Source organism: Arachis stenosperma, chromosome 1 (genome assembly GCF_014773155.1).
Source record: "Arachis stenosperma cultivar V10309 chromosome 1, arast.V10309.gnm1.PFL2, whole genome shotgun sequence".
NCBI classification, from domain to species: Eukaryota; Viridiplantae; Streptophyta; class Magnoliopsida; order Fabales; family Fabaceae; genus Arachis; species Arachis stenosperma.
In genome coordinates this window covers 127,115,999-127,188,087 of record NC_080377.1, presented here as the reverse complement: position 1 = coordinate 127,188,087, position 72,089 = coordinate 127,115,999, and the positions used below count along the sequence as shown (strand labels likewise).

At 36.0% G+C, this 72,089-nt stretch overlaps 4 protein-coding genes and 1 non-coding gene across 6 annotated transcripts; 2 read left to right on the top strand and 3 right to left on the bottom strand.

Annotated features, from left to right (window-relative positions):
- The first annotated feature begins 5,833 nt into the window (after positions 1-5,833).
- Positions 5,834-10,299, top strand: LOC130970088 (protein root UVB sensitive 6). Its single transcript, XM_057896100.1, has 13 exons — positions 5,834-6,346; positions 6,431-6,529; positions 6,617-6,730; positions 6,933-7,004; positions 7,093-7,203; positions 7,283-7,402; positions 8,539-8,640; positions 8,729-8,801; positions 8,929-9,009; positions 9,102-9,166; positions 9,266-9,367; positions 9,461-9,643; positions 9,920-10,299. Exons 1-13 carry the CDS (start codon positions 6,035-6,037, stop codon positions 9,986-9,988), a joined length of 1,503 nt encoding a protein of 500 aa, XP_057752083.1. The 5' UTR covers positions 5,834-6,034; the 3' UTR covers positions 9,989-10,299.
- Positions 10,300-18,404: 8,105 nt separating this feature from the next.
- On the bottom strand, positions 18,405-20,258 carry LOC130944200 (zinc-finger homeodomain protein 4). Of its 2 annotated transcripts, XM_057872407.1 has the most exons (2): positions 19,129-20,258; positions 18,405-18,816 (listed from the first exon to the last, which is right to left on the bottom strand). In XM_057872407.1, the coding sequence occupies exons 1-2, from the start codon at positions 19,897-19,899 to the stop codon at positions 18,769-18,771; spliced, it is 819 nt and encodes a 272-aa protein (XP_057728390.1). In that variant the 5' UTR covers positions 19,900-20,258; the 3' UTR covers positions 18,405-18,768. The 2 variants fall into 2 exon arrangements, with proteins under 2 accessions (XP_057728390.1, XP_057728380.1); XM_057872397.1 differs by having other exon boundaries at positions 18,727-20,258.
- Positions 20,259-33,688: 13,430 nt separating this feature from the next.
- Positions 33,689-35,711, top strand: LOC130933136 (F-box/kelch-repeat protein At3g06240-like). The gene is made up of 2 exons (XM_057862706.1): positions 33,689-35,029; positions 35,257-35,711. Coding segments are annotated over exons 1-2 (1,323 nt in total). The 5' UTR covers positions 33,689-33,707; the 3' UTR covers positions 35,258-35,711.
- A 13,245-nt stretch (positions 35,712-48,956) lies between these two features.
- Positions 48,957-50,143, bottom strand: LOC130934414 (uncharacterized). Its single transcript, XM_057863996.1, has 4 exons — positions 50,075-50,143; positions 49,876-49,907; positions 49,477-49,819; positions 48,957-49,178 (listed from the first exon to the last, which is right to left on the bottom strand). The coding sequence occupies exons 1-4, from the start codon at positions 50,141-50,143 to the stop codon at positions 49,089-49,091; spliced, it is 534 nt and encodes a 177-aa protein (XP_057719979.1). The 3' UTR covers positions 48,957-49,088.
- A 16,252-nt stretch (positions 50,144-66,395) lies between these two features.
- On the bottom strand, positions 66,396-66,499 carry LOC130948604 (small nucleolar RNA R71). Its single transcript, XR_009073109.1, has one exon. It is a non-coding gene; the product is annotated as a small nucleolar RNA R71 (small nucleolar RNA).
- Between the last annotated feature and the right edge of the window lie 5,590 nt (positions 66,500-72,089).

Genomic DNA, 72,089 nt, shown 5'->3' with positions numbered 1-72,089 from the left:
AGAATACCCCACAAGTGGCGTTATTGTTCCTTTTGAAGACAGAGCCATCAACATTCACCTTGACAATCTTTTTTTCTGGTGGGTTCCACTTGATGAGAGTGTCTCCTCTCATTCTCACTTTTCTCGTTCCAGTTCCTTACTTCACGATGTTTAGCACCTTGTGCACTCGGGCATTAACGGAACCCACGGCTTCCACTATACCGGTGGTCTTTCCCACTAAGACAAATTTATTTCAGAGATACCAAAGAAAATGGATGGTAACACCGAACCAAATTTCCCATTCATTATGCTTAGAAAGGTTGTCAATGAGCCACTCACAATTTCTGAGACGGAAAAAATTCTTCCGACGATCATGGGACAAAATAGCTTGCCAGATGGATACAACATAAATGCGTTCTCGAAGGGCATGTAGTGACGTTTCTTCTACCCAATTGCATCTTGGACAATGCACTGAGGTGGTCATGTGCCTTTTTCTCCTTTCCTCATTGGTTAGAAGTGCTTCTTTTGCTACCAATCACATGAAGGATCGAATCTGCTCTGGCCCTTTTTAATCTCAGACGAGTTTGAAGATCTTATCGAGAGGATCCACGTTTCCCATCAAAGATTTATAAGCTGATTTCAGGTTGAAAGTTTCATTAGGAGAGTTGTCTCAAGCTATTTTGTCCATACCTTTCCATGGAGAAGAAGGTGAAAGACTCATAAAATCATAACATTGCTAACTGTTTTATCCGACAGCCATTCCCTTAATTTAGAGACATCCCAATCACCTGAAATAGACAAAATCACTTAGAGATGATGAATAATCAACAGGGTTTAAAACTTGAGTAACTAGAGAATCTAGTTTCCCAAGATTTGGACCCAGTTGTGTTTTAAAAAAGAGAAAGTCTAGGGGTAATCACTTTTATTAAAATTTGACCAGCACTTAACCAACAAAAGAAAAGTGAGTAATTATATACTATTAGATGTAATCTCACACAACCAACTTGGGTTGGTTGAGTGGTCAGTACACTCGTCTGCTTAAGTAAGTGTCGGGAATTCGAATCCCGCCTTGTGCATGTAGCAACCCATTGGCTAGTGGCAAACCCTTAAATGGAGCTTAGATCCGCGATGGATTAGTACTTGAACTGTCGAGTTGGGGGATACCTGAAAAAAAAAAAGATGTAATCTCACACCATTAAAAACACTAATAATGGCTACGAACCTGTTGGCCCCCTAGCACTCTTCTTCCAAAAATTGATCTTTTTTCTATTACCTATCCACCATATAGAGTTATTTTTCACATCATTCCAAGTTGAACATATTCCTTTCCACAAATTTAAATCTTTCTTTTTCCTCCTTACAGTGGGCATCATATCAACTCCACATTTGTATTTCGATCTAAGAACCTTGGTCTAAAGATTGTTCTTTTTTATTAGGCTCCGGTCAATTTTTATCATAAAAGCTCGGTTCAGCTCTCTTGTATGTCTAATATCCAAATCCTCATATATTTTTGGTTTAGAAACACTCTTTCAACTAATAAGGTGAACTTTCTTAGTAGTATCAATTTCTCTCCACAAAAGTTTTTTGCATTTACGGTTAATAATATTACAAGTAGAAATAGGTAAAATAGCAATCTGCATAGTATAACTAAAAATAGAAGACAAGACATATTTCACTAGAGTAGTTCTTTCTACAGTTGAGAGAGAAGAGGCTTTTCAGTTATTAAATCTTGCATTAAGCTTATCAACTTGCCTTTGTAGGTGTCTTTGGAAAATCTTGAGTGGAGTAAAAGAACTTCTAAGTACTTTCCAAGATCATTCGTAATAGAGAAACACAGGGTGTCACTTAGTTCACTTCTGGTGTGATGCCCCACATATGTGTAATTGAACACAGGAGCATTGACAGTGTCAAAACTTACAAAGCTACATCCATATTGTGGGATACTTGACGATTCTAAAAGTCTACGCACATCGATATATTGGTTTAAACTCACAAAACTATTCTTTCTCTTAGCAAATTCATGAATTCAGACACAAAAGCCCTCTTAACTGAGGCATACATTTTTTTTTCTAGAATTGACACACAAAAATCAAAAAACAAATAAAAATGATAAATAAACACATTTGAAATATCAATAATACAAGCTCAATATTAATTAAAAGAATGACAAAAAAAATTCACATCTTCATCAAGGCAAATCATCTCAATTGAGTATGGCAGTAAATAATTTTTGTAGTTCGATAGTGTCTAACTGTCTATAACCTTATCACTCATATATGTACACATAAATTCTTAATCGTAAAATTTATCTCAACAATTTTGTGAACACCAACTGTCATTAAAAAAAGTAGATAAATTTTAAATAAGACAAATATATAAAGAAAGTAATTAATTGTGCTAAACAATAAAAATATTGTAATTTTATAGTTGACTTATAATTAGAATTTTTTAAAACGTAATTGAGTTTGATTTAAATTTACAGATAAAATAAATAAATTTAAATTAAAAATCCTAATAACTAATTAATTTAACACTATAGTTTTTTTTCAAAAATAAAAAAGAATATGAGGTAACTACAATCAATTACATGTACTTAGTTATTGTTAATTGTTATTAGTTATTAAGTGAACTTAGTTTTTTTGCAGATGATAATTTGTTAGCTTTTTCTTTAAATAAAAGAGTGATATTATTATAATAAAAATAAAATATAACTATAATTTAAAAGGTTAAGAAGTAAATTTTTAATCAAATAATTTATAAATACTTTTTAAAATTAGTTTAATAATATTAAAATTAAATATCTAACAATTTAAGAAAATGTATTTAAAATTTAAAAAATTAATAATTTAAGTAAATAACTTAAAATTTAAAAAATAATAACCTAAGTAAAATAACTTAAGCAAATAATTTAAAATTTAAAAAATAACCATCTAAGCCAGGGACGGAACTAGATGAAAGATTAGAGGGAATCAAAAATATTTATATAATAAAAAAAGACTAAAATAAAATTTTGAGAAGAGCTAAACTAAAATTTACATATAATTTATATGTAAAAAATTAAAATTAGGGAGGCATTATCCCTTTTGCTACAATGTAGCTCCGCCCCTGAATTCTAAGCAAATAACTTATACTTTATAAATAAAGTTTTAAAAATTACTAATAACGATACTTAAGTAAATAATTTCTAAACTCAATGTATGAGTGGCATATAATAAAAAAACTCTCCATTTGTATTATTATTACCATTATTATTACTATTACTATTATTATTAGTATTAAGATAAAGATATGAACATAAAAAGCTAATATTAAAAGTTGTTATTCTAGTGAAATATGTTAACCAGATTAATTAGTTCAATTTACAGAACTCTTAAATTTAACACACTGAATATTAATATACACCTTCCATCTCATAATAGAGTAAATTGAAGGTGAAAAATAAAAAATGCAAATAAAGCAAAGTATTATACTAAATGAATTTATGATTTTTGGATGGAGAAAGCAGCTGAAGTTGTTAATATAATGAAGAGTAGTTTATTGGTAACCGGCCACAATAACCCACAAGGAAATTAAAGTTAGTGTGGCCTAAATAAATAGTTGGATGGTGGACTCTGGAATACAATTTTACAGGAGAGGACAGTTGCCTACTTCATCAACTTCTATCCCCTCATCAAATAAAATAATGAAAATGTTTTATTTTGATTGGTTTGGTTTGGGTGGTTAGCTCCAACGCTAATGTATTTAACGCCCACTCTCCTTTTCCCAATCACAGCCTCCTTCCATTAAATCTTCTTTGTTCTTATCCACCCCTTTTAAGTTTTATCCTCCCGCCCCAACTTGCTAGCTAGCTTTGCTAATTCATCTTCTTTGACTTTTCCTATCCTTCCATAAATATACACACAAACACACACTCATCATCATTAAATTAGCGTAATGATTTAGATAAACTCTAGAACATATTTAACATTAACATAGAAATGTCAATTATATCATTTAATATAAAACTGCAAAAATATATGGGGAAAAAAACATCATGTAATAATTTGCTCTAGAAGTTATTATACCGTATCCTCAAATCCGAATTTGATGTTTGAGGTGATGTTATAAGAGAATACTATATATGTGATAATAATATTGGGAACATTTCAAGTGCACTGAGAGTACCGGTGGCCAGTTATTTTAACCGTTGATATGAATTATAAAAAATATATATAATATATATTAATTGAAATCAACGGTTAAAACAACTGGTACATCGATACTTTCCGGTACACTTGAAATATTTCCAATAATATTTTACAAATAATATAATTATATTATATATACATTAAAATTAACTACTAAAATTAATTATTAGTATAAAATATATATTAAAATATAAATATATATTAAAAATAAATTAAATCATATATATTTATATATAAATACATTAATAGTTAATTTTAATGACTGTTTTTAGTGTACAAATAATATTTTTACAAATAATAAATGGCATGTTATAATAAATTTAGTAATGTAAATTAAATTAAAAGAATGATAGAGGATTATGAAAATTTATTATTTTTGACCATCAGTTAGTCATTAATGTTTAAAAGTATGGAGTAAAGTATGTTATTAGATTATTATTCTAAAAAAAATAAAAAACTAGACAAAAAAATTAAATTGATAGCTAAATAATGACAAAAAATTATAAATTTCAATAATTCCTAATATTTTTCTTAAATTAATGATAATTGAGTGAGATAACAATTAGTGTCTGTATTGTTTTATTTTTGTAGATTTTTTTTAAATAAAGTGATTTATGTTTGATAAGTTTTTATTTAAAAAATTAATAGTAAAAATTTATATGTAATTATTTTTTATGTAAAGTTAATAGTTAAAAATTGTTATATAATAAATTAGTAAAATCTGACAAATTATCTAACTGTTTTCAATTATTAATTTCACATAAAAATAACTAAATAAAATTAATTTTGACAACTTATGAATTATAATCAATATTAATTGAATTGAAGAAGCTAAGCCAAAAATATTTATTTCACGCATAATAATTAACTCTATAATCAATTATGAAATTCTAATTAACTACAAAATCAAAAAACCATCTAAAGTGAATATATTGTATACTTGCAAATGCACTTTTATAAGCACTTATTTTAGTTTTGTTTTTCTCAATTAGGTGCTTTTTAATACGAGATCCAACGTAGATTTTTTCTATTAAATATGATTAAAATAGTAAAAATGCTTCATTTTTCTATATTATATACTTATTTACCCATGAAATAACTACCATTAGTGCATCCATTCTCTCTTTAATTACATCTCTCATTAAATTTTTTAAAAATTTTTTTAAACATATATATTCTTTAGAAAATAATTTTTTATTCTAATTATATGTCTAATTTAATACTCACTCATCAAATCATCAATAAATAGATACACTTAATTACATAATATTATATTTTAAATGTTTAATTATTCTATTATTTTTATAATTTTATTAAATTTATAATAATTTTTTTATATTTTTTAATTAAATTATTACTAATATTAAAAAAATTAGAATCAACAGAATATTTTTTAAAAATAGTTTAGGAGGTGGGAACAAAAAAGAGAGATGCACAAAGTATGAAGAAAAAAGTGAAAAAGAGAATAAAAGAAGGGGGGAGGGGGTGTTTGGTGTTTCGTGTGAAAGGGTCCAGGAAAGAAAAAGAGGAAGCACGTGGGACGGAGAAAGCAGAGTGCAGCCAAGTGTATGGAGAGAAACGACGTCGTATGGGAAGGGTGCATTTTGGAGCTGTGGCCTGTGAGTTGTGTGACTTGTGACAAGCAGCCTCAGTAGGTCCGTTGATTAATGAAAGCCACCTGTGCCGCGCCTCATATTCTCCACCATTCCATTCCATTTCCTCTTCTTTTCAATTCCAATTCCAATTCTCATTAGACTCTTTCGATCAAATCTATGATCTCTCTCTCGTTCCCTTCACTGCTACATACTGCGTAGCAGTAGTAGCATTGCATTTCTATTTTTATTTCAATTCTCAATTTTGGGAACGACATGGCTCCCATAAACCTCAACGTCAAGCAGTCGGCAAACTCCACCACCGCTACCATTGCGGCATCCTCGCCGGACATACTGGTGCGGGAGACCCTCCGCATCAGCGCCAATTTGGCTTCCTCCTCCCCCCTCCTCGACACCCCGCCCGCCCTCACCCTTCCCGCCTCTCAACAATCCACCGTCAGATTCATCTGCTGCGAGGAGATCGATGGCCGCAGATGGAACTATGTCGCCGACGCTGACGCCGGAGGTGGATTCAAGAAGAATTCATTTCGCGCTCTCACTTTGCACTCTCCTCAAGCTCCTCTAGATGTCATCTCTCTCTCTCTCTCTCTTTATATTCTTCTGCTCCATTTGCGACAACTAACTAATTTGTAGTTCGTTTTTCGATTGCAGGGATTGATGTCATTCGTTAGATCGTATGTTGTTCCGGAAGGGTTCCCCGACAGTGTTACTCCTTCTTATGTTCCTTACATGACCTGGAGAGCTCTCAAGGTACTCTCTTTTTTATTGCTTTCTCTGAAAACTCACTCTGACATTGTGAATGAGCCTGTAGTAACATGTTCTTTCGATTTCTCATAGCACTTCTTTGGTGGAGCAATGGGAGTTTTCACAACTCAAACGCTTTTGAGTTCTGTTGGAGTTTCCAGAAATAGAGCTACTCCTGGGGCTGTAGCTATCAATTGGATTCTCAAGGTAACCGATTATAGACTTATACTTTAACCAACAATTCGGATGGCCGGATGGGATGGTCCTTTCTGCTCAATAGTTCTTCCATGAAGATGTACTGATAGAGCTATTTGTGACATAAGTTCTTGAAAACAGCTCAAAGCTTGAACATCATTTGGATTGTCGTACAGTGTTTTTCACATTAATGTGCTATTGGGTTTTTGTGTAGGATGGCGCTGGTCGTGTTGGAAAGATGCTTTTTGCTCGGCAAGGAAAGAAATTCGATTATGATCTGAAACAGGTGCAAAATTACTAGCTGTTTCTGGACAGTTCGATAATATAACTGCAGGCATCATACAATCTGCTTTCTGAAAGTTATTGTGTTACAGCTGCGGTTTGCAGGTGATCTTTTAATGGAATTGGGTGCTGGAGTGGAACTGGCGACTGCTGCAGTGCCACATCTATTTCTTCCTTTGGCTTGTGCTGCTAATGTAGCAAAGGTTTGATTTCTTTTTGTTGTGGGTGATTCAATTTAGTGTTGGTTCAGCAGGCTTATGTGCTTCTGCTTTCTGCTCTCAGAATGTTGCTGCTGTGACGTCGACATCAACTCGGACGCCAATTTACAAAGCCTTTGCTAAAGGAGAAAACATAGGAGATGTCACTGCTAAAGGGGAATGTGTCGGCAATATTGCAGACCTGGTATATTTATGATCTTAAACCGACATTATTATAAGGGCTGAATGATATAATTTTTGTGGCGAATTGTTTGCTACATTTCCACTTCTCCGTGCATCTAGGTCAGTGTTAGCTGGAGAGTAACTCAGGAACTTAGTGAACCTGGTTGATTCTTTTCTTTGCTAATCTATTCAATCAGCTAGATGAATGTATGCATACCTGTTTGCGCATGTATTTAACATGATATGCTTTGAATACAAGAAATTATTTTTATGTGAATAACTGTGTAATAAAGGGAAAAACAAAATTAGTAAAAAAATCAAGCTGGTGAGTTTTTCCTACTTGATGTATGATGGCAGGAGAACAAATTGGTGGTAGTCTCAAGGTAAAGGTGATTTGTAGCCAAGAAGTGGGGCTATGAGGAGTCAAGTTGATCCTTATTAATCGCTCTAACCGTGTCTGAAATTTAGAGTGTATTCTAGGAAAAATTCCAAATGTGGAAGAATGATGAATTTATTAAGTTGTCTGCCAAAGGAAACAATGAAAGGAAGAAGACGAGTCTGATCTAGGGTATATTTGCATCACATTACCAAGGCAAAGAATTTTGCTGTTTAAAATCAAAATTTTCTCCGTTCAAGAAACAATTGCATCAGAATATTTATTAGTTATTTTGCTATTCAACAATGATTGGAAGTACTAAACTTGCAGGACTTGAGGATTCTAAATATTGTTACTAAATCACTTAAGAAAAATTGGATGTCAAAATTAGACTTACTGAGACCCAGCTAAACAGAAAACCTCACTCATGTATAGCTTATGACCAAATATATGGAAATTACTTAAGTAGCCCTGGGGTTTGGAAATATGAAGTTACACAAAATTAGCATCCTATGGTAGCTCCCAATATCAATGATATGGTGAAATGGTTTGATCTTTAAGCTTTATGCTCTCCGTGTGCTGTTGCTTCACTTATGTGTCACTAAAATGTTTTGACATTATATCTTTGTACTTCCAGAATGTTATCATTCTTATGTCATTAATATATCCTAATGTGATATCTTTAGTCTTGACCATGTTAATGTTAGTAATCTTGTCCCTTGATGTCTTTTGTTCCTGTTGTTGAAATCAATTGCTGGAACATTTCTTTGCCAATTTTGCAGTTGGGAACTGGTTTAAGCATATGGATTGCCAAAAGGAATCCATCACTTGTGACCACTTTTTCTCTCCTTTCGTGTGGATACATCCTTAGCTCTTATAGAGAGGTTTGATTTTTTCATTTCTATTATTGATTCTCATCTAGATGAACATCCTGTGTGACGATTGTGTCACTAATGGTTATTGCATTAATAGGTAAAATCTGTGGTTTTGCACACACTTAACTGTGCAAGATTCAGTGTGGCAGTCGACTCTTTCATCAAAACAGGTAACACATTTCATCAAGCTGTACCCTTTCTTGCATAGTCATTTTCATATTTGCACATACAAGTGACATCTAAGACACTGTTCCATCTTGTGATTGATTATGTTTTAACTAAAAAGTTTCCCTGCAGGACGAGTTCCCACTTTGTGCGAGGGCAATATGAATGAGAACATATTCAGTTTCCCATGGAAAGATAGGCCTGTTGTCCTCGGTATATCAATGGACTGAAAAATGTTAACTTGCTTTCTGCAGCCATTTTGTTCTGAAAATGTCAAGCTGATGTTTTCTTTTCAATTGTTTTAGGATCAAGAGTCAAGGATGCATTCCAAGATCCTAGTGCATATGTTGCTATCGAGCCCCTGTTTGATGTATGTCCTTTATGAGAGCATAACATTGTTCAGCTGTTTCTTAAATTTGTCTACTGTGATTTTGTAATATAATTCTTATGTTCTCCTAAATGGTAACAGAAGGAAAAGTACATTGTGACATACAACCCCTCAAAATGTAAGGTTTATGCTGTACTCAAGGATCAGGCGAAGTCGGATGACATTCTAAAAGCAGCATTCCACGTGAGATACATGTCTTTGTATCAATTTTTTTTGGAATAGCTTTGGAATTCATAATTTGAAAAGTACTCAAAATTTAAATAATGTTGTGTGCAGGCTCATGTGCTTTTGAATTTCGTAAATTCATCTAATGAAAGTAAGGTCTCATCTCAGAATCAGAGGGAGAATATTAACTCAAACGCGATGCAGAGAGTTTCAGACCTTGCTTCTTGTATTGCTGATTCTTGCAAGATTGTGACAAATACTTATGGGCTTTTCAAGAATAAGGCTAATGAGCAGGTAAAAATCGAGGCAATATATCTGTCTGTTGGTTTTGGTTTTGCATCAGGTCATGCTTACAACTGCAGTATTTTTGGAGCCTGGCTTTGAATATTTTAGCGCTGATTGAAATTATTGCTTGAGATCCTAAGTTTGTGGAATGCAAATGGCTTTCTGTTTCCATCGCAGTCAATGAAACTAAAGGCTATAGCAAACAAATTAATAAAATTGTGTCACTGCACATATGTATGAAATCATTGAAAATTTCCAAGCACATATGATCTATTTTGGTTGCAGGGTTGGACGATGTCAGAATCTCTTTTAAATCCAGGTCGAGCTAGGTTGTGTCAACTTGATGATAGATGATATACTCGTTCTGAGCAAGGGTGTGTTATAAGTTATTGGGGCTTCTATGGATGTGAATATTGAGTTGAGCAACTAAAAGCTTTACAAATTACCAGCATGCAAAGATGACTTGCAATGCCTTAAGTGGAATTATGGGATCTTTTATCCTCAAAGAAGCCAAGTAAACTCTCCTGAATCCTGATGGTTGATGGTTTTAGTGATTGGATTTAATTAGTTTATAGGAATGAGTTGTTAGCATGACCACGTGTTGTTGCATATACAAATGTTCTTTTAGCGCTTTTCTCCCCACTCGTATTGTTTCTGTTTTCCTTTTCTTGGTCTCTATTCTTTTCCTTAATGGGGAATTACTCGTGTAAGTTTTAGTTTCAATTTTGCAGCCGTTTGTTTCACCAGTTCAAAAAATTAGTTATACTTGTAGAAATCATAAGAATATGAATTCAATCTATTTGTTGGATTCTTGTACATCTAAATGTGCGGTGTTTGATTTAAGCTGAGCGCAAGCTTGTTCCACTTTCAAGAGGCAACAATCAACCAATAGAATTAATCCGGGCACTTTTCTAGCTTTGGAAGAGAAAGTGAAAACTTTCCTAATAACATTTTTAAAGGAGTCTTGCACATACAACAATTCATTAGTCTAGGTAAATTTTTAAATAGAGTTTAAATTTACCATAAATTAGGCCAAATGGAGTTTAAATTTGCTATAAATTAGTATTTAGCCAATCGAATTAAAAAATACCATGAGATATCCAAAAATTTTAAGAGCTGAGTGTAGTGTATTTTAATTATCATTAATTATGTCAGAAAAATATATATAAAATTGCTCCAATTATTAGACAAAATTTTTAATAGAGATAACCATTAATGTAGAGAAAGTACAGGAAACAATAATGATTGTGAACAATGAATTTAGAAAGAAAGATAAATTAAAAATTAAAAATCAGATTCTTAATTAATTATTTAATTTTATATTTTAAAATTTAAAAAATTAGGATTAATAATTAAACACATTCACACTAGGTACAGTTATTTTCAATTTTACCATAATCTCAATCTCCGATTCACAACTAAAATTTACCATCGTCGATCTTTGGTCCATGTCCAAAACTCGTTGTCGGTGCCGGAGACAGCCGTTCCGACGCATCATAACGCCACCGTTCCCCCTAAAGACATTTAGATGCAGTCAAAACATTACAGCTTGTGCACGCCGCCGCAGCCTCACCTCGTGCTGCTGTTCCCCCACAGTCCGTGCCGATGCCCTCGCACCCCATGCCGATACCGCCGAGGCTGACCGCGCGCCGCTGTCCTTTCACAGACTGTGCAGACGCAGGCGTGAATAGCAACCCATGCCTTCCCCTCACATAGTCATGGATGAAGTCCTCTATGGGTGGGGGAATTTTTAATCCCCCATTCACATTAAGCAGTGACAATTCTACACTTTCAAATAGCAATCTTATCATACGGTTGTTCATTTTACATACAAAAGGGATGAGTGTTCTTGTTGGTGGGGGATGGTTGGCGAAGCAGCGACGACACCCACGACCTCGACGGCGACAATGATGTTCGGCTAGGGAGAAAGTGACGCCTGTGCAGGGGCTGGTTACAGAAGCAGCACCGACGCTGAGAAGCTAGGGGTCGATGATGATATCCGGTGATATTGGAGGTTTTATTTGCTTGCGGATGTTCATTTTACATCCATAACGAATAGTTGTTCTTGTTGGTGGGGGGATGGTTGGTTGGGTGAGAAGGTGGGTGTAAATTCCGGGTAATTAGTAAATAATTAATTAATGAATTAATTATTAATCAATAAAATTAGAAAATTAAAGTTTATAGTTTAATGAAGTAGAAAAAAATTAAAATATAAATTTTAACACTAATTTCAAAGATTTTAGTCCAAAATTGAGTCAAACGAACCAAACCGATTGGACCGAATCAAAACCGAGTCCAAGGCCCATTATATAAAGCAAACATTTCAGCCACCTTCATCCAATTTCAAGTAAAGTGCGCTGAAAATTTGGAGAATGGGTGCAATCAAGAACCCTAAACTCCTTCTCAATCTTCTTTCTTCCACAACTTTCAATCCGGAGTTTTGATTAATGAGCTTTCTCAGAATTCTCTATAAAATTCATTAAACATTGTGGTAAGAAAATATCTGTACACACTTGGTATCTCCTCTCTTTAGTTTCGAATATATATGGGGTTTGGAATTGAAGATTTTATGATTTTGATATTTTAGGATTGAATTAGCTAGCAGAAATTGTTGGGCCTTGTTCATTTGAGCTGTGGATAAGGTAAAGAACTCCTATTTCTTGTTGAATTTTTAATTTAGTGAACTTTATATTGATTATAATAATAATATATGATATTAGATTGAAATTGGTAATTGGTTGAAGTTAAGTTGGTGAAGTTGGGTAAGTGATGTGGGTTTGAGCTTATTGAATTGAGAATTGGAGGAATTTGAGCTTGTGGTGGAGAAGATTTTGGTGTTCCGAGCTTAGTGAAGAATCGGCCAATGTATGGTTTTGGTTTCTCGTAGATAATATATAATGTCTTGTCAAAACTTAGACTAGTTGATTGTAGGATAAATTGGACTTGTTATGAGTTAGTAATTCTTGACGTACATGATGAGATAATTATGATAATGTGATGGATTATTAATTATTGATGAGGTTGATGGTTGATGATGAGGGATAATAGTGATATATTGTTGAATTATGCATAAATGTTGATTATGAAGTTATTGTTCTGCCATTCATAGAATTGGATATTTATATGTTCAGAAAGGGATGAAAAGAGTATGGTGTGATTGTGGATAGAATTTGGTGTTGTTTTGGGTTGAGGAACTTGGAGTTGAAGATCAAAACTTGTAAAATTATGAGGTTTGAAATTTTGAATGAAAATTTTATTTTTGGCCTAATTTCGTTGAGTCATAACTTGGCTTCTAGACTCTTGATTTCTCTCAAACTTATTTTATATGAAAATTGGATTCGTGAAGTCTACGCCATTCGAAGAACGGACCAAAAATAATATTTTACAAAAAAAATTATGCTCATTAGAAGTTTGGTGTGTAAAAGTAGACTCTACAGCATTAACAGCTTTTTTACCAATTTAAGGGGCATGCGTACGCGAGTGCACACGCGACGCGAGCAATCAATTCTGTCCAGGGGGACTTGCGTATGCGGATAGAGGTCGTGTACGCAAGTGAGAAAAATGACACCCCTGCGTACGCGCGACATGTCATGCGTACGCGGAATCCTGTTTTTCAGCAATATTATGTTTTGTGATTTAAACATAATTTCAAATTTTTGAACTTCTATTTTTACTTTCTAAGACCCTAAAACTTAGTTTTCATCATAGTGAGGGAGTTGAACCTAGAGAGAGAGGTAATTTGAAAGTGAAGGAAGATTTTGGAGTGTTGACTTATGATGAGAAGTGCGGAAATATCGGAAATATATGAATGATGACAATGTTGAATGAATTTGAGATAAAATGGTAGATAATTTAACGATGATAATGACAATGAATAATTTTAAATGAAGTAAAGTACTATGTGATGATGAGAATAAATTTGATTTGAAATTGTTTTGTGAGAATCGTGGTTATTTACTTCCCACCAGATTTTAAAGAAAATTATTTTGTGGAGATTATGGTTATTTACTGTCCATGTGTGTGCTATTTTCCAATTGAAAACGTCTGTAGGGATCATGGTGGTTTACCACTCACCAGGTGAGGATCGTGGTACTGTACTGCTCACCAGTTTTCAAGAGGACGATACCCGGATTAGCTATTGGACATGTCGGATTGGCTATATAACCGACAGATGAGACTCATCAGCTATAGGACAGGCATACATCATATGTATGTGTGTTTTATTTGATTGCGCATTAATTGGGCTTGCCTATATGATTATTATATTACCTGCTATATTTGCTGCCTGCTGTATATGTATCCTACTTGTGTTTACTTTGTCTATATTGCTTGTCTGTGCACCAGAATTTTGGAAGATTAGAGGAAGGCGAGAAGCTGAGGGAATAAGTAGAATTAAGTTAGATTTAGGAATCTTAGATAGCTCACCTTGTATTATGGTTTTAAACCTAACTCTAAACTTTATATTTGAGTGTCAGAGTTCTAGGATCGCCTCTGACTTTTTCGGGGACTTTATATATTATGTATATAGGCACTATTACCATGCTGAGAACCCCCGATTCTCATCCCATACATATGTTGTCACTTTTCAGATGCAGGTCGGGAGACACCTTACTAAGGGTCTGAAGATTTCTAATGCAAGCGAAGTTGAGGAGGCTATATTTTGTTATTTTGCTATGTATATATGTATATATGTATGTATATTTTTCGGTCGATCTTAACTTCGCAAGTTGAGCTTGAAGTTTGATATTTTATACCTTTAATCTTCTACTCTCTATGTTTTCATTCTTTATCCTTTTCTCGAAGTTGATTTTCGTTTGCGTGAGTGTTGCACTTTTCATTTTACGACTTTTATTTAAACTTTCTTTTCAAGACTCTTTGTTATAGATTCTTTTCAACTATATATATATATATATATATATTATTTTAGATATCGTAATACCATACTACCTCTATTTTACGATTTAAATGTAAAAATTTGTGTAATTGAGTGTTACAGTAAAATGCCTCTGATTCTTGCTGTGAGGGAGAGAATAACGCCGACCACCGTCGCTGATGAAGAATGGAGTGCTGCCAACGAGAAGTTTTGAGAGTGTGGGTGTGCGATGATCAATAAGATAAGAAGAGAGATAGTTAAAAATTAAAAAGTAAAAATTAGGATTTTAGTGAGATGAAATAATTAGTGATAGATTGTCTTTTTATCTTATTAGACCAAATCTGCGGCTTGATGTTCGCGTTGCTCACAATTTTTATTGGCTATCTAGATATACATAACATAGGTATTGTATGGATGTGCCTTCTTACTTTTCCGGTAGTTAATAATGGAAATTGTTGAATTAATCAAAGCAAACGGGTAACCTGGGAATATAAATTAATTAGCAATACATTAGTCACGTGATAGCGAACAAAAAATCAAAGGAAATGGGTGTGGCGTAAATTATGACCGACCAATTTAATTATAGGTGGGAGGTCTATATCTTAGGCTATGATCGCCCTAATTGTAAATGTAGAAGGGTGTGCGTGGTGTGGAGGAGAGTGAATAGCAGAGATTATTGTTACGTTGTAAGCGGTGGCATACTTACTTGAATTTGTTGTTGTCGTTTTACTTTTACTTACCGTGCAGGCAGTGACTAGTGAGGCTGCTTACGAACACAAATTTGTCTTTTTAATATGTACGTCACTTCACTGTCAGCAATGGCGCCATATTAAATATGGCTGTGAACTCCATGTTTCCATATTTATTACAATTTATCCCCCTCTTTAATGTGTCGTGCATAGCCATTTCAATTTTCAACCCCTCTTCTTTTCTACTACTCCGTATTATTACCGTATAGTATAGTATAGTAGTAACAGTAGTAGTAGTAGGGGGGGGGGGGGGGGGGTGAATAGTAGCACTAATCTACGTACCATCACATATGGTGGTTGTAGCTTCAAACATCATTGACTGCATTTAACTATGATGGATTTGAGAAAGGACAGAGGTAATTAAAATTTATTATTTTTTATTATTTTTTTTAGTTTTTTTAATTTAATAATTTAATAATATATTGTAATTTATACTTTAAATATTTAATTATATTTAATTAATAAACAAAAATAATAAATTCTAATGATGTTTTAGTTTTTTTTTTTTAAAAAGAAACTATATATGATCAATATATTTTTTGAAAATTTTTCAAATTTTGTTTTTAATAATTTTAGTCATTATCTTTTATTACAATATATATAAAATTAAGTTCAACTGTTAAAATTAATGAATCATAACTGTTTTTGCAATACTAAATTTTCTTTCTGTAGCATTATCTAAAAAGTTTAGTTAAGATGTATCTTTAAGATACATGATAAAATTATTAGTTAAAAAGTCATTATAAAAAATATAAAATTTAAATTTTTAATATATTTATTATATATTTATTAAATAAACTATTTAAAATTTTTTATATTTCAATTTGTGATACTTATCAGTCGTTTCAGTCCATAAAAAGACCGTTGCATTGCATCGCCTGGCAGTTATTTCATTCGTGCATTATTGCTTAAATCAAAGAGAGACAAAAATAACTAAACATGTTACATTACTGTTTATAAAACTGACAACACACTACAATATTTTGCCATCTTAATCGGTGCCCTTCTCAGCAGTCATGTTTCTTTATGAATTCAAATTTGTATTAAACCTTTGTGTCGTTTATTTTGTATAATTAAGTTGATTATTTAAAAGGTAATTCCTCACGCGTGAAGATGGTTAAAGTAAACTTCATGTGAAAATAATCACTTGAAATAAAAATATATATTATATCAAATAATTAAATAAAATATATTAAATAAAATATATTAAATTATTTAATTTTTTTTAACTGTTATCTTTCTATAAAAATTTCTTTAATAATCATTATCTTTATGTATTTTATGTGAGTAGTTACATACTTACTCAAAATTCTTACTTTATTATGTTTTATATGAATTTAGTTTTGGTACATTCATTTAATTATTACGTCTAAAAGAATATGTATGTTTGCACATATCAAAATTAAATTCATTTTATATTAATATAAGGTAGAAATTTAGGTGGAGTCGATTTCACGTGAAGTTGATACCTGAAAACTGTTAAATGATTTGACTGAGTTGACTAAATTTTCATCTAACGGCTCTCAGATATCAACTTCACGTTTTTACCTTAATATAAAGGCACGATATCAAATCAAGATTAAAAAGAGTACTAGAGTAGGTTAAATTTAAGTATCATGGATCTCAAGTCTCAAGTGCAATTTTTAGGCAGAATGAAGCACGCGTAAAGTGCATTTGTGGAGTACAGTAAAGTGCATTATTATGCAGAAATGTTGCCCTTTGTGGCTGTGTAGATGAAATTTTAATTTGTATTGTTGCTTTAAGTTACTTTTCTATAGTTTCAACATCTTTCTGTGTAACTGTGTTGCTTTCCCTTGAACCAAAGAACATTCTGCATGGAAGAATGTGCATCCCGATGATACAAATTAAAGGGTGCAGCTTTGTTCCTTTCACCCTTTGTTTTTTTCTTGATTAGTTTTTCGTTGCAAGTATTACCATTCGTATTTTTCACTCTTCTCCCTTTTCAAAGCAATGCATGCTTGCATGTCCATCATTTACATCATTATTCATAACTAAAGTCTGATGCATGGCAGACGAAATTTATATCATCACTTCACAATCATTACTAACTCATAAAATAATTAGTTAGTTTTCTTAACAAGGATATAATAATTAATTATTTTTTCAAAGATAAAATGTTTTTTTCTTTGAACAAGGATATGTACCTATGGAATGAAAGTTTTAATATACATTATTAAATTGTGATCGAAAGCATTTTTTTTAGGAAGGATAAAGTATTAAATAGGTGTTTTACGTTTGGATGTAATTCTATTTTGATTTTAATTCAAAAGAGTTTCATTTAGGTTTAATGTAATTTTGTCACGTAAGGTTAAAGTTAAATAATTAACGAAATATCCTACGTGTAGTACAAGAACAAAGTCGATAATTTGGAAAATAAATACAAACTCTAGAGGCACAAAATCAACCGTGAATACATTAATACATTTATTTATCATTTTTCTTACAATTTAAATGAAATATTTTTTATAAAATTAAAGATGATAAATACATGTATTGATACATCCACAGTTAGTTTTGTGTTTTTAGAAATTGTATTTATTCTCCATATTATCGATTTTATTCTTGTATTACTGTCATGTAAGACATTTGAGTTTGAGTGAGTGAATTTCATAGGCATGGAATCAACACGTGGGGACGTGTTGTCCACGTGGCAACATTCTGCAGGTGAAGTATTGAATAATTTCTACAATAATATAATACACTACTTCAAATACCAATATTCAAATAAAATATCATCTCTATTCCTATATTAAAAATATTTGTAGTGTTTTTGAGTTTGGACTTATGTTGAAAGAAAAAAGCGTTCCACGTACAAAATTATTATTATTAATTTTTGATAAAAGTCTTCCACATATGTACTACTACTGATATACATAGTACTACTAATAAATAAATAAATAAACTTGTGTCTGATGTACTTATTACTGTCTATCTCGTCACACTCTTGGAAGAGGCTCGCTCATACCAGTCGAAGAAATGGATAATCAAAAAATAAGATGAATTAAAGAGTATATATATATATAGGGTTTAGTTATCGCAATGTAAGCTGCTCAATATCAATGTTTTATATACTACTGCCTTGTGTTTGTAGTAATTATAGGAATAATGAAAACAACAAATAATTGTGTATGTTAAAACAATCAAATATTAATTAGTAGATGTCAGTGTAATTTAGTGTTTTTACATACACTCTACAAGTACACATTAGCTAGGGAAAGTTTATATTTATCATCACAATGCAAGCTTATCCTGAGGAAAATCTTCACCTAAATAACGAAATTATTACTGCTTACTTATCCATTATCCAATAATTTGTTCATGGCTTTATTATTAAAGACTTGTGAAATATCTAGTTAATAACTAACAGAAACACAGTAGCATTAGATAGTATAAGCTAAGGTAGGTGAAACATATGTAAAGTAGTAATAAGCAAATTAATTAAAGGCCCTGTATATATAAATAAATCTTGTTTAATAAACGCACACAGTATCTCATCCATCAGGCTCTAATAATATTAACTCCATGTATGTCTTCATCACCTAATAACAAGGGGCTTTGATGAGGACATAAACAAATTAAAACACCACCCAGAAACAGTAAAAGAAATTAAATTCCTAAACTAGACATACATGATGAGAACGATAACAGAAAAACTAAGGATGTTATTTTAAATATTATAATATTTAAGAGACGTAGTAGTAGTAGTAGTAGTAGTAGTAGTAGAATATAGAGTTAATTATAATAGAAGAAGGAGAAGAAGAAGGGTTAAGAAAGAATTAAGTAGAAGAGGATGGGGGAATGATGAGAAGGTTTTTTTTAGCGAGGTTGTGTTTATTGTTATGCATCCAAACCTTGAGGACTCTGCGTTTGACTCCAATCTCGTTGCAGAAGTTCTGAACAACCGAGTCTTCTTGCTTCTGAATCTTCCAACCAACCTTCTCAGCAAAAGCCAGCATCTTCTCCTTCTGCTCCTGGCTGAACTTTGTCCTGAACCGCTTCTTCTTCACCCGCTCGTCCTGCTCGTCCGAGTGCTCCGACGACGGCATGGGGCCTATGTTGTAGGGCATTATCATCTGCGCCGGGGGCACCGTTCTCGACGGAAGGATGTTACCGCCGCCAGCAGTAGGGTAACCGAGATGATGATGATGGTGCATGTTCTTGTGAAGGAACTTTCTAGAAGCGGCGAGGTGCCTGGTGGCGGTGTTGAAGTGGTGGTGGTGGTACTCCAGCAAGGGCGGGGGTGGGGCTGAGGGCTCCCCTTGGATTTCCTTTCGGTGGAAGTTTCTGTGGCAGCGGCAGGCGGAGCAGGTGAGGGCTTCCATGGTGCCGTGGTCTCCGCTTGGCATGAACTCGCCACAACCGTCGGTGGCATTTCCTCCCATGGCGGCGGCATGGTTCTTGAGGCACTCTCTGTACCTGACGAGCGGCACCACCACCTCCTCCTCCTCTTCCTCCTCCTGCTTGCTATTGTAGGGTCCATTATCGAGCGGGTGCATAGAGGAGCCATTGGAAGGGTTTTGGGTGTGGTGAATGTTGATGTGGGCGCCATGGCCATTGCCACCATAATTGGCGGTGGTGTTTACTGCGATTGGTATATCTCCTTCTTGACTCGAAAGTTCCATTCTGTTCTTCAAACCCTATATACTATCTATGTTTGAAAAGCAAAGCCAAGAAACACATCCACTGAAGAGAGAGGTAGAATAATCCAGTGTTTTGCCCTAATTAGCTAGCTTGTTAATTAACTAAGGCAGAAGAAGAAGAAGAGAGGAAATTAAAGAGGAGGAATGAGAATTTAGGGCATGGGAATGAACTACTAGCGATGATGCATGAGATACACACTAGTTGAAGAGGATTTGAAAAATGGAGGTTGGTTTGATAGTGAAGCAGTAAAGCAAGAGCTTATAGAAAGAGAGAGAGAGAAAGAGAGAGAAAAGAGGAAGGGTTGCTTTGCTTGCACTATCAGCCATCAAGTTTACGCCATTTAGAGGGGAGCAGTCAGTGTGTCAGACACTAGTGGACACCACACACACACTCTTTCACTCTTTCATTTCTCTATTTCAATTAACAACCAAATCAAATTTCTCTTCTTACAAATCCATACTTTTAACAACTCCTTCTCATATTCATATTTTTTTTTTCTTTATTTCTCTATCTATCCCTATATTTTGTACAGTTACATGTCTATAACCATTATGTGTGTGTTTGAATTGGTGTTTATTAAACTAAAACTTAAATGAACATAATTTTATAGAATTTATTTTGAAAAGAAGTGAATTTGTGCTCATCCTTGAGTGTGAAAAAAAATTGATGGATTATATTTTTATAATATTAAAAAAACAAAAAAATCAAAATTTGTCTTATTTAATTTTATTATCAAATATTTTTATTCTATGTCAGTGTGTTAAATTAAAGATGCTAATAAATTAGTAACATGTATATATATATAGTACTAGTACACGTAGCAGAGGTGATATAATTAGCTAGGGTTGTTTTGGGTGATAGTGGGAATCTTTCTTCACGCGCCAGCATTACTGGTAAGGGAAAACTAATTAAAACACTATAACTAAATCATTGTTTGTTGCTGTGTGCAATTGCTTCTTGTGGTGTTGTGTCGAGAAATAGTTTGCTCAACATGTCAATGATGTCCCTTTGGAATACAACCAGCAACTGAATTTCATTCAGATTTAGCACATGTGAGAGAGAAATATAACCACACCTATAAGCTAGCTATGCTACATACAAAGACAATAAACATGCTTACTTAGTTCTTCTTTAATTTTCAATAATATTACCACAATTAATAAGCATCAATAACATTTTTATTATAAAGATGGTGGTAAAAAAAAAGGGTTACCAGGACGTCACGGCTGCTCTGTAAAGCTGTTATTTACACATTCTACTGGGAAGTTGGAAAAGGATTCCCTCTTTTCTTTTTTGTTAATTTATTTGTTTATAATAATTGATCGCAATCGCTTTATTCTTTTATTATCCTTACCTTTATTCCAGTTTCTACGCCACATTTAATTAAGACTACTTTATATCCATCTTTGAGAGTTTTGTTTTTATCTCGGTTGTCTCTTGTTCTAGTAATTCTGCATGAATATTACTTTTTCTTTGTTACTTTTTTTTTCTTCTTTTTTGTCTCGGACAAAATTATGCTCTGTTTCTTTTCTCTTTTTGTAATTTGTCAAGAGCTGCTCCAAACGTATGATGCACTTAAAGAGGCCACACACACTTTTATTTTTTGGTTGTCAGATTTATTAATAATGAAGATGTTAATTAAGGATTTGGATTTGAGATTAGTGAGAAAGGAGAAGGGAAGAGTGGTGGTGGGAAGAAGGGTCCACAGGAATAAATAGTGTTGATGACAGATGAGATGGGATCACAATTTTCAAGATGCTTCTTCAATTCATTCATTCATTCATTCATTCAGAGCCCCCCAATGCAATTGCGTAATTGTGTTTGTGTATTCTCTTTCTCTCTGATGTCGCTTTTTCTTTTGGGAAAACCACATATATAACATACATATGATATGCCCAGACCCATTACCCATTAGCTAATTATTACTAATATTTTTTTATATATATAATATTTCATCTCATGTTTTGTCATGTAACTTATTCCTCACACAAACACAAACACAAACACGTTTCACTTTCACCCATACCATACCATATAGTACTATTGCTACTGTGCATATTTTAGAATGCATAGTAATCTATGTGTGTGTTTGAAACTAGTTTACAGTAATCTATTTGGATGATAACTGCTTTGATTTCTACAAATCCATAAACTCATTTATATTCTTTAGAGGTGCATTGTTTTAAACTTTTAATGCATCACTTCCTTGTACACATATTAGTTTAGGAGAAGTATATAGTGAATAACGTCAAGAATGGTTTAAAAAAAAGGTAAAATTAATTTTAAAATTTAAAATTTTAATTAATTTAAAATTTAAAAAATTAGGATTAGTATCTAAATACATTTACGTTACGTATGGTTATTTTTAATCCTACAATCACTACAATTTCGATGTCTATGCTAGTCTCTCGTAGGTTCACGACCATATCCCGCGGCCCACGCCGTCGCCAGAGACAGCCGTTTAGACGCAGAAGAACACCGGCGCCTCTCTCGCCGTCGCACCAGTTTCTCTTCCAACTCCTCTCAGTGTCGCCATTTTGCACCCCACCAGCCCTCCTCACTGGCGTTGTTCTCTCCCTCAATGGTCATCATCGTCGCAGCCGAGCTCTTGACGCTGTCATTACCTTGACCACCAGTCCTGCTGCCGTGCGAGTTATTATGCCATCACACACGTTCCCCATGCGCCGCTATGGCTATCTCGTGTTTCACAAGCGTTGCCGTTGCTGCCTCGCGATTCTTGGGCAGCACTGCTGCTGTCTCGTCGTCATTCTTCTTCTGCCGCCGTGATTCTCCTCCTTTTCTTCTTTTCTTCTTTTTTCCCCTTTTAGGATGTGATTTGCATTAAGAACAAGCATTCCATTTGTATGAAAAATAAACATTTTGTTTGCAGAAAAAATAAACATATGGATTGGATTTAAATAGATACAATGAAATTTGCTGGATATTTATTTTATTAGGTATGTGGATGATTATTTTTCTTCTAAACCGATGTTCTTGATAAAGAAGAAGCTCGACGACGCTGAGACTGGCTAATGAGGGAGGGACAGCGGTGCAATGAGGGTTTGGGGAGGGATATGCGGTGGTAAAAATGTTAGAAGGTGGATGGTTAAAATGTAAAAGGTGAAAGTAAGATTTTTGGGAGGATAATTTGTGATGGATTGTTTTTTTTTTTTTTTGCCTTTATATGAGTCGAGAGTGCAGCCTATTGTTCACGTTGTTCACAATCTTAGTTATCCACCTAATGGAGCCAATTAGTTTATTAACTGGATTATGTTAGGTAATCAATAACTTTCTTGAACAATATAAACAATCACCAATTAAATCAAAATACACTACACCTCCAAATTAACCAGCTAAATCTTAATATTAGAATAATCATTTGCACACCTAGTAAAATGAATATTCAATATATATCTATTGTTCACATTATTTAGTATTTTCATTGTCTACCTATACTTTTTCTTATTGATTTGGATATGTTAGAATTGTTGGTATGAATTGTTAGTGATTTGCATTGGCACACCTAATAATAATAATAATAATAATAATAATAATAATAATAATAATATGAATTTATCTAATTTGTATCTTAGGGGCACATATTAAAATGAAAAATTAAAAAAATTTGTCTTAAAAATACAAAAAAAATTAAAATTTTAATACATTTATTTTTTATTTATTAAAAAAATATTTAAAATATTCTATTATCATATATTTTTAGGATATATATTAGTTAAATCCTAATAATAATAATAATAATAATAATAATAATAATAATAATAATAATAATAATCTTCTCATGGTTTTAAGTATTGGCAATGTTTGATATAAAATGACCAAGCAATTTAGGAAAAAATATTAGATCATTTAATAATTTTTAATTATATTTTTATATAAAAAAATATATAAGTAGTTATCTTAGTATAATTAGGACTAGCTTTCCCGAAATCTCCACTAATATTACTACTGACAAGTGACAACCAATTAGTATTATGTGTTTCCAACAACAACACATGACAAACACATGTGTCGGTCCTCGATCTGGGCAAACCCTTCTAAATTCTAATTTGCACTTTGAACACTCCATTTCTGTTTGATTATATGCGTTCAAATTATATAATTAGGTCTAAAATATATTATGTATATTATATAAAAATATATAAACAAATATTAATTTTTTATTTTTTATTATTATTTAATTATTAATATTTAAATATAAAATAAAGTATATTAGAAAATTATTAAATTAAAAAAATTAAATTAATATTTAAATAATTATTAAAAATAATAATTTTTAAATATTTTTAAATATATAATTTAATTTTTTAATATATATTTTATATTTTAATATGTATTATATACTCGACATAATTGTTAAGTTTATGTTGCAAAATAGAGCACATAATTACATACAAAAAAAGAAAGGAACGACCCATGAAGAAATTACTAAGATGAAAGGAACACAATAAGTCTATCAGTCTGCCACAAGATTATATTAGAGGATTTAATTAATTTAGTTACAATTGTTTGATGTAAAAGTGTTTCCTTTATAACCATGTAAAACAGCTACACCCATGCGTATATATAATTATATATAGTATAGCCTGGCTAGCAAAAGGGGCTTTAATTGGAATTTGGTAAATCCAGAGAACATTATTATATATCTATTGTTTTGTTACATCATTGAAGATTCAAAGGTTAGTGTTGATTACCTGCTATATATATTGTGCTTTTCTTTTTGCAAGCGGACAAGAAATGAAAGGAATATTACATGAAAGATCAGAGTAGATGTTCCCAATGAAAAGCTAAAACTTTTTTAGCTTACATTGATTAAAAAGCAAATTATTCAGTGACCAAATAAACAAGAAAAGTAAATTCTATTCTTGGTCAACTAGATTTGATCCTCATCATACATAATTTGTAGTTTGCTTTCTTTTCCATAAGATGCTCAACTTTGTTGCTAATTATGTATATATACTATCACCAACCCGTTTTCCTAGGTGCCCTTGTCTTAGGAAACCGATGGTACCTTTATTAGGCCAATCATTTTCCATTAACGAATCAGATTAGCTTGTTAGATTGGATTGGTTCCATCCTCCTTTAATTTAATTCGGATGATTTGGTTTCGACATGCTTGTCATCATGAAGACAAGCAGCAAAATAATTCGTTTCCTTATAAAAAGCTACTAACACATGTGTTTTATTATCATATATACACTTGTGTTTGCACATTTGGAGGCCAACGTTTATGTTTTGCATTATTTAATAGTCACAATAACTTTGGTTTTATGGAGTTTAATTTTCTTGCTGACAGAAAAAGAATTAACAGTGTTTAGCTATTATGTGTCTCTTTAAATTACATCCTGCTAAGATTATTATTAATAATTTTTTTATTTGAAAATATTCATAATTAATATATTACAAATTTAAATTTTGTATTCTCTTATAAAAACAACTTTTTTTTATTTAATAATTTTATAATTCATTCTTAATATATATGTTAGTTAAATTAAATAAAATTATTAGTATTAGTGGCGGACTGAACCATTTGTCATATAATGTTATTGATAAAAAATTATCTATGTATCAATCTTTAAAATTTTATTTTTCAAAATTTAACTTTCATACATTGTTGTCAGTTTTACATAAATAAATAATTATATATACTGTTACATTAATAAAAATAATTTTTTACATATATATTACTTAAAATTAAATATCGTTTAAATGCATCAATCTAATAATTAGATAATCATATAAAATTTTTTATCATATTAATTCATCAAAATTAAACTCTTTTTTACTTTAAATTGTTGATTTTTTGAATAAAATTTTAATATTAATTACCTTAATAAATATCTTTAAAAAAATTCAAAATCTAATCAAATTTATTATTTTTTTGTCAGCACACTTTAGTCATCAAGTCCAATTTTTTTTAGTTTAACAATCTAATAACATATTTTCAACCCACACTTCTCTAAACATTATTGATTAAATTCTGTAAACTTTCTATCATTCTTCGTATCTTAAAGGTCACTTATTAAGTAATTTGAAGCGCTAGAAGAGGAGGCAAGTGTCCACCACCACGACGAACATTGATGACAGACATGATTCTTGCATGCTAGCTTCCTACTCATGGACAATTAAACTTTTCATCCTAGCTTTTTTTCTGTGAGTCATAAAATGTAGGAAATGAATTGAAAAGAATGATCATTTTTCACTCTTGCACAGGCAAAGGCACATGCACACACACACACACTTACTTACACTTTGGTTCCTTAAGCTTCAATTTCAAATGTTCAGAATGTGTGTTGTACTGCATGTGTGTAGTGTAACAACTTTATTAATTTCTTTCCTTCCAATCTTTATAATAATGATCTTAGTCCGAATCCACCATAGTAATGGACAATCATTTTACCATCATATTATGCACTTGATTAACACGAAAGATTATAAATTATGTGAAGAATTAAGCATAATCTATAGAAAGCATTGAATGAATTAAAGCAAATTGGGGGGGGACCCCATTCTTCTCCTTTGCTTATTATATATGATGATGAAAAGCAAGGACAAGTAGCCGTTGGGAACATTCCCATTGCTTTAAATATTTGTGTAAAGAGTGTACGTAACACCCAAATTAATAATTGTAAAGGCCACACACTCGAACGCCAAAGCTAAAAGGGGCACAGGCATATGCATATGCATCCATCACCATATATACTTACAATATTCTGATCTGCAAAGCAACCTAGCTACCTACCTAAGCTATGCCATCAGATTCAAAGTAACTAACTAATAATAAGTAATGACAAATTGCCTCACTACTACTCTCACAATAAAAGAAGCCAACACTTTTATTTATTTGTATCCTTTTTAATTTCATTTATTGACGACCCATGAATTAATATCATAGTAAAGCAGTCATATATATATATTAATATCAGGAGACCAAATAATGTGTTCGTTGCTACAACTTCATTCCATACTTAATTTTCAATTTGAGAAACTTTCTGCATGCATGCGTTCGTGCGTTTTGAATAATTATCAGTCACTAATGCTAATAGCTGGTTAATTAGTTTAGGGTTTATATAATAATAATAGCCATAACAAAGTAGGTACAATAATATATAACCGCGACAGGTGGCTGGGATGCAAAATCACTTTCTTTTACTATAGGTTAAGTTGACCTATGACAAAACTTCTATATATAGGATTAATTATGTTCTATATATTGCTGGTCTCACTTTATTATGCTGATGTTTGTGATGTTTATGTGCTATATTTTTTATCCTTTTAATTTTAGTAGTATCTTCTGTTGTATTTTTTATGGCTTATGTGATTTTGTATTTTATATATATAACAACTATGCTACATGTACACTAAAATTAATTACTAAAATCAATCAATTACCAGTATAAAATATATGTTAAAATATATAAATATAAATTAAAAATAAATTAAATTATATATATATATATTAGTGATTAATTTTAATGTGTAAATATAATTTTTAATATTATATAAATGACTAATTACTATTCCTAATATGGATTGAATTTCAATATAATAATAATGTAATTGCAACGAAGGTTACAAAGTGAATTATTGCTAAAATTGATTAAATGTCTCCATAAAAGAATTGAATATTAAATGTATATAAAAAATCAATTATTAAATTAATTATTTATATAAAATATATATTTAAATATATAAAATATTACACATAAATATAAATTAAATTTTGTGTGTGTATATAATGTTTTCAAATTATATATATATATATATATATATATATATATATATATATATATTACGTGATTATTATTTTAGACTAGTATTTAGAGTAATAATTTATATTTATATTTGCAAGTGTTTATATAAAAAAATATATAATTTATATTTATATTTATTAATAATTTATATACATAAATTAATATAATTTATACTCATATTTTTTAAATTTATTTATTAAAGATAATTTAATATTTATGCTAACTAAAGAATGGTTAAAATGACTAAAATGTACTGATTTTAGAGTTTCTTTTATATATATATATATATATATATATATATATATATATATATTCTAATCTCACACTTAAGTTACATTGAAATTATTGAGAGAATCTTGAGTATGAAGTAGAGCAGGAAAGGTATGTTTTGGAAGGGTAGATCACCACCGAGCGAACCACCACAGCAGTAAGCAGCATAGCTCTACTCTAATAATGCATGTACCTATGCATGTACTGAGTTACAGGGTGTTTGGATTTCTAATTTAAATTTGTAACTTTGAATTGTGTTATATTCAATTCATCACTTATGGTTGAATGCATATGGTGACGAAAAAGTAGATAGAATTATCTTATCTAGATTTAATGATAAGCTCGAGTGGTGCATGAGAGAGAGAAGCTGATGGGTTTGAGACACTGACTATTTTGATTCAGTTGGATCATGGGGGGACCATAAATTAAAATAATACACACAGACATATATACATGCATATACATACTCCAATACTAATACTCACTTTCATTATTGCATTTATGCCAAATGTATGTAGAAATTCATGAACGTTTTTTGTCCATACATATGAAACCATTTATTTCTAATTAGAATGAATCGAACTTGAAAGTTTATGAGGGCATGGCCTTCACTTAATTTCTCATTCTCTTTCAATTTTGTATTTGGTATTCTTAGTTTCTTTAGTTTAGTTTCCTTCCTCACATGCAATAAGCTAAAGTTGTCTATTTCTCATTAATACTCAAGTTTATCCCTTGTCATTTTGCTGTGACTTTTTTCATTTATTATTATTTCAAATATTTTATTTAATAGAATCATGCAATGGCGGGATCCACCGTTGTCAGAATTCAATACAATTCATGTTTTATTCTTTTTAAAAAATGACAATAATTAATGAATAATTCCCACCAAAACTATTTGCCGTTTCTGTGATAAGGACTGGTTATTAAATTTGTTTTTTTCCAAAACAAGCAAGTTTAACTTAAATGAAAATAATTAAAAAAAAAAGCAGAAGAGAAAATTATTTTTTATAGATAAATATTATATTTAATTAGGCCGGATCAAAATTACCATGTGTTATTTGATATATATGCTAATATCTTATAAGAGATATGACGATTTATTAAATTAATATATCAGCAATCTAATTTTGATGAATATTAATATAAAATAATTTACATGATTATTATATTATATTTATTTATTTGATTGACTATTTAAATGGTAGATATAAAAAATAGTAACTTCTACTACATAATAAAAATAATTAAACATTTATTTAAATTTTTTAATAGAATTTAAATTTATGCTTAAATCACTAAAAGAAAATTTTAATTTTTAACCATTTAACTTTTCAACAGTGAGTAGTGACCACTAAATATTGAAATAAATTTAGTGGAGTATTTCCAACCTTTGGTAATAATAAAAGGTTAGTCGAATAATTAGTCCACTTATTTGTTTAAATAAATATATTAATTAGACTTAAACCTTCCAATAGAATTTAAATTGTTGACAAATTAGTTTTTAACTTAATTCATTAAAGAATATCAGAAAATTAAAAAAAAAGTGAAAACAAAATAGAAAAGGAGTATTTAGGGTTAGTAAGAAGTGGGAGAGAGAGAAAGAGGGGAAGGGGTGTTTTACGCATGCGAAGGAAAAATGGCATCATGAATTAAGCATTCAAAAGTTTGTCTCCTCTGATATATCCATCTGTATTACCCTTTTCTCCTTCATTCTTTGTGCGTGCCTGTGGCTCCCACCAACTTGCTACTCCTTTCTCTTTCCCATTTTATAATTTAAGTCACTTAATGCTTGGTAATTAAATAAGTTTCTTAATTAAGTACTTAATTGAAATCTGTGAGAGTATGAAAGAGCTACTTTATTACAATGTATTCATTAAGATGAAAACTCAGGTATAATTGACGTGTAAAGTTGATAACTGAGAGTTGTTATATGATATAATTTAATTGATTTGACTAAATTTTTATCTAACGACTCTCACGTTAAGCCGACTGCATCTGAGTTTTCACCGTTCATTAAAGAGCAGCATATATAATATGTGTATGTATGTATATATATGACCTTAAACTTTTAGGATGAAACAATAAGTAACATCCGCGAGATCTGCTGGGCCATGAAACGACCTCAACTTATTGCTCTCTCAATTACAAAACAACACACACGTACACCTGACTTTCTTTCTCAATTAATTCTGTTGCAACTCATTCGTTCTATTTTCTTCTTCATATATTTACACTTTACACCTATAAAATATATAAGTATACGTGTCACGCATATATATGCGTGTGCCTGCGTGCTTATGAGAACGTACAGCAGTTTGATTTGCAGGTATATGTAGAACGTACGTAGTAGTAGTATAGTTGCAATAAATTGAATACAAAGAATCCAATTCCCCATGAATGAGTGAATATGCATGGATGAATGAGCCATATAGCTAGCCCATAGCGCATAGGCCATAGGTGATGATGATACGAGGATGAGAGTAGTAAAAAGTGTTTCCCATAAATGGGAAGCCCATGCAATCATTTACTTAAAGCCACTCTGAAATGGCCATGGCCATATCCATATGGCTGGAGGACATATATGTTAGATATTGGACTAAGAAACCCTACCTCTCGTGCCAGCAATTAATTTTTTTCATCTTTATGGGTTTAATGCATGCCTGCTACTTTCCTTTATTTTCCCTTCAATTTGTAACTCATATATATACCGGGTAAATATACATACTACTATATCATGCGCGGATCGGAGCCAACACCGTTGCAACTTGCAACATATATATTATGTTAATGCATGGCAGTCACAATGTATAATTTATTTAATTTCAAGTGCATACATTAATTAACAAAAAAAAAAGTTGCCTCTAATCTATCGCATTCTGTCACCCTGCTCACCACCACAGTGCTTTTCTGTTTGGTAGCTCAGAGTCCATCACTTTCGATCTCTATATATTGATAAATATTTGGTCCCAATACTGAACATACATCTTTCTATGAAGTTAGTCTTATGATCTGATGGCTCCTTACTCGTCCTTTAATGATTTAGCTAGTTATTATTATTCATCTTAAAAAAAAATAGAAGAGGATTGTTTATGATTTGAGGTTGGTTGTCTATGACTATTTTTTTATTCTCGGTGGTATGGTTCTGTCGATAGATTCAAAGGCTTGTTATTAGCCAATAAATTATTGTATTCACAAGTTTAAATTTAAATTTTGATATTTATTTAAATATTAATGAGTTAAATATTAGACCAATTCAAATTAGTGGTTGTCTATCACTATGAATGACTATGACTATGCTGAAAATATACATTGCCACAACTTTTCTTTGTGATGCCACAATTTATCTTGTTTTGACGTTTTTGTATTCCAGCAGGGGCAAAAGGCCATTTCTCTTAATTTGGGCCCATTTCTCAGCCCAGTTTTCAATAAGTCCCAAAAATAAATTTCTGTACAAAATATTAAGAAATGAACGAAATTCCACGACAAAAAAAATATAAAAGAAACGAAGGAAATTTAAAAAAATATTTTTTATTTATATTTACTAATATTATAATTTTAAGTAATATCTTGAAAATTACTTATTCCCGCTGTTTTACCATAATTTCTTATCAATTCTTAAATAAGATTTTTTATTAAAAGATAAAAAATAAAAATCAGTTTAACAAAAATCATGAGGCATAGTTTCATCTAATCCAATTAGCCCAAACTTGCTGAGATGCACGAAATAATGGAGTATAACTGTATAAGTTTTGGTTTGTCAATGAGTCATAGTATTTTATTCTTTCCCATCTTAAAGATAACATTTGTTTTTAAAGATATAATAAAATATGACACTGAGACAAAAACAATAAAATAGAGATATTAAAAATATTGTGTTTGGATACGATGTACAAGACACTAATGTAATATCCAGTATTATGTTTGGATACACATGGAAAAGACTAAAATAACCATGTGATTCCAAATTAATTTTCTGTATCAAGTACAAACTAATTTAATAGAAAATGAGAGTACTACTTAAAAAAAATATTTGAAAGGACAAAAAGTTTTAATAAAAAATTATATAATAATTTTTATATTAAAATAAAATTTATAAATATAATTATTTTATTTTTAAATTTATTATTAATATATAGGAATACATATGATTAACATTAACAAAAAAATAAATCTGAGTTCGATTAATAAAAAATTTCGTTTAGATTAATAAGTTAAATTAATTTTAAATAAAAAATCAGTTTTAAAAAAGAATCCATTTCTATATGAAAAAAATTAGCTTTTGCAAATAAAAAATTTTTTATTTAAAAAACTAATTTTTTTTTATCTAAAAATTGATTTTTTTTTCAAAAAACTGATTTTTTTTAAGTTAGGAAAAATAAAAAAAATAACAGTATTATAATAAAAAATATCTATAGACAAAAAAAAAAAGATTATAAAAAAAATTTCTGTCACTTTTCTAAATTCTGTGTCCATTATTTTTCTTCGTAAAAGAGTGAATATAAAATTATAAAAAATATCTCAAAAATAATATATTTAGTGTCCATATCCCTGTTTTCAAGCACTGCTATCCATGTCTCTGCGCTGCAACCGCTTTATCTGAAAGACCTTCATATATAGCTTATATCTTATTTTGTTATTGTTTATATCCTTATTTTTGTCACCAGTCCTGATATTGAATATTTGTGTTTTGTTATTGTTTATGAAATAAATATTTATTTTTGAGAAGTTAAAAATAAATTAAAGATAAGAATAACATAAAACCTAAAAAAGATAAATTAATTAACACATAAATAACTATTAATTGCAGATATTACCACTTTTTTAAGTAATAATATCATATTTCTGTTATATATTACTTTCAAATCATCTTTACAATCTAAAATTTTCATCATTATTGGATAATAATAATAATAATAATAATAATAATAATAATAATGAATATCATTTTAAAAAATCACACAACAAAATTAAAAATATGTAGCTAAGAATAAGATATATTCTAAAAATACATAATAAAGTTACTAGTTACGAAAGTTTTTATAGAAAAAAAAATACAAAATTTCAATTTATAATATCTTTTACGAAAGTTACTTAGTTCATATTCTACATATATTTTAAAATATTATCTTTATAAATATTTGCACAAATATTTTTAATTATTTAAATAAAAAGTTTTATAATAAATGAAAATTCTTCCATCTTTTTAAACAATACTAAGTCAATTCTTTTTTTTTTATCAAAAAATAATTGTAGAATGTGGTATTATAAATTAAATTAAATTAAATTAATATTTTATATGATTAAAAATAAATATGAGTTTAATTATTTTAAATTATTTAACTTTTTAAAAAATAATATCTTTATATAATTAATTTATAATTTATTTAAAAAATATATAGAAAAATTTGTATATGTAAATAATAAAATTTAAAATAAATAGATTAAAAATTTTAAAAAGATTATATTATCTAATGAAAGTTAGTGTTAGATATTATTTTAAATGTTAAAAGGCTAAAATATCTTATTGTAAAAACTTCAGAGACTAATTTCAGTAATTTGAGTAAGTATTTATTTATTGTTTTTAATAATAATCTTATCAAATGGTGACGTGTATGTTAGATAAACCAAAATTATAATATTAAATTTAGAAGTAGCTCCGGCTAATTAGTGATTTATTAACGTTAAGTACGGATATAAACTGGAAAGTAACGATTTTGGCAATTGGGAATTGGGAATTGGGAATTGGAATGGAAAAGAAGAAACAGAGGAGTCGGGGTTGCAGAGGGGCAGAGTTAGGGTTAGCCACCGTACACATATTGGACCTTCCAATTCACTTGCTCTCTGAGATCATCGCAAGGCTGCCAGCCTCCTCCGTCATCCGCTGCGCCTCCGTCTGCACCTCCTTCAGAGCCCTCGTCTCCGATCCCAGCTTCCGTTCCCTTTATGTCTCCCGTGCACCCACCTCCTTTCTCCTCCTCTCGCATAACAGGCGCCTCCTCTGCCTCCACTCGTGGGGCAGCGCCTCCTTCCTCATCCCTCACTCCTCCTCCTCCCTCGCCTCCTTACAACCTGCACCCGATACAAATCGCAATCGCAATCGCAATCGCGATCGTAACGTTAGCTGTCCAAGGTCAAAGTCAAGGTCAAAGTCAACGACAAGTTCAATCTTCAGTGCAGTGGATTTGAAGAAAGACGTGGATTTAGTTTTAGTGAACTCGAGCGAGGGGCTGGTGTGCTTGCGTGGCAGTGGCTGTGTTTATTATGTGTGCAATCCTCTGTTGGGGGAGATTCTGGAGCTTCCTCCTCCTCCGACAACCACAACCTCATCTATTGGTTTCTCTTCATTTGGTTACGATCCCCACAGCAACCGCTACAAAATCCTTCAATTTGCCGCCCATAGCCACCATAACCAATTTGTGGCCGAATTATACAGCGTGGGGGACAAGGCCTGGACAACAATTCGGACTGCTTTTGCCCTTCCGACTCCGAGGCCCAACGCCTCCTTTCACCACTCACTCAACGGTGCTCTTCATTGGCTCGCTCAACCCACCACCACCCACCTTTGTCAGTTGATATGCTCCTTTGACCTCCACACCAATGAGTTCAAATGGGTGCCGCCCCCCTCCTACTTCGATGCCCACTATATCCACAGCCTCTCTGGCATCACTCTCGGGGTTCTCAAAGGTTGCCTCTGCCTCTGCTTTGTTGTCCCTGGAGCCGCCAGATTCGAGACGTGGTTCATGCGAGACTACGGCGTGCAGCGCTCTTGGAGCCTTTCATTCTACATTGATATCAACTCTTATTGTGGCTTGAGGATCCCGGACCGCCACCGACCTATTGCCTTCGCTGATAATGGTGATATGTGGCTCAAGGATGACTCTGCTTCTGATTCATACTCTCTTGTTTCATATTCCCCACAGACTGGTTCCTTCAAAATCATTCATACTCCCCATGTTTCTTCCAGAATGCAAGCAATGCCCCATGTCTTGAGCTTTGTTTCCCTCAATGACATTGTTAATCTCAGTGGCACACATCTCTTGTTATACACATCAACAATCAAGAGCTACTGGTGATTCAACAATTTGCATACATATAACTTTATCATCTCGTTAAAAACTAGTCTCATCATCAATAAATTTGTTACAGACTTACAGTATAGTTTTACATATTGTTACTTTTGCTTGAATTTAGACTTAGGTAGGAAGGATACCTGGGCCTTTCTTGTGGAACCTTAGTATGTATATATATCTCGTCAGGCTTATAATTTTATTTTCACATTTTTTTTCGCAACTGCAGATTTCTGCCTTTGCTATAGAATCTGAACATCCGGCTCACTGCCAATGGGCACTACTCTGCTACATTGTAGATAATGCCAAATATGACGTGGAGTATCTAATTATTGTAGTGTATAGCTTAAACTTTGGAGCCGTAGACAGTTCTTCTGTGTTCTGTAAAACACTTGATTTGGTTTTTAAGCACTAGCCCCTATTTATCAATCTTCTTGTTTCCCCTCATCAATGGCATCATATTTTGTGCTCGCAACCTAGGAAAGGCAGGTGATAGTGATACGCAAGGAATGCGGAATAAATAAAACGATTCTTTGTGGTGTCCTGGGTTTTAATTTTTGTCCAACCCTATTGTGTTTATTTGGTCAAGAGTGTATAAACTTCTATTCAGTACACATTAATTCTTGCGAATAACGTGAATTATAGCGTTTTCACCAAACAATTGACATTATGGTTGTCCTGTTGGTTCTTCAAATAAATCTTCCTTGCCTTTCACTTGTCTTTCTCCTCTCCTCTCTTCCCCTTTTCTGTATTTTTTTTAGAGATCCAGATCTAAATTTAAAATAATTCTTTTATGATTTTTTCTCTTTGTGGTGTATTAGTCCTCTTTACAAGTGTTTTGAATATATTATTATATATCTAAGATGAAGATACAAGGAGAGAAATTTCTCCGCTATAAAAATATTTTCAGATTCGCAAAGCTTTCAAATTTAGTCGGGAAAGAGGAGAGAATATTTATCAATGTTGTAACACTTTCTGTGTAATAATCCTCCACCAAAAAAATAAGATGAGATGAGAGAGAGCGAGCGAGAGAGAGTGAGAGAGCGGGGGGGAAACACAGGGAGGGATAGGGTTAACGAAAAAGTCAAGGACCCAAGGATTTGGAACAGAGAAGAATATCGGAGGTTGGAACAAGAATCTTTCTCCATCTTTGTAGATCGTCTCCCAGAAGACATTTCAAAGAGGGAATTGTTTCAGCTGTTCAACTGGACTGGACGGATCAATGATATCTATCTGTCCCGGAAGCACAAGAATGGTAACATTTATATGTTTGCCTTTATACGTTACACGACGAAAGGAGGGGCGTTGAAAGCGATAGCGGAGATGAACCAGATGAGACTAAGAGGCCAAGTGGTCTTTGTGGGAGAGGCAAAGTACCGAAGGTCGTCGGGTAATTTGGAAAAAGGTGAAGGACGTCAAGGGGATCATAAGCAACTCCCATTATCATATGAGCAACCCAGAGGAGTAGTAGAGGTTGAATCTTTGCCGATCGCAAATGGGTTACAAATCAAGGAAAATGGGAAGAACGTGATGAGAGAAGACGGAGTAAGGAAGGTGGAAGTTGCAATGGTGACGGAAAATTTGGAATGGCTACATAGAAGTCTGATAGGGGTTACGATGAAGCCTATTGATTTCTCCGCATTGAGGGCAATGGTGAGGAGGAATTTGCCTTCTGTAGTCCAAGTCCGGGAAATGGGAGTCTGCAAAGCACTATTGATCTGTGATAGTGTTCGCCATGCGGATGAGATATACACGTTTAAGTTGAATTGCCTGTTACAAGTTTTTCATCGGGTATGGAAGTGTAAGGAGTCAGAGCGCTGTGAGTCCCGGAGAGTCTGGTTAGAATGCGTGGGGGTGCCGTTATGTGCATGGTCTGTGGAGACCTTTACTAAGATCGGAGGTCAGTGGGGTACAGTGGTGGGATGTGCGAAGGAAACACAAACGTGCAGCATGATCACAGCAGGTCGAGTGCAGATTGATACACATGTGTTGAACGTGATACAGGAAAAAGTTCAACTTATTATTGGGTCCAAAACTTATGATGTGTTCGTGAATGAGGAGAGCCATCAAGCATGGAACATGCAGCCCGAAGGGAAATATGTTGGTGAGGATGTCACCAATGACGAGGTTTTGGGTCATGATACAGCAAACACAAGTGCGGAAGGGGATCCAGGGTACCCAGTTTGCCCCAAGAAGGCCGACCACGATGAAGAATTGTTGATGATGGTGGATAGGACGGAGGAGGACGGTAAGGACAGATTGGTCAATTTGGAAGATTTTTTGAATGAATGGATTGAATGCGAGACTAATCAGAGGCGAAAACATGGCGTAACGAATCAAGCAGTTAGTACCGTGAATCAAGGGATTAGGGAATTTGAAGGTGATAACGGTGATAATTATGAGGAGGATTCGGAGCGGACTGTTACATGCAATTACAATGCTGTGCATAATGGGCTAGGGAGGGTGGAAAAAAAAGAATTAAAAAAAGGACAAGTTGGATCTAAGGGTTGGGCCAGAACCATAAGTAAGGGGCTGGATTCTAGAACATGTGGATCGGGCCTGAACCAGCTGGGTGTGAGCTATGACCCGGATAGGTTGAGGAACCCGAATCGGATTCTCCTACCCGGTTCCCTGGTGCCGTCACATACGTGCCTTGAGAGAGAGAGCGAGGGGTGCAGGGAGGCTCGACCTCGACGTGGGGACAGCGGAAGCAGGAAAGGATGGATTGGGCTGCGGGGAAGTGACATGAACTGTAACGAGGGGGGTTGCGGCCGAATTGGTGAAGGCGCCGATGCAGTGAACCAGGAGCTGGCTCTCCTAACCGATACCCATGCGCAGCAACATGCTGGGTTAAATGAAGAGATTGTGGATTGCGGTGGTGGTAGACCTCGATCTGGGGAAGATCCAAGGGAGAGCCGACGGCCGGGGTCACACGGAAACAGATTTGAAACCGGAGACGAGGGGGGTGACCGGTCTGATGGAGCCGATGCTGGATCTGTGGAGTTCGGCGTCGAGCGTGTCGGGGGCGCAGGCCACTGTTTTGACCGAGATGGTGAGGAGAGTGGGGAGGACAGCATTGAGGTGAGAATGGAGCAGAACTTGACTGTGATAGGAGAGCGGGTCCGGGAGGCTGTGACTGAAGGAACGCATAGGGGCTTGGAAGCAAGCAATGACGCACTAGGAACAACTCAAGTAGTGCATACTGAGCAGAGTGGAAGGAATAGGGCAGACGAGCATGCTAGAGAAGGCTCTGATGGTGCTGGAATCAGGCAGGGTGAATGTGGAGATGAAACAGAGGACATGGAGAGTGACACTCAGGGGGTAGAGGAACAAATGAAGGAAAATAAATTAACCATGGAGCTGGCAATGGAATCAGGGGCTGAAGTATACGATGAGGAGCAGGACATCATGGCCATTCTACAGGCTCAAAATGAGGAACTAGCTCGGAAGAAGAAAGTGGCAAAGCAGAAAGCAAAAATGAGGCGATGCAGACCCAAGCATAAAAAGCAGGTGTGTTATTTTGGTTCTAAATGAATTTCAGTTCTTGGAATGTTAGGGGTTTACGGGGGGATGGAAAGATGAGAATGGTGAAGGACTTAAAAACCAAACATAAATTGAGTTTGGTGGGTTTGATTGAGACTAAAAGAAGGGTAGTAACGCGTTTTGATGTCGCCCGGGTATGGGGAAGTGCGGGAGCGGGTTGGGAATATATAGGCTCGGATGGTGCATCGGGGGGCCTTTTGATGATGTGGGACGAAATATTCTTTAAGATGAATCACTGCTATAAGGGAGAACGGTGGTTGGGTGTGGAAGGAGTTATTGTAAAGAATAACTTCAACTGTGCGTTTTTCTTGGTCTATGGTGCACATAGCAGAGAAGAGAAGAGTCAAGTGTGGGAAGAGCTGAGCTTCATAGCTGGACTATGCCAGGTTCCCTGCTGCTTCATGGGAGATTTCAATGAAATAGTGTGTGTGGAGGAAAGAAAAGGTACTGAGAGCTTATCCAGGTCTGCTGAGGAGTTTAAGGAGTGGATACAGGATATGCAATTAGTGGATCTACCACTCACTGATCGTAAGTTTACCTGGTTTCGAGGCCGGTCATGCAGTCGTCTCGACAGGGCCATGGTTAGTGTGGAATGGCTAGAAGAGTTTCCTGAGATTCGACTACGGGGCGGACCCAGGGGTCTGTCAGATCACTGTCCTATAATAGTAGAGGAGAATAGGAGGAGGGGAGGCCATAGACCATTCCGCAGTCTTGACTCATGGTTTACACATGAAGGTTTTCTTCGAATGGTAAAGGAGGAATGGAGGTGTTTAGGTGAGATGCAGTTTACTGATAAATTGCGAGCGCTGACGGTTCCGTTGGGAAAATGGCACAAGGACAACTTTGGGGAGATGGATCACAAAATTCTAAGGTTAGAGGAAGAGATTAGAAAGGTTGACGAGTTGGTAGGTAATGGAGTCTATGATGGAACCATGGAGGCTAGACGGAAGGCTTTAGTTACTTGTTGTGAGAGGTGGTATGTGAGGAAAGAGATTCACTGGAAGCAGATGTCCCGTTCACGACAAGCAAAGGAGATGGACAAGAACACAAGATATTTTCACAACATAGCGTCTGCAAGAAGTAGGAATAATAGGCTTGATTCCCTGGTTGTTAATGGCAGGCTGGTACGGAACCAAGCTAGAATAAAAATAGCTATCAGAGAGTTCTACAAAGAGCTATATCACCAGGGACCTTCTCTTGTATTGGGGTTCCGAGAAGGACTTGTGGAGAGGATAGATGAGGAAGACTCTGCGACATTGGAGGCATTTCCGTCAGCTGAGGAGATAAGGGAGGCAGTATGGGATTGTGAGTCATCTAAGGCGCCAGGCCGCGATGGATATAACATGAATTTCATCAAGAGGTGCTGGGAGGAGATTGGGTCTGAGTTCGCGGCAGCAGTGTTAGGGTTCTTTCAGACATCCAAGTTGCCGACAGAGTCAAATATAACTTGGGTGGCGCTGGCACCTAAGTTTACTGGTGCGAAGGAGATAAAAGACTTGCGGCCCATTAGCATGGTTGGTTGTGTGTACAAGGTGATCTCGAAGGTGCTAGTTAGGAGAATGAGGGTAGTGATGCCACGCCTAGTAGGAGAGACTCAGAGTGCTTTTGTTAGGGGTCGAAAGATTCATGACGGGGCTCTCATAGCGTGTGAAACAGTCCATTGGCTGAAGAGAAGGCATAAGGAGGCAGCCATAGTCAAGATTGACTTCCAAAAAGCCTACGACAGAGTTAAGTGGAGTTTTGTGGATATGGTGTTGCAGAAGATGGGTTTTGGGTGCAGATGGAGGAATTGGGTTATGGAGTGTGTGACTACAGCTTCTATGTCGATATTGATTAACGGCTCACCTTGTAAACCGTTCAAGATGGAAAGGGGTCTGAGACAAGGTGACCCGCTCTCTCCTTTTCTGTTTGTGCTAGTTGTGGATGTTCTACATAGGATGGTTGGCCAGGCAGTGAGGAACGGGCGTATATCTCCCTTAGTGGTTGGTAGAGACAGGGTGGAGTTATCACACCTTCAGTTTGCAGATGACACTATCCTGTTTTGTCCACCAGAAGATGAGACCATGAAGAACTACAAGCGGCTGCTACGGTGGTTTGAGTTGATGTCTGGACTTAGTATTAATTTTGATAAAACTAGCCTGATTCCGATCAACTGCGAAGAACAATGGGTACAACGAATGTGCAGCTTGTGGGGTTGTAAAGAAGGTACTCTCCCTGTTAGATACCTTGGAGTTCCCTTGGGTGCTAACCCGAAGCTGGTTAAGACATGGAAGCCTATAATTGACAAGGTAGAAGAGAAACTAAGTCTCTGGAAAGCTAAGGTGCTAAATAAAGCCGGAAAGTTGGTGCTTATAAAATCAGTGTTGAATAGCCTGCCAGTGTACTACTTGAGCTTGTATAGGATGCCAAAGGCGGTTGCGAAGAAATTAATTTCCTTGCAGACAAGGTTTCTATGGAGTAAGGAGGATGGCAGGAACGGTATGGCGCTAGTTCGATGGGAGTTGGTGCAGGCCCCAAAGAAGTTCGGTGGATTGGGAGTTGGAGATGCTATGATTCGTAACACCGCTCTTCTCTTTAAGTGGTGGTGGCGGTTTGCGAAGGAAGAATGTCCTTTGTGGAAAAAGGTGGTCTGCTCATGTAATAATCTAAAACCGAATGAGTTACTGGCCAACCAGGTGCTACCTACCAGAGGAGGCCCTTGGAAGGATATTTGCCAGCTGCAGATTACAGATCAACATTTAAGGGAGAGACTGATTACAGGTTTATCCATGGAAGTTGGTGATGGTCGTCGGACTCGATTCTGGGAGGACGTGTGGTTACATTGTGGTTCTTTGAAAGATCAGTTTCCCCGCCTCTTCTCTGTTTCAAACCAGTGTGGTGCTTTTATTGGGGATTGTGGGTTTTGGGATGGACTAGAATGGGTGTGGAACTTCATATGGAGGCGAGAGCTCTTCCAGTGGGAGTTGGGACTGTTGGGTCAGTTGCATGAGACTCTGCGACCTGTGAGGCTAGAAAATAATAGAGAGGATAGAGTGGTGTGGAAATATGATAGACTTGGTGTTTTTTCGACTAACTCTTTTGTGCAGGTGCTGCAAGAAGGAATGCTTGGAGAGGAGATCACCAGCTATAGTTTTACTAAATCCATTTGGAAAGGTTTAGCTCCTCCGAAAGTAGAGCTGTTTACCTGGTTTGTATTGATAGGCAGGGTGAACACGAAGGAAAGACTGAATCGATTTGGGATCCTCAATCAGGAGGATATGAGGTGTGTCTTTTGTAATAGGGAGGTTGAGCAGGTTCACCACTTGTTTCTCGGATGCGGGTTTGCCTGGCAGGTGTGGAATGCTTGGATACTTGCGTCGGGCCGCCTATGGTCTCTCCCTGGGTTGATGAAGGACCACTTTCTAAGTTGGACAGAAGAGCCGCGTAGAAAGGAGGAACGCAAGCAGCGGTTGAGATGTTTCTGTGCTATCATCTGGAACATTTGGATGGAAAGAAATAGGAGGATTTTTCAGAATGAAAGCAAAGGTGTTGAAGATGTCATAGAGATGTCCGTGCTTAGTGTTAAAGAGTGGGAAGGTGAGAGCTCTTCGTGTTGTTGATAGCTATGCTGGAAATGACATTGGAGAGTTTCTTTTATTGCGTCTGATTTAGGTGTTGTTAGTCTGTTTCTTTTTAACTTTGCTCCACTCTATTGTGTTGAGCTCCTTTTTTCAAAAAAAAAAAAAATAATCCTCCACCATGATCTATCTCTCTTTTTTGAGTAAAAGCCCTTTCCGGTCCCTAACCATTTACCCGATGGACGACCCACCCCCTAAGTAATTTAAAACCCCAAATCGGTCCCTATCAATGATGGTATATGGACATTGAAGACCCTGCAACCGGTTCCCAGCAGGTGACATGCTGATCTGTCAGTCACTTGTCCACCTGGATTTTTGTCCTACATAATTAGGACTAATCGCCCCCTGCACCTTTGAAACGATGCGTTCCATGAAAACCATTATTCCATAAAACACCTTCCTCTCCCTCGTCATTTACCTTTGGCCCTAATTCAGCAAAGCTTTCTTCTTCCCTCCAAAACAGAGTTACGTTGAGGACGTGGGAGCTAGTTGCACTACTGCGTGGGAAGACAGGGTCTTCATTTGGAAGCTTCCTTTGAAACGGTAACGTATACTTGGTTCTCTTCTACATACATTATTCTTTACTGTAGTGAAGTTGAGGAGTATGTCAGGTAGTGGGGGTTAAATTAGCTTTGATATGTGAGTTCTCCCCTGCATGGTGATTATGGGTGGATCGGGTGAAGCAGTAGGTTTGTTTCATGAGTTAGGGTTGTTGTGAAAGTATGAAAGTGATGTTAAGTTTGAAAGTTTGTACCTTTGTGTTGGCTTGATGCATTAAGAATGCTTAATGGATAGGCAGGATAGCCTAGTTGCTGTTGAGGGTGTTTGAAGTTTAGCTCTGTTACTGAGTTGTGATTTGGTTTTTTACAGATGTCTGTGTTTGTTGCCCCTGTTTTTCATCACGGTGGGAGACTAGAGAAAGATTCAAATGGAGTGTTACGCTATGTAGATGGGAATTGAGAAATTTCCACCGATGGATGTTGATTTTGTCAACAAGAAGGACTTGGAAGAACTCTTCAGGGATTAGGTTATCTGGAATACAAAGAAATTTATGGCTTGATCCAGCAGCAAGAAACTTGGAGTTTGGGCTTCATATCCTTAAGGGTGATCAGGATATTAATGACATGTGTGAAGCCACCTTAAGTTTCCAGATAAGTATGAGTTCTACATCTACTTTGAGCACCCGGTAAGCCAACCAATGCAAGCCGAACCAGAGCCAGAACCAGAGGAAGAGCCCGTTGTGGTGACAGATGAATCCTCATTGGATGACGGATACGAGAGTGCCGAGGATGAGGCCTACAAGCCGCCACCTCCTGGTTATGAGAGTGATAGCAGTGATATTGAGTCAGCAGAAAGGAGTGGAAAAAAAACAAAGGAAAAACTTCGGTGTCTGCAAGAAACAAAAAGAAAGTGTCACCCAAGAAGAATGGAAAGAAATCATCCAAGAGGTATACTGGGAGGAGGAGAAGAGACATGTGCTACATGGTGAATCTAGTAAAGGGAATGGAACTGAGACACCTCCAAGTGGGTTGGGTTCTGGCCAAGGGCCAGTTGAGACAGATATGGGAGGGCCAGTTGAAGATGAATTAGGAGGTCCAGCAGTGGCTAATGAGGAGAGTGATGACTACAAATATGAATATGCTTCGGAAGACTGTCATACCCCGGTATCTTCTGAGGATGAGGACAACGCACGGACTTGATTTCAATGAAGAAAATGAATATGGAGAGGTTCAGTTTGAGCTTGGAATGCAATTTGCGACTATGGAGAAATTTAAGAAGGCCTTGAAGGATGTATTTGTCTGGGATGGAAGAGATTGCATGTATATAAAAAATGAGAAGGAGAGGGTCAGGGCTAGATGTGCAGAGGAGAACTGCCCATGGTTGATATACGTGGCAAGGAACTCAAAAACAATGGAAGTAACTTGGCCGATAGGGTTTGGGTCACAGATAAGTTGGAAAAAAGGTTGGCAACACAGCCTAAGCTGACACCGAGGAAGCAACGGAGCATCTGAAACAGGATTATAATGTTCAGGTCCATCCTAAATGATCCAAAGAGCTTTGAAAGCAGCTAGGGAAATTGTGAACGGCAATGACAGGGCACAGTATGGGAAGTTGTGGGATTATTTGCAAGAGTTGCACAGGAGTAACCCAGGCAGCACGGCTGACATGTGTTGACCCAATTCCGCAGTCTCTACACTGTTTGACAAAATTTACATTTGCTTAGATGCGTGCAGAAATGGTTTTGTTAAGGGCTGTCGACCACTAATAGGCCTAGATGGTTGCTTCTTAAAAGGTTATTACGGAGGGCAGCTCCTAACTGCAATGGCACTTGATGCTAACAACCATGTATTCGTTATTGCATATGCTGTGACAAGAGCTGAAAACACAGAGAACTGGATGTGGTTCTTGACGCGGCTTCAGGATGATTTGGGAGACCATCAAGTGCGCGGATGGAATCTGATGTCCGACCAACAGAAGGTAACTACAATTCCCTATACTATTCTGATATAATGTAGTTTTATGAATGTAACTCTGCACAATGTAGACTTGTGTTGAATGTGTTAATTAGTTGTTTGTTTAGATTTAAAGTGGAATATCTGCTAATTGAAGCAAAAGGCTATACTTGTTAAACTGAAGAAATTCATCAACATAGTTGTAGTAAATACAACCAATCTAACCATCTTCCCTTACAATTGTTGGTATCCCTTCCATAGAAAATAATCTGTTAATCTGTGAATTGTCACCTGGGTTAGTATTTGTTTGTAATCGTGTTGTTTAATTTCTAGCTTTTGGTTAGTAGAATTCTGCACAACATAATACATTCATAATTAGTTTATGCATATATGGTTAAGTGGCTTATGATTGGTCTATGTCTATTCCCAGCAATTGGTGTGTAGTTATTGGTGTCTTTATGTCATAAGTGCATTATATTTGGTTTGTAAACCATCTTTGCAGGGACTTATGCGTGCAGCCAAGGAAGTCATGCCCTATGCACACCACAGAAATTGTGTGCTGCATATTTGGAAGAATCTTCAACAAAGGTTCAATAACAAGCAGGTAAAGGGTCTGTTATGGCATGCTGCCAAGTGCACCACTCAGGTGCAGTTCAAAGCGGCAATGGAAAATTTAAAAGTGTGTGCCATGGAGGATGGGAGTACATGAATCAATTTGACCCAGCAGTTTGGTGCAAGGCATATTTCAGCCATGGTCCGAAGAATGACAGCCTCACCAATAACATGTGTGAGGTTTGGAATTCTATGATACTTGAGGCCAGGGAGAAGCCCATTCTAACAATGTGTGAAGAGATAAGGTGTACAATAATGAAAAAGATGGCCAAGCACAAGAGGATTCTAGGAAGATGCACTGGGAAACTGGCACCAGCGCAGCAGTGGAGGCTTGACAGGCACATTAAACCTCAGAGTCATAAATGGAATGCACAATGGAGCGGAGATAATGACAGGGTTCTATTTGAAGTTACTAGGGGAAAACACAAGTTGGGAGTCAACCTCCAACATCATACATGCACTTGCAACTCATGGCAGTTGACAGGTATACATTGTTTCTTGTCTTGCTGTTTTCACATAAATTTGGCTAACCATATTCTTGTTGTTGTTGCTGTTGGCAAGGGATGCCATGTGTCCACGCAGTTGCTGCTATATCTAGGTTGAGGATCAAGGCTGCCGAAGAATTTGTGAGCCCTTATCTCACTATGGATGCTGTCAGGAAAACATATGATTTGTGTGTAAATCCAGTCAACAGCGAAGAATTCTGGGAGAAGACAGACCATCCAAAGCCACAACCTCCCAGGATAATAAGACCAGCTGGTCGTCCAAAGAAACGCCGGACTGAAACTGGTGCACCACCTCCCCCCCAAGTGATTGGAGACAAAGTCAGAAGGACTTTTCAGGTAACGTGTAGCAAATGCGGGGAGAAGGGTCATTATTATAAAACCTGCAAGGGAGCACCGGCTACACCGGATTGGCAACCAAAAAGGAAGAAGGCAAAAGCGGCCACCAGAGCTATGTGTGTTGACCGAAAATGTTGCTCCTGCCCCTCCCCCTATAGGGAATGTGGCTAATACTGAGGAACCTGCACCTGTTAACCTGGAACCTCTTGTAAGTGTTTTTTTTTTGTTTAAGAAAACCCTTCTGTAACTTGTATACATTTTGGGTTGTGTCTTTTTTGAATTCACAATGAGTTAACATTTCTCAACATATGTGGGTGCAAAACATGATTCTGTGATATAGGACAAGGCTAGGAAAAACAAGAAAAAAATGCCAAAGAGGCCGCAGGTAGAGCCAGATGAGATAAACATCTCACAAACTGCCCCAACAGCCCCAACTGCAGAGGTAAATATACCTACAATTGTTCATAATTTTTTGTTATAGACAGAGAAGAAGATGCAGTTTTTTAGCCCATATGTTTTTCATCATTGTGTTACCAGGTTCCAGGAACTGACGAACCTGCTCCAATGAACCAGGCCACAACTCAGGCTCCAAATGCTCAGCCCCCTTCTGCAGCTCCAAAGTTTAGGCCCAAACAGAGTGTCAGAAGGCCCCAAGGACATCCAATGCAGCCCAACCAACCGTCTCACAATGTACAACCCCAACCACAAGCACAAGGCTTACAACAAAACTCTCATGCAGTCTCCAATGAAACTCTGGCAGCAGCTAGCCCTGGGACCTCAGCAAGGCTATTTCAGTTCATTCCAACTCCAGGAATGAAGCCTCCACCAAAGAAACAGTGAAACAACCTGCTATATGGATATCATGTTGTTAGGGAATGTAGAATTTTGGTTTAAGGGGACACTCTATGTTAGTTATTTTGGTTATGGTGTTGATGTTATCATTAGGTTCTGATTTCAAGCCTTGATTTACAGATCCTCTCAAGTTTTTTGGTATTAGTTTTAGTGTCAACTTGGAAAAAACTGACATTGTCTTCTGAGTGAAACTCTGGGGCAGTTCTTGGTTCAGAGTGAATTTTTGTGAAACACTCATGCTTGGGTTTGTGAATCACTGAATCAATTTGTAACTTTGTTTCAACTTTTACCAAACTCTCATGAATTGAAGTACACTTGCAAATCATGCACAAATTTGTGTCTGTACATTACTATCTTCATAGACAACTAGACAAGTGCTTCACAATTACATAATAATACAACATCATAATAACTACATCAAGCTACTCAATCAGGTATAACTACATCAAGCTACTCAATATCATAATAACCATAACATCAGTTGTTGTCTTCTTACAAGCCATGGATTTCAACCATAATACATGAAGTAGTTCTCTTCTATGAACAAAACTTTGCACACTAAATCAAATTCACATTTGTCTCAATTCATCCACTGTAAATTGCTGAAATTACAACTGTAACTGCAATTCCAATTAAAAAACTGGTTAAGCTTCGGCATTTCGTGTTTCCTCCAACTGTTTTTCCAATATCCTGCTTCGCAATCTTCAGTTCCAGTGCTTCCAATCTTTCTTCCATCGTCTTCAGCCTTTCAACCACGCCATTTTCTTTGCCATCAGCTTTATATGAACATGACACTATGTATTCATCAAGCCAAGCAAAGTACTTGCAGTGTGGAGATGCGGTCTGCAACAAACAACACTCCATGCTCATGGCAACGAATTTCGAAACAAAACTAAAATTGCAAAGCGATTACCTTAAAATAAGAGCAACCAAAAAAAGCCTGTTCGGATTTCCTGCAGTGCTAGATTGAAACAATATTGCATATGTGCCACAATGACATCTCGGTGCTACAAATCTTTTCTGGCCTTGGTTTGCCATTTCCCCCATACTCCCTGTGGAACCCAGAATCGGACTCCAGCACAAATTCTTCCCACCTTCACTACTTTCCTCCACGGTTCGTGACGAAGATTCTCTGGCTTTCATAGCCATATTCTTCTTCAGCAGAGAAAAGCCCTAATCTTTACTCTACACACAACTAACACGATGAAGAATGCAGATAAAACCCTAAACAAACCCAGGAGACAACTGGTTTTCATGGAACGCATCGTTTCAAAGGTGCAGGGGGCGATTAGTCCTAATTATGTAGGACAAAAATCCAGGTGGACAAGTGACTGACAGATCAGCATGTCACCTGCTGGGAATCGGTTGCAGGGTCTTCAATGTCCATATACCATCATTGATAGGGACCGATTTGGGGTTTTAAATTCCTTAGGGGGTGGGTCGTCCATCGGGTAAATGGTTAGGGACCGGAAAGGGCTTTTACTCCTCTTTTTTTCTTAGTTTTAGATTTTTCCTCGTACCGCGCCGTACGTAGAATTTTGTTCAAACATCCTCGTAAAAGTTATGTTTACAGAGGCATGTTTATCTTAGTTATACAAGGAAAGGAAACAATTACAGTCTGTAATGTAAAGGCCTACCTTTTATCTTGAAAGAAAGCCACACAAACAGGAGGAATTATCATCATCAGCATCAAAACCTTTTCTTTATCCCTTGGGCTACGTTGATTATTGTTATTATCTCTGTTTTCTTTGGTCTCGTCATGCTAATCTACAACTATATATACCTTGGGTTCATGTTGTTCTGTGTCAATTGCCTACCTAATAAATTGGTATGTACGGCTTTCGACAAGACTACAACTGGGGGAGACTATGCAACACAAACCAAAATATAATGTTGTATTTCTGATTTCTCAATCTAAAATTCAAGTAGTCTTGTTACTTCAAAATACTTGTGATTGATATTAAACAGAGTTGCGTGTTTTCTCTCTTTCTAAAGCAATACAAACATAAATGAAGAAAGAAAACATGTAAAATCTCAAAGCACAAGCAGCACAATGTATGAAATGTAGCAACAATAATAGTGATAAACAAAATACCAAGATAGGTAAGGTAGTCTGAGATTTACAAATTCAAGGGTGCCAGTTTAAGTTGAACTTAAAAGCTTATTAATGGACGTTAAAAAAGGGGCAAGTGCCACAGTTGTTACTTCTTCCCAGCCTCCTTCCACCATCACCTACAAGAACAATGTAATTTTTTAAGGGAATTTTCAGCCAAAAAGGAATACTTGGTAATAGAAAGTAGGGGTCAGTGCAGTTACCAGCATAATCAAAGAACCACAGTCCTACAATCACCAAGTAAAACTAAAACGCAAGAATAGAAATTGAATCGTATTTCTGTCCCTAGCGTGATTTGTGCGATAGGTGCAATAGCAGAGTCAAAATTGAATGTATTTTGAAGGGCAGATCTGTGAGCATACAAATACTAAACCCTAAAAATGTATGGGAATGGATGGTGGAGAGAAAGGAAGGTACCTGAAGAGATATCAGTGAGAGGAAGAAGCGGTGGAGTGGGAGTGAGAGTGAGAGTGGGAAGAAGGAGCGCCGGCGCGACTGAAGATCTGCTCGCCGACGAGGTAGATGCCGAAGGCGACAACGGCGATACCGAAGCCAGGGAGGGCGTGGCGGAACTGATTGGTGAGCATTGGGTGCTTCCTCCACTCGTCTCTCCTCCTGAAGAATTCTGCTGTGTTTTTCCCTGCCGAACCCATTCTCTCTCTTCCTATGCGTCTTCTTCTTCCTCTTCTCCAACACCAACTCCTCCTCTTGCTTTTCCTTTTCCTTTCCTCCTTTTTTTCGGTCATGGCTTTTCCTTTTCCTTTGTCGGGCTCAGCTCAACTTGGGCTCAGTACCTGGACTCGGCCCAAACAAAACCCGAGAGTATATATGTCTATTTCGGTATTTCCCTTAGAAGGGAGAAAAAAGAAATTAAGTAAAGGCCCGCAGCTCACCACGCATTTGCTATAGTTTTCTCAGTTTGTCGCTGGATGCGAGAAAGTATATTCTGAGGCTTGTCGCGCCAGGAGGAGCAGGCGGCGGGAGGAACGAGCTAGAGTGCGACAGTAGCTCGAACCTTCCGTGGAGAGTGACAACGAAGCCGGGGACCGTGGGCTCCCAGATGGTAACGCTGTGGCGGTGTCATTGCCGCTTACGATGCAGATCCCAAGCTGGCGGCGCCGCGCGTAGGGGGCGACGCCGTCCAGGACGTCGAAGCCACTCGCGACTTTGAGGATGTAAGCTATGCGTGTTGGCGCCCTCTCTTGTGATTATGACTGCCAGTTTTGGCTTGTTCTTCGAACCCCGCTGACAGCCCCTGGAACGGCGGACTCCGCCGGCGGAGGCGAGCTCAAAAGCACTTCTTTCGCATCCACTTCCGTTTCCTTAGCTGCAATCATCATTATCTTCATTGGAGAATTGTGGTGCAGCTGCACGATTTGTTATTTGTTGATGTTGTTCTTGAGAGTGGTGATAATGGTGTTGTTAAAAGTGTAATTTTGGTCTTGTAAAGTGGAAGAGAAGAAGTTGTGACAACTTCTCGCTGTTTGCGACAATCCTTTTTCATAAATCAAGAAAATTAATTCTTCTCTTCCAGCAAGATGCAAGTTTCATTTGTTTATAGGGTGAAGAATAATTTTTGTCTTTTGGCAAAAGTTATAAAAATGTTCTTTTACTTTTATTTTGTTGTAATTTTATTTTTAAAATTTTTTATTTATATCAAATATATTTTTGGGGGTAACCAAAATATTTAAACAACCTAAATAATGGATTGATTTTTTGGCCCACTAAGGCACTAAAAATAAAAAAATCACCCAATTGAAATAAAAAAACTTTTTACCTTGTCTTTTTAAAATTTTAATCATTCTCGAAACTCTATCAACGTCATTGTTATCCCATCAGCCCCACTAAATTTGCAAATAATCTCTTTTATATATAAAACGAACATTCTTTCTTTTTATATGTAAAATAAAATATAATAATAGATTTACAATAAGAATAAATATCTTTTTTATATGTAATAAGAACAATCATCTTTTTTATATGTAAAATAAACGTCTATTCTTTTTACAGGCTTGCTACACATACAAACAAAAAAACCCTACAAGTCATATAAGCTCCTAGCTTACATTTCTTACACACGCACACTGAATTACCTTGAATGGAGCGTAGCATTCACGCGCTTCGCGAAAACCGCTCCTTAATGGCGCACTTTTCCACTTCTCCAAGCCATACGAAAAAAACACAACCGTTCCATTTTCGAGTAACATTGCAAACGGCAGAGAAAACAATCATCGTGAAGATTCGATCTCTCCATCAACACAACATAGAACTCTCAATCAAGAATCTCCAGAAAAAACAAAGTTATAAAACTCAAGGTACGTTACGTTACGTTACTATTTTACTCATATTATATATTTTCCAGATTTCGAAAACGAAGAACTAGGTTTTACTGTTCTTCTACATTCGTCTAGGTTTTACTGTTCTTCTACGTTCTTCTAGGTTTTACAGTTTTTAATGTTCTACTTGTTCTAGTTTTAGTGTTATTCTTGGTTCTAGGTTATACTGTTCTTCTTAGTTGTTCTAGGTGTTATTGTTCTTGTTGTTCTAGTTATTCTGGTAACTGATTTTTGGAAGTATATTGCTTGATTTGGTGGGTGTATATGGAGTATTTTGTTGGGTGTATATTTATGAACTGATATACTGTAATATAGTGATCAGTTGCAACTGTTCTAATATTTGCTTGTCCATGGGTGTATATTACTTGACCTTGTAATGTTGCTTGACCTTGTATGTTAATGCATGTTTGAGTAATATCTGACTGATATCCATGGGTGTACCTGACTCATATGTATGGGTGTATCTGAGTCATGTCTATGGGTGTATCTGAATCATATGTATGAGTATATCTGAATCATATGTATGGGTGTATCTTACTGATATCTATGGGTGTATTTTTCATTTCAGAAACAATGGCAGGCAGAAACCAAGCTGGAAAAAATGTAAGAACAAATATATGTCTTAGACGAAATCAGTTTTATATAATAGAAATATATCTGACTATAATTTTTCTTTGTTTACAGCAAACCAAGGACCTTAAGTGTGCAACACATTTGTTAAGTGAAAAATTCAGAAACATGAGTGAGGAGAAGAAAACAATAGTTAGGGATTTGAAATTTGACGGCCTGATGCACATCCCGCCACTGATTATGCAAACGAATACACAACTTACACCCGAGTGTCAGATAGATTCTAAGGATATTGACACTGATTAATGTAACTATTATATGATTGATGTAACTGATTAAACCCTGAACCCAAAACCCTAAACCCTAGACACTAAACCCTAAAAACCTAAACCCTAAACCCTAAAACTCTAAACCCTAAACCCAAAATCCTAAACCCTAAAACCCTAAACTAAATATCTGAATTACAGGTACTATAATATGAAGGAAAACATCAAACCAAATATACACCCATGACCTGACATTTTTTACACCCAAATAAAGTTGAATATACACCCAAAATTCTATCCCCCTGATGTTTTATCCCTAAAACCCTGAACCATAAACCCTAAACCCTAAACCCTAAAAACTAAACCCTAAACCTTAAACACTAAACCCTAAAAACTAAAAACTAAACCCTAAACCCTAAAACCTAAACCCTAAACACTAAACCCTAAACTCTAAACCCTTGAAGGTTGTGGTAGGCTTAGAGAAGGGGGGTTGAATCTATGCCTTCCTTTTCAGTTGCTGTTTTGACCCTTTTTAATCAAAGTTACAAATCTGATTTTGTTTGAACTCAGCAGCGGAAATTTATGAGACAATTTATTTTTGTCTCATGAATATCAGAAAACAGAACATGACAGAGAAGAAGAAGCTAACACCAGCATATATCCTGGTTCGGTTGCTTTGTGCTATGCAACCTACATCCAGTCTCCTCCACAACTATGGAAGAATTTCACTATAGTTAACAGTATTACATACACCAATTTCACACTCAAGTTCTAACCTAACTTGACATTGGCTATGCTAACACTCAACTATTCACTCTTAGTGCTATCCCAACTAAGAATAGGATACCAACAGGTACAAGATACATGACACTTAATCAACCTAAAGAAATCAGAAAATAACTCTAGGCTTTTCTCTCAAGTGTTTCACTCAGCCTTTTTCAACTCTTGGCTTTTTCTCAAGCTTTCTCACAATGCCTTTTCTCTCAAGAAATTACAGAAAGATAAGCTTAGAAAAGTACATCACAATCAGAAAAACATGAAGGAGATTGACTTCATCAACAGCCTCTGTGCTATGCGAAAAACCAGATTAGCAAGCCTCTGATTTAGTTCTTCATACTGGCGGAATGCACCTTTGAATAGGTTACAATGTCCAGTTAGTTGAACTTCTTCAAAGAGCTCTCTCAGAACAAACACCTCAAGTTCACTGGTTATCTCTCCTTGCTTCAGAATGAACAACAAGCTTCTTTTTATCTCCTTGCATGTTCCTTGGTTCTTCCTCCAAGGTCAACATCTTGAGCCTTGAGCTTCACCAACCCACAAGCTCACTTTTTCTTCTCAATCATCAAAGTAGAACCTTTCCTTCTAACTTTTCCAACTTGACCGAAAGCCATGAAGGAGTAACTGAAATTATTTTCCAATGGTCAACCAAATCTGAACCATAGAGATGCAACTTGGTCCCCAAGAATCTCTTGTGACCGTGGATTTGTAGCAGTGAAGAACAGAGATCAACTTTTTCTTTGAATGCCATTTTCGGATAGAACATAGAGTAGGGAAGAAAGGATGAAGATCTGATGCATGCAAGATGAGATGGATTACCTTTCTTAAGCTTGATTTGTATTAGATTTTCTGTTTTAGCTTCTGTGCTTCAAGCTTAGATTTTCTCTTTCTTGCTTCTTTGGTTACTGGCTTATGGAGGAAGCTTTTCTTCTCTTTCTCTTTCTTACTTTACTGAAGTCTTGATGTGACTTGATTAGAGAGGATAGGAACGTTGCTTTGGTTGGAGCAAGATGGTGGGAAAATGAAAACAATTTCAAGCTTGGATCGGGTTCTTCTCTTTTTTTTGGCCCGTGGTGCCTTGCTATGCTTCTTTGTTTGATAAGGATGACTTGGGCTTGTCTTTATTCACATTTTCCATTCAGCCCATTGGCTTTGTTTTATTCATTCAACTTGGGCTGCCAAAATTAAATTATGGCCTGCAACATAACATAAATAATTAGCAATGTATACTTATTAATTTAACAACTCTAATTATTTATTTTGCCAAAAATAATGTTTGTCATCACTAATTAATTTAGTTAATTTCTTAACTCAACAATCTCCCCCTTGATGACAAACATGATTTAAGCAATAATCAAAAGGAAGTGAAGTAAGGTTTAGAAACTCCCTTTGATTTTTGTCATTTGCTTTTATGTTGCTCCCCCTTTCCTTTTCAAGATTTGCTCCCCCTGGATTTATGCTTTCCTCTTTGTTCCTGTTTATGCATTGTACTTAAAGAAAGCACAATAAAGAGCTATACACATTTATCTTGTCTAAGAGATATCAAATGAGCAACATCACATAATCAGCCCAACATTAATCAAATATCAGCAGCAAAAGGATTCGTCATGTGAAATCAAATTTTAGTGCAGCAATTAGACAAAAATCCGAAAGAGTTACTAGTAGCTGCATCAACATCAAAAATTACCATCATTCTAGTATTCTAGTGCTATTACTCCCCCTTTTGTCATCAAGGGTAGAAAATACACAAGATCAACAAAGACATCAATACAAATCCAGCAAGAAAAGGTTAGATCACAGTCCAAAGTTCTAACTAAACCAACAAAAGTGCAGCAGTATTTAGAGTTATTACAGTCATCCAAAATAAAAACAGTTCAACAGTAACGAAAGAAACAGAAATCATGAGACAAAAAGAGAGCAGCAGCAGCAGTTTTCATGAGACAAATCTTAGGCATCAAAACCATCCCCCTCCGAAGCAGCTTTCTCTTCACCATCGGTGGCAATGTCTTCATCATTTTGAAGGTTATCAATGAAGGTCATGAGCACAGCCACCCTATCCCTCGATTTCTTCAGAAAGTTCTCATGCTTGCTAGCTAGTTTCCTTTGCTCCTTGCTCATGGCAATAAAGTGATTTGATTGGGAGACAAACTCTTGAGCAACATCCTTAACCACATTCAACAGAGCCGATTTCTTTCCAGTGGAGATGGATGTTCCCTCAGTGGAAGGAGCAGGAGAATCCTCAGGGATAAAATCATCATCTTCATCATCTAGGACAACTCTTTCAAATCTAGTGGGTCCTTTGTTCTGTTTCACTGAACCACCTCTCTTTAGATATGAATGTCTATTTTCATATTTTTCATTGGTCAAGTCAACACCAAAATACTCAAACATACAAGTTAGAAACATGCCATAAGGAAGAGCTTTGTCCTTTTCACTTCTAACAGAGTCAAACATGTATCTAACCATCAAATATGCAAATGAAATTTCAGTTTTGGTGAGAATGGCATATAAGACAAGAGTGTCAGTGTATGAAACCCTTTGATATGAACCACTTTGAGGAAGTATAATGTGGTTGACCATTCGGTGCAACTGAGCACGTTCATATCCTAGGGCTTTGTGTGTGGGTGTAACGCCATCTATTAAGGAAACATGTTCACAAATGCTAGCCAGGGCATCATTGTAAGAAACACCAATTCCTTCATCCCACTTAACTGACGTATATGCACAAGGCCCAACATCAGTATACTTCAAAGCTTCACTGATGGTCTCATTATTTAAAATGATATCTCGGCCTTTGATATACGAATGAGCGGTGCCTTCATGATAAGTCATGTTTGCATAAAACTCTTTGACCAACAATGGATAAACAGGTTTTTTGATGTCAAAAAAGGTGATTCCAGTCCAGAAAAATTAAGTTGTCAACAAAAGGAAAACCTTTTCTTTTCAAAGATGGCAGATCAGCGAGAAATGAAGAGCATAGGGTACGATACTGGATGACTCCCTCATAAAAATCATTATTCATGGCAAATTTGAATCTATAGGGATTATAGTTTGAATGAGCGGTCATAAAATGGGCTTTGTGATCAAATGGTCCAATTTCTGGTTCTTTAATATTTTTGAGAGGGACTCGAGTGTTACCTCTCTGTGAACGCACAGGAACTGACCTTGCCCTTGGTTGTTGTGGCTCAGGAACAGGTTCCTCCGTCGCCGGACGCTTCCCTTTGGATGAGGATGGCTTTGAAGAGCCAGGTTTTGAAGAGGCAGGTTTGGAAGGCGTCGCCTTTGGTGGTGGAGTTGGTTTGGCAGAGGCAGGATATCTTGGAGTGTTCTTGGTACGAGCCATGGGGTCACAGCGAGGAGGAGAGGTAGGAGGAGAAGGAGAAGGGGTAAAGGTTCGGTCTTGAGAGCGAATGGAAGGCTTTGTGGGTAGTTTGTAAATCTTCTCACGAGGAGTCCTTTTTGCAATGACTTTCTTCCTCATTTGGTTAGATTCAATCTTTTGAGGGAAGAGAAGCAGTAAAGTGAGTGGGAAGAAACCGAAAAGAGTGTGGAGAAGTTATGGAGGGAAGAGAGGGAGTGTTGGTAACCGTACCCAAAAAGTGGATTTCTAAAACCATGCAACTACATCACCATTTGAAAAGACTTGACAAAACATGACCTCATAAAAGAGAAGATCTTATTTGATTTTTTTAAAAATAAAACAGGAAATCAATTTTAAATTTTGAAAGGCAATCAGAATTAAATTGAAACTCCTTTTGGACCAGAGTCAAAAATTAAGTTTTTAAAAAAACCTTTTTTCGGGCCACAAAAAACTTTTAATGAAAACTTAAACACACAAGTAAGAATGTAACATTCACATTGGGCCCAGATGTGGTTTGAATCAATGGAACATATAGGACTACCCAGATCTGAATTGAGGTTGGCCCAGATTGATTTTTCACTTGTAATAAGCCCAGAGCATGCAGTCTTGAAGGAAACATTCATCATCTGCCCAGAATTGTCTCATACCTGTTTATGAGACAAAATTCTCCAGCAAACACATCAACACTTTTCAAATAAAGAATTATAACTCAAAATTCCTAGACAAGTCCTAAGCATGCAGAATCTATCCCCAGCTAATGGTTTAGTAAAAATATCTGCTAATTGCTCTTCTGATTTAACAAATTGAATGCAAATATCCCCTTTTTGGACATGTTCTCTTATTGAGTAAAATTTCACTTCAATATGCTTAGTCCTAGAGTGCAAAACTGGATTTTTAGAAATATTGATGGCACTCATATTATCACACATTAAGGGAATATTTTCAGCATTTAATTTGTAATCAGCAAGCTGTGTTTTTAACCATAAAAGCTGAGAACAACAAGAAGAAGCAGCTATATACTCAGCCTCTGCAGTGGATAAGGCCACTGTTGGTTGCTTCTTACTTGACCAAACATTTAAGGACTTTCCAAGGAAGCAGCATAAACCAGAAGTGCTCTTTCTATCAACTCTATCACCAGCAAAATCTGCATCACAATAACCAACTGCAGAAAAATCATCAATCTTAGGATACCAAAGACCAAAATTGGATGTGCCATGAACATATCTAATGATCCTCTTAACTGCCGAAAGATGTGACTCTTTTGGTTTGGATTGGAACCTAGAACACAATCCAACACTTTGCACAATATCGAGTCTAGAGAAAGTTAAGTACATAAGAGAACCAATCATTCCTCTATACCTCGTCTCATCAACATCTTTCTCATTTTCTCCCTTATCTAATTTAGAATTTGGGTGCATGGGAGTTCCCATGGGTTTGGCATTTTCAAGGCCAAATTTCTTAACTAATTCCTTGGCATACTTTTCTTGATGAATGAAAATACCATTTTCAGTTTGTTTAATTTGTAGCCCAAGGAAAAAATTAAGTTCACCCATCATACTCATGTCAAATTCACTTGTCATGAGCTTTCCAAATTCAGTACAAAGGGATTCATTTGCTGATCCAAAAATAATGTCATCAACATATATTTGGACTAAAATAAAAGAATCATTAGAATTTTTGATAAATAGAGTTGTATCAGTGGTGCCTCTTTGAAAACCATTTTTCAAAAGAAAAGAGCTAAGTCTCTCATACCAAGCTCTAGGAGCCTGTCTTAAACCATAGAGAGCTTTAGACAATTTAAAAACATGATTGGAATGCTCTTTATTTTCAAAACCAGGAGGCTGCTCCATATATACTTCTCTATCTATCACACCATTCAAAAATGCACATTTCACATCCATTTGGTATAATTTAAAACTACAAAATGCAGCATAAGCTAGGAGAAGTCTTATGGCTTCCATTCGGGCAACAGGGGCAAAGGATTCATCAAAGTCTATTCATTCTTCTTGGTCATATCCTTGTGCCACTAGCCTTGCCTTGTTTCTTGCAATGCTACCATCTTCTCCCAACTTGTTCCGGAATATCCACTTGGTGCCGGTCACTTTCTTTCCACTTGGCCTTGGAACCAATGTCCACACTTGGTTCTTTTCAAACTCAAGAAGCTCATCCTCCATAGCCTTAATCCAAGAGGGATCACTGAGGGCTTCTTTGACGTTTTGAGGCTCCATTTGTGAGAGGAGGGCAATGTTTGAACCTTCATTTGCCTTTCTAGTGGAAGACCTAGTTTGCACTCCATGAGAGACGTCCCCAATTACAAATTCTTCAGGATAATTCTTCAAGAATCTCTATTCACGAGGTCTGGTGGACTTGGAGGCCGATTCGGTCACCAATGGATTCTGTATGCTGCTGTCTACAGAATTTCCTTCAGATTCATGAGACAAAATGGAATTGTCTCTTGAATTTTCAGCATTTGCTGTTTCTGGTTCAGCTTGTCCAGAATTTTCTTTTCCATGATTCTGAGCAGTTTCATCATCCTTCTGAGCTTGATTTTCTGCATCACCATCTTCCAAAATGCTTTGCTCCAAGTTAGTATCACAAAATGTAACATGTATGGACTCTTCAATAATTCTAGCATCTTGATGATAAACCCTATATGCTTTACTAGTTGTGGAATATCCTACAAACAAGCACTCATAAGCCTTTGGATCAAATTTTCCCAAATTTTCTTTGTTATTCAAAACAAAACATTTGCATCCAAAGATGTGCAAGTAATCTAAGTTTGGTGGGTAGCCTTTCCAAAGTTCATAAGGGGTTTTTTTCAAAAATTTCCTTATGATTGTTCTATTCAAAATGTGGCAAGCCGTGTTAACCGCTTCAGCCCAAAGGAATTTTGGAACATTACTCTCACAAAGCATAGCTCTTGTCATCTCTTGTATGCTTCTATTTCTTCTTTTCACAACACCATTTTGTTGTGGTGTCCTTGGACAAGAGAAGTTGTGAGATATTCCAAATTCCTCACAAAAGAATTCAAACAAATTATTTTCAAATTCAGTTCCATGATCGCTTCTTATAGAAGAGATTTTCAAATCCTTTTCATTTTGAATTTTCTTGCAAAAAGGTTCAAAGGCCGAAAAGGCTTCATTTTTGTGTGCAAGAAATAAAACCCAACCAAACCTAGTATAGTCATCCACAATTACTAAACCATAATGTTTACCACCTAGGCTTTGAGTTCTTGTTGGACCAAATAAATCAATGTGTAGCAACTCAAGTGGTCTTTTAGTAGAGATGTATTCCTTTGGTTTAAAAGAACTTTTTGTTTGTTTTCCCATTTGGCAAGCATCACAAGTGATGTCTTTGTCAAACTTTATCAAAGGAAGACCTCTTACTAATTCTTTCTTTACAAGTTTGTTTATTTGAAACATACTTGCATGGCTCTTGTGCCATAACCACTTTTCAGAATCTTTAGAGTGGAAACAAGCTACATTTTGATCTTTTATTTCATCAAGAGTAAGTCCATACATATTATTGAAACGCTTGGCAACAAAAATCACTTCATTTGTCTTTTCATTTACAACACAGCATTCAAGCCTTTTGAAAACAACTAAATATCCTAAATCACACAACTGACTTATGCTCAAAAGATTGTGCTTTAAACCACATACCAAAAGCACATCATCAATGAAAGTAGATTGCTCATTACCTACTTTTCCAACAGCAATGATTTTACCTTTACCATCATCTCCAAAGGTCACAAAACCTCCATCATACTTATTTAGTTTGATGAAGTAGGTTGACCTTCCTGTCATGTGCCTTGAACATCCACTATCTATGTACCACATGTCCTTTTTGTTCTTGGATGCTAAGCAAATCTGCATGAAGAGTTTCAAGTAGCCTTAGGTATCCAAACTAATTTGGATCCTTTGAAGTTAATCCATCTTGGTTGCCCAAGTGCATTGAAATCACAAACAACATTGTAAACTTCGTTTCCTACAACTCTCTTTTCAATGAAGCATTGTGCATATGAGTGACCAAATTTTTTGCAATTAACACAATGATTTTCTGATGTGTGCCGCTGAAATTGAGGTGAGTTATATTGCTTGAAATGATTAAATGGTTGGAATTTTCTGGTTTTTGGAGAAGATGCATTTCTTTTGACAAACTGATTTTTGTTATAATTATTCCTCTTTGTAAAAATGTTTTCACCAGAATTTTTTTGAATATTTTTACCTTTCGAAAATGAGGTTTTGTTGTAAAATGGTGGTTTCTCGAAAGTGATGAGCGGATAATTTGTACGTTTTTTGGCATTGTTTTTAGTATGTTTTTAGTATGATCTAGTTAGTTTTTATTATATTTTTATTAGTTTTTAGTTAAAATTCACTTTTCTGGACTTTACTATGAGTTTGTGTGTTTTTCTGTGATTTCAGGTATTTTCTGGCTGAAATTGAGGGACCTGAGCAAAAATCTGATTCAGAGACTCAAAAGGACTGCAGATGCTGTTGGATTCTGACCTCCCTGCACTCGAAGTGGATTTTCTGGAGCTACAGAAGCCCAATTGGCGCGCTCTCAACGGCGTTGGAAAGTAGACATCCTGGGCTTTCCAGTAATATATGATAGTCCATACTTTGCCCAAGATTTGATGGCCCAAACCGGCGTTCAAAGTCACCCTCAGGAATCCCAGCGTTAAACGCTGGAACTGGTACCCAAATGGGAGTTAAACGCCCAAACTGGCATAAAAGCTGGCGTTTAACTCCAAGAAGAGTCTCTACACGAAAATGCTTCATTGCTCAGCCCAAGCACACACCAAGTGGGCCCGGAAGTTGATTTTTATGTCATTTACTCATCTCTGTACACCATAGGCTACTAGTTCTCTATATATTGGACCTTTTACTATTGTATTGAGATATCGGGGTAGCTATCTTCGTGTTTTATGCTATCTTAGATCATTGGGAGGCTGGCCATTCGGCCATGCCTAGACCTTATGCTTATGTATTTTCAACGGTGGAGTTTCTACACACCATAGATTAAGGTGTGGAGCTCTGCTGTACCTCGAGTATTAATGCAATTACTATTGTTCTTCCATTCAATTCCGCTTGTTCTTGTTCTAAGATATCACTTGTTCTTCAACTTGATGAATGTGATGATCCGTGACACTCATCATCATTCTCACTCATGAACAAGGTGACTGACAACCACTTTTGTTCTACAAGCAACCAAGGCTCTAGTGAATATCTCTTGGATTCTTGATTGCACGATGCATGGTTGATCGCCTGACAACCGAGTGCTCGCCTGACAAACGAGCCAACCATTCCGTGAGATCAGAGTCTTCGTGGTATAGGCGAGAACTGATGGCAGCATTCAAGAGAATCCGGAAGGTCTAACCTTGTCTGTGGTATTCTGAGTAGGATTCAATGATTGAATGACTGTGACGTGCTTCAAACTCCTAGCAGGCGGGGCGTTAGTGACAGACGCAAAAGAATCAATGGATTCTATTCCGGCCTGACCGAGAATCGATAGCTGAATTTCGCGTGCCGTGACAGGGCATATGCAATCGCTTTCACTGAGAGGATGGGAGGTAGCCATTGACAACGGTGAAACCCTACACAAGCTTGCCATGGAAAGGAGTAAGAAGGATTGGATGAAGACAGTAGGAAAGCAGAGAGACGGAAGGGAAGGCATCTTCATGCGCTTATCTGAAGTTCCTACCAATGAATTACATAAGTATCTCTATCTTTATTTTTTATGTTATTTTCGTTCATCACCATATCCATTTGAGTCTGCCTGACTAAGATTTACAAGATGACCATAGCTTGCTTCATACTAACAATCTCCGTGGGATCGACCCTTACTCACGTAAGGTATTACTTGGACGACCCAGTGCACTTGCTGGTTAGTTGTGCGAAGTTGTGTAATGCCATGGGATTGAGCTACCAAGTTCTTGGAGTTCATGACCGGGGATTATGAGAGTTGTGAAAAGTATTGTTCACAATTTCGCGCACCAGAAAGCATCCTCATTTTTCGAAATGTAACCCAAACCTGGCCGGTTTGAACTCGGTTCAGTTTTTGGTGAATGCTCAGTTTCACTTGTGTATACTTCATCAAATTTTTCTTCAAATGTTGGAACATTTTCAATACCAACTTTGTTTGGTATAGTTTTGGTATTTGATGAAGAAGCCACAAATTTTATAGAGAAAATATTAGAAACTGCATCTTCCTTGGCTATGTAGCTGATGAGCGGATAATTTATACGCTTTTTGGCATTGTTTTTAGATAGTTTTTAGTAAGTTCAAGCTACTTTTAGGGATGTTTTCCTTAGTTTTTATGTTAAATTCAAATTTCTGGACTTTACTATGAGTTTGTGTGTTTTTTTGTGATTTCAGGTAAATTCTGACTGAAATTGAGGGATTTGAGCAAAACTCTGAAAAAGGCTGACAAAAGGACTGCTGATGTTGTTGGATTCTGACCTCCCTGCACTCGAAATGGATTTTCTGGAGCTACAGAACTCCAAATGGCGCGCTCTCAACGGCGTTGGAAAGTAGACATCCAGGGCTTTCCAGCAATATATAATAGTCCATACTTTATTTGGAAATTGACGACGTAACTTAGCGTTGAACGCCAAGTACATGCTGCTGTCTGGAGTTAAACGCCAGAAAAACGTCATGATCCGGAGTTGAACGCCCAAAACACGTCATAACTCGGAGTTCAACTCCAAAAGAAGCCTCAGCTCGTGGATTGATCAAGCTCAGCCCAAGCATACACCAAGTGGGCCCCGGAAGTGGATTTATGCATCAATTACTTACTCATGTAAACCCTAGGAGCTAGTTTATTATAAATAGAACATTTAACTATTGTATTAATTATCTTTTGACCACTTTAAGTCATTATTCATTCGGTCACTTGATCATGGAGGGGGCTGGCCATTCGGCCATGCCTGAACCTTTTACTTATGTATTTTCAACGGTGGAGTTTCTGCACACCATAGATTAAGGGTGTGGAGCTCTGCTGTACCTCAAGTATTAATGAAGTTCTATTTTCTTTTATTCAAATCTCTCTTATTCTTATTCCAAGATATTCATTCGTACCCAAGAACATGATGAATGTGATGAGTAAATAACCCTCATTATCATTCTCACTGATGAACGCGCGTGATTGACAACCACTTACGTTCTACATGCAACAGAGCTTGAATGTGTATCTTTTAGATTCTCCAACAGAATCTTCGTGGTATAAGCTAGATAGATGGTGGCATTTATGAGGATCCGGAAAGTCTCACCTTGTCTGTGGTATTCCGAGTAGGATCCTGGGAATCCGGAAAGTCTAACCTTGTCTGTGGTATTCCGAGTAGGATTCCGGTAATGAATGACTGTGACGTGCTTCAAACTTGCAAGTGCTGGGCGTTAGTGACAGACGCAAAAGAATCAAGGGATTCTATTCCAGTAGGCGCAGGAACCAACCAGTGATTAGCCGTGCTGTGACAGAGTGCGTGAGCGTAGTTTTCACTGCGAGGATGGGATGTAGCCATCAACCATGGGTGATGCCTCCAGACGATTAGCCATGCGAGTGACAGCCGCAGAGGACCATTTTCCCGAGAGGATTGAAAGTAGCCACCGCTGATGGTGAACCCCTATACACAGCTTGCCATGGGAAGGAGTAAGAAGGATTGAGTTGAAGCAATAGGAGAGCAGGCGTCCTTGGGCCATACAGCATCTTCATATACTTAACTGAAATTCCTACCAGTGAATCTACATAAGTATTTTATCCCTTTTTATTATTTCATCTATTTTCTTATTATTAATTTTCGAAACCCATAACTTTTTAATCTGCCTAACTGAGATTTACAAGGTGACCATAGCTTGCTTCATACCAACAATCTCTGTGGGATCGACCCTTACTCACGTAAGGTTTATTACTTGGACGACCCAGTACACTTGCTGGTTAGTTGAACGGAGTTGTGAATTCAACCAGAGCCACAATAGTTTTTGTGTACATACCAAAGAGCCAATATTAGTGATCACAATTTCGTCCACCAAGTTTTTGGCGCCGTTGCCGGGGATTGTTCGAGTATGGACAACTGACGGTTCATCTTGTTGCTCAGATTAGGTAATTTTCTTTTCAAAAATCTTTTTCAAATTTTTTTTTCTTTTTATTTTTCGTTTTTCTAATAATGTTTTTCGAAAAAAATTAAAGAAAATACAAAAAAAAAATCATAAAATCATAAAAACCAAAAATATTTTGTGTTTCTTGTTTGAGTCTTGAGTCAATTTTTAAGTTTGGTGTCAATTGCATGCTTCTAAAATTTTTCTTGCATTTTTTTCGAAAATCCCATGCATTCATAGTGTTCTTCATGATCTTCAAGTTGTTCTTGATAAGTCTTCTTGTTTGATCTTGATGATTTCTTGTTTTGTGTTGTTTGTTGTTTTTCATATGCATTTTTTGTTTGTTAGAGTCCATGCATTAAAAATTTCTAAGTTTGGTGTCTTGCATGTTTTCTTTACATCAAAAATTTTTTCAAAAATATGTTCTTGATGTTCATCATGATCTTCAAAGTGTTCTTGGTGTTCATCTTGACATTCATAGCATTCTTGCATGCATCTTGTGTTTTGATCCAAAATTTTCATGTTTTGGGTCATTTTTGTGTTTTTCATTAAAAATTCAAAAATCAAAAAAATATATTTTCCTTATTTCCCTCCAAATTTCGAAATTTTGGGTTGACTTGGTCAAAAATTTTTAAAATTAGTTGTTTCTTACAAGTCAAGTCAAAATTTCAATTTTAAATATCTTATCTTTGTAAAATCTTTTTCAAAAATCATATCTTTTTCATTTTCTTTATAAATTTCGAAAATTTTAAAAATCTTTTTCAAAATATTTTCAAAATCTTTTTCTTATCTTTATATCAAATTTTCGAAAATTAGCTAACAATATTAGTGATTGGTTCAAAAATTTGAAGTTTGTTACTTTCTTGTTAAGAAAGGTTCAATCTTTAAGTTCTAGAATCTTATCTTGTAGTTTCTTGTTAGCTAAGTAATTTTAAAAATTAAATCTTTTTCAAAATATCTTTTTTTTTTCTTAAAAATCTTTTTATCTTTTTATCTTATCTTTTTCAAAAAAACTTTATCTTTTTCAAAATTTGATTTCAAAATATCTTATCTAAACCTCTTACCTTCTTATCTTTTCAATTTTGATTTCAAATCTTTTTTCAATCAACTAACTAACTTTTTGTTTGTTTCTTATCTTTTTCAAAACCACCTAATTACATTTATCTCTAATTTTCGAAAATCACTAACTCTTTTTCAAAATTATTTTTGAATTCTCCCTCCTCTTTTCTTCTTCTATTTAATTATTTAATTACTAACACTTCTCTTCACCTCTCCTCATCCAAAAATCCGAACCCTCTTCTTCATTCTTCTACCCCCTTTCTTTTTCTACTAACATAAAGGGATCTCTATACTGTGACATAGAGGATTCCTCTTCTTTTCTTGTTTTCTCCTCTTTATGAGCAGGAACAGGGATAAAGGCACTCTTGTTGAAATTGATCCAGAACCTGAAAGGACTCTGAAGAGAAAATTAAGAGAAGCTAAATTACAACAATCCAGAAGCAACCTTTTAGAAATTTTCGAACAAGAGAAAGACATGGCAGCCGAAAATAATAATAATAATGCAAGGAGAATGCTTGGTGACTTCACTAAGCCAACGTCCAAGTTTGATGGAAGAAGCATCTCCATTCCTGCCATTGGAGCCAATAACTTTGAGCTGAAACCTCAGCTAGTTGCATTAATGCAACAAAACTGCAAGTTTTATGGACTTCCATCTGAAGATCCTTATCAGTTCTTAACTGAGTTCTTGCAGATCTGTGAGACTGTAAAGACGAATGGAGTTGATCCTGAAGTCTATAGACTCATGCTTTTCCCTTTTGCTGTAAGAGACAGAGCTAGAATCTGGTTGGATTCACAACCTAAGGATAGCCTGGACTCCTGGGATAAGCTGGTCACTGCCTTCTTGGATAAATTCTTTCCTCCTCAAAAGCTGAGCAAGCTGAGAGTGGATGTTCAAACCTTTAAACAAAAAGATGGTGAATCCCTCTATGAAGCTTGGGAAAGATACAAGCAGTTGACCAAGAGATGTCCATCTGACATGTTTTCAGAATGGACCATATTAGATATATTCTATTATGGTCTCTCTGAATTTTCGAAAATGTCATTGGATCATTCTGCAGGTGGATCTATTCACCTGAAGAAAACGCCTGAAGAGGCTCAAGAGCTCATTGACATGGTTGCAAATAACCAGTTCATGTACACTTCTGAGAGGAATTCCGTGAACAATGGGATACCTCAGAAGAAAGGAGTTCTTGAAATTGATACTCTGAATGCCATATTGGCTCAGAACAAAGTGTTGACTCAACAGGTCAACATGATCTCTCAAAATCTGAATGGATTATAACATGCATCCAACAGTACTAGAGAGGCAGCTTCTGAAGAAGCTTATGATCCTGAGAACCCTGCCATGGCAGAGGTTAATTACATAGGTGAACCTTATGGAAACACCTATAACTCATCATGGAGAAATCATCCAAATTTCTCCTGGAAGGATCAACAAAAACCTTAACAAGGTTTTAACAATGGTGGACGTAATAGGCTGGGCAATAGCAAGCCATATCCATCATCTTCTCAGCAACAGACAGAGAATTCTGAACAAAACACTTCTAATTTAGCCAATGTAGTCTCTGATCTGTCAAAGGCCACTTTCAGTTTCATGAATGAAACAAGATCCTCCATTAGAAATTTGGAGGCACAAGTGGGCCAGCTGAGTAAGAAAGTCATTGAAACTCCTCCCAGTATTCTCCCAAGCAATACAGAAGGGAATCCAAAAGGAGAGTGCAAAGCCATTGACATAGTCAATATGGCCGAATGCACAAGGAAGGAGGAGGATGAAAATCCTAGTGAGGAAGACCTCCTGGGACGTCCCTCAAGCAAGAAGGAGTTTCCTATTAAGGATCCAGATGAATCTGAGGCTCATACAGAGACCATAGAGATTCCATTGAATCTCCTTCTGCCATTCATGAGCTCTGAAGACTATTCATCCTCTGAAGAGGATGAAGATGTAACTGGAGAGCAAGTTGCTCAATATTTAGGAGCTATCATGAAGCTGAATGCCAAGTTGTTTGGTAATGAGACTTGGGAAAGTGAACCTCCCTTGCTCATTAATGAACTGGATACTTGGATTCAGAAAATTCTACCTCAAAAGAAACAAGATCCTGGCAAGTTCTTAATACCTTGTACCATAGGCACCATGATCTTTGAAAAAGCTCTGTGTGATCTGGGGTCAGGGATAAATTTAATGCCACTCTCTGTAATGGAGAAGCTGGGGATCATTGAGGTACAACCTGCCTTGTTCTCATTACAACTGGCTGACAAGTCAGTGAGACAAGCCTATGGAATAGTAGAGGATGTGCTAGTAAAGGTTGAAGGCCTTTACATCCCTACTGATTTCATAATCCTGGACACTAGGAAGGAAGATGATGAATGTATCATCCTTGGAAGACCTTTCCTAGCCACAGCAGAAGCTGTGATAGATGTCAACAGAGGAGAATTAGTCCTTCAATTGAATGGGGAATACCTTGTGTTTAAGGCACATGGCCATCCCTCTGTGACAAAAGAGAGTAAGCATGAAGAGCTTCTCTCAGTTCAGAGTCAAGAAGAGCCCACACAGTCAAACTCTAAGTTTGGTGTTGTGAGGCCACAACCAAACTCTAAGTTTGGTGTTGAGATCCCATATCCAAACTCTAAGTTTGGTGTTGGGACTACACTAAATTGACCTGATCACCTTGTGGCTCCATGAGAGCCACTGTCAAGCTATTGACATTAAAGAAGCGCTTGTTGGGAGGCAACCTAATTTTATTTATCTAATTTTATTTTATTTTGTTTTATTGTTATTTTTGTGTTTAATTAGGTACATGATCATGAGGAGTCACGAAAAAAATAAAAAAAAAATTAAAAACAGAGTCAAAAACAGAAGAAAAAAATTTTCACCCTGGAGGTAGCGCCGACTGGCGTTCAATGCCAGTAAGGTGCATCTGGCCGGCGTTCAACGCCAGAACAGAGCACCATTCTGGCGCTGAACGCCAGAAACAAGCAACAACCTGGCGTTAAACGCCAGGAATGTGCACAGAGAGGACAAACTGGCGCTGAACGCCAGGAACAAGCATGAAACTGGCGTTCAACGCCAGAAACATGCATTACATGGGCGTTGAACGCCCAGAACATGCACCAATGGGCGTTTGAACGCCAGAATGATGCATGAAGGCATTTTACATGCCTATATGGTGAAGGAATGGTATTTGTTTTCACCTCAGGATCTGTGGACCCCACAGGATCCTCATCTCAGGATCTGTGGACCCCACAGGATCCCCACCTACCACATTCCCACCTTACCTTTTAATCCTAATCACACTCTCTTAATCCAAATCTCATTTCACTCTTCCCCATATCATATTTCTCAAAAACCTTCACCAATCACCTCAAATCCTCTTCCCAATTACCCCATTCACCATTCACATCAACCTCCTCTTCCCCATAAACCCCACCTACCCTCATAAAATTCAAATTCAATTTCCCACCCATTCCCACCCAAATGGCCGAACTCCCAACCTCCCTCTCCCTATAAATAACCTTCCATTCTTCTTCATTTTCACACAACACAAACCCCTTCTTCTCCTATATAGCCGAACCTACTTCTCTCCCTCTCTACCATATTTTCTTCTTCTTCTTCTACTCTTCTTTTCTTTCTTGCTCGAGGACGAGCAAAATTTTAAGTTTGGTGTGGTAAAAGCATAAGCTTTTTTTGTTTTTCCATTACCAATGGCACCTAAGGCCGGAGTATCCTCTAGAAAAGGGAAAGGGAAAGCAAAAGCTTCCACCTCCGAGTCATGGGAGATGGAAAGATTCATTTCCAAGAGCCATCAAGACCATTTCTATGATGTTGTGGCAAAGAAGAAGGTGATCCCCGAGGTCCCTTTCAAGCTCAAGAAGAATGAGTATCCGGAAATCCGACATGAAGTTCAAAGAAGAGGTTAGGAAGTCTTAACCAACCCCATGCAACAAGTTGGAATCTTAATGGTTCAAGAGTTCTATGCCAATGCATGGATCACTAGGAACCATGACCAAAGTATGAACCCAAGTCCAAAGAATTATCTCACAATGGTTAGGGGGAAATACTTGGATTTCAGTCCGGAAAATGTAAGGTTGGCATTCCACTTGCCTATGATGCAAGGTGATGAACGCCCCTACACAAGAAGGGTCAACTTTAATCAAAGGTTGGACCAAGTCCTCATGGACATATGTATGGAAGGCGCCCAATGGAGAATAGACTCCAAAGGTAAACCGGTCCAACTAAGAAGACTGGACCTCAAGCCTGTAGCTAGAGGATGGTTGGAGTTCATCCAAAGATCCATCATCCCTACAAGCAACCGATCTGAAGTTACTGTGGATCGGGCCATCATGATCCATAGCATCATGATTGGAGATGAAGTAGAGGTTCATGAGGTCATCTCCAATGAACTCTACAAAATAGCCGACAAGTCCTCACCCATGGCACGGCTAGCCTTCCCTCACCTTATTTGCCATCTATGTTACTCAGCCGGAGTTATCATAGATGGAGATGTCTCCATTGAAGAAGACAAGCCCATCACCAAGAAAAGGATGGGGCAAACAAGAGAAGTGCCTCACGGCCCTCAAGAAGAACATGAGGAAGTTCATCATCAACAAATGCCTCAAGGAATGCACTTTCCTCCCAACAACTATTGGGAGCAACTCAATACCTCTTTAGAAGATTTGAGCCATAATGTTGAACAATTAAGGGTGGAACATCATGAGCACTCCATCATTCTCCAAGAAATAAGAGACGATCAAAGAGCAATGAGGGAGGAGCAACAAAGGCAAGGAAGGGACATAGAAGAGCTTAAGAACATCATTGGTCCTTCAAGAAGAAGACGCCACTAAAGGTGGATTCATTCCTTGCTCTTTATTTCTTTCTGTTTTCGGTTTTTAGTATGGTGTTTATTTATGTTTTGTGTCTTTATTTCATGATCATTAGTGTGTAACCATGCCTTAAAGCTATGAATAAAATCCATTAATCCTTCACCTCTCTTAAATGAAAAATGTTTTAAATCAAAAGAACAAGAAGTACATAAATTTCGAATTTATTATTGAATTTAATTTAATTATATTGATGTGGTGACAATACTTTTTGTTTTCTGAATGAATGATTGAACAGTGCATATGTCTTTTGATATTGTTGTTTATGAGTGTTAAAATTGTTGGCTCTTGAAAGAATGATGAACAAAGAAAAATGTTATTGATGATCTGAAAAATCATGAAATTGATTCTTGAAGCAAGAAAAAGCAGTGAAAAAGAAGAAGCATTCGAAAAAAAAAGGAGCTAAAAAGAGTATATAGAAAAAGAAGGAGCAGTAGAAAAAGCCAATAGCCCTTAAAACCAAAAGGCAAGGGTAAAAAGGATCCAAGGCTTTGAGCATCAATGGATAGGAGGGCCCAAGGAAATAAAATCCAGGCCTAAGCGGCTAAATCAAGCTGTCCCTAACCATGTGCTTGTGTCATGAAGGTCCAAGTGAAAAGCTTGAGACTAAGTGGTTAAAGTCGCGATCCAAGGCAAAAGAGTGTGCTTAAGAGCTCTGGACACCACTAACTGGGGACTTTAGCAAAGCTAAGTCACAATCTGAAAAGGTTCACCCAGTTATGTGTCTGTGGCATTTATGTATCCGGTGGTAATACTGGACAACAAAGTGCTTAGGGCCACGGCCAAGACTCATAAATAGCTGTGTTCAAGAATCAACATGCTTAACTAGGAAAGTCAATAACACTATCCCAAATTCTAAGTTCCCCAGAGACGCCAATCCCTCTAAACTACAAAGGAAAAAGTGAGATGCCAAAACTGTTCAGAAACAAAAAGCTACAAGTCCCGCTCATTTAATTATAATTAATATTCATTGATATTTTTGAATTTATAGTATATTCTCTTCTTTTTATCCTATTTGATTTTCAGTTGTTTGGGGACAAGCAACAATTTAAGTTTGGTGTTGTGATGAGCGGATAATTTATACGCTTTTTGGCATTGTTTTTAGATAGTTTTTAGTAAGTTCAAGCTACTTTTAGGGATGTTTTCCTTAGTTTTTATGTTAAATTCACATTTCTGGACTTTACTATGAGTTTGTGTGTTTTTCTGTGATTTCAGGTAAATTCTGACTGAAATTGAGGGATTTGAGCAAAACTCTGAAAAAGGCTGACAAAAGGACTGCTGATGCTGTTGGATTCTGAGCTCCCTGCACTCGAAATGGATTTTCTGGAGCTACAGAACTCCAAATGGCGCGCTCTCAACGGCGTTGGAAAGTAGACATCCAGGGCTTTCCAGCAATATATAATAGTCTATACTTTATTCGAAATTGACGACGTAACTTGGCGTTGAACGCCAAGTACATGCTGCTGTCTGGAGTTAAACGCCAGAAAAACGTCATGATCCGGAGTTGAACGCCCAAAACACGTCATAACTCGGAGTTCAACTCCAAAAGAAGCCTCAGCTCGTGGATTGATCAAGCTCAGCCCAAGCATACACCAAGTGGGCCCCGGAAGTGGATTTATGCATCAATTACTTACTCATGTAAACCCTAGGAGCTAGTTTATTATAAATAGAACATTTAACTATTGTATTAATT

Excerpts from the sequence above, each read along its gene's own strand:
- LOC130934414 (XM_057863996.1), bottom strand. The coding sequence starts at position 50,143 with ATGACACCGCCACAGCGTTACCATCTGGGAGCCCACGGTCCCCGGCTT. Across the intron at positions 49,908-50,074 it reads GTTGTCACTCTCCACGGAAG|GGAAATACCGAAATAGACAT; the intron begins GTTCGAGCTACT and ends CTCCCTTCTAAG. Across the intron at positions 49,820-49,875 it reads ATAGACATATATACTCTCGG|GAAAAGGAAAAGCCATGACC; the intron begins GTTTTGTTTGGG and ends AGCCCGACAAAG.
- LOC130944200 (XM_057872397.1), bottom strand. The coding sequence starts at position 19,899 with ATGGAACTTTCGAGTCAAGAAGGAGATATACCAATCGCAGTAAACACC.
- LOC130933136 (XM_057862706.1), top strand. The coding sequence starts at position 33,708 with ATGGAAAAGAAGAAACAGAGGAGTCGGGGTTGCAGAGGGGCAGAGTTA.
- LOC130970088 (XM_057896100.1), top strand. The coding sequence starts at position 6,035 with ATGGCTCCCATAAACCTCAACGTCAAGCAGTCGGCAAACTCCACCACC. Across the intron at positions 6,347-6,430 it reads CTCCTCAAGCTCCTCTAGAT|GGATTGATGTCATTCGTTAG; the intron begins GTCATCTCTCTC and ends TTTCGATTGCAG. Across the intron at positions 9,644-9,919 it reads AGAATAAGGCTAATGAGCAG|GGTTGGACGATGTCAGAATC; the intron begins GTAAAAATCGAG and ends TTTTGGTTGCAG.